Raw genomic sequence first — 72,089 nt, forward strand, 5'->3', positions numbered from 1 at the left:
TCCCCAAGGGTACTTTCAAAATTTCTCAAGATCCATGACCACTGTGATGTATTTGAGGGGGATATTAGCCTTCTCATCTCTCGCTGATACCACACAAAGAATGATGGCCAAGTAGATCAGGCGTATGCGATCTGCATTCCTCCACTTCTTAACAGCTTCCTTGTCCTTAGTCCATAGGTTGAAGAGTGTAATTGTTCCATCTTTTCTCCTTAACACATTGCTCCAGAAACCACCATCATATTTCAAGTCTTCCAACTCCTTAACTGAGATATGAGTATTGCACTCAAACCCGATTACTGCGTGGAACTCTGGTAATGAAAATCGAAGTGGTCTCCTCGCAAAGACAAACCAAAGCTCGTGCAATTTGTAAGTCACCAGCTCCCTACACAAGAGGCTGTGTATCACTCTCGCAGAGTACACAAGACCATTCTCATGCAGCTTAAAAATCTGAGAAAAAAAAACGGATCTTTCTTCACAACATCCAACTCCTTTGGCAGCCACGCTTCGAACTTTCGGATAATGCAGTCATCTTGATCTGAGTCACTTGGGGCTCCTCGCCCTCCTTAAAAATCCTCTTTGGTAACTCCTCAGACATATCTGCAAACCATGAAAAAATTGTTAGTTCAACATGTTACAGTATCAATATCATCACACAAATAATGAGAGCAAAATAAAGCGGGTTTTACATTTACATTCTCCCTATCCTAGAATATGTTTTCCACCTAGTTCTAATTTCAAAAAGAACAACAATTTGTTCAATCGATCAATCAACAACAATCATGTCTAGAATCAAAGAAAAAACAATTTTAACGAGAGCACAAACTATGAAAGTACAAGAGTACAAACACAATAGAAGAACAACTAACCTACATTATAATCGGACAACATCTACTCTACATGAACACATACACAATCGAACAACAACTAGTATAAAATTTGAAGAACCAAATTTTCCCCCTTTCCAAAAACCTTTATCGATGTTCTTCAAATACAAATCTAAAACATTAACATGCAAAGACTTAATCGTGATGTATAAGATGTTTAACCAACCCGTGAAACAAATTTACTTTAAGAAACATGACAAATCGTTTTAAAAAAAAATTAGGTTAAATGGAAGAACACTTCGATTTCGTTTTAGATGACAATCAATAGATGTAATCGAATACCTTGTGTGAAGAAATGTGAGATTTTGATGAAATTGATGGAAGAACACTTCGTAATTCGATTTGACCCGTCCGACGAAGAGGAAGAACACTTTGATTTCGTTGTATCTTTAGTGAGATAGAAGAGGAGGATGACGAAGACGATAGTAGAAACTACGGGCAGATGAAAGGCCGACGAAGAACAAGGTTTCTCTCCGTTTAACCCTAAATCGCCATGGAAGAGTCACGACTCTACGGCGGAGAAGACAAGGAGAAAGCGAAATTAGGGTTGCGGGATGGCCGCGTCTCCATTTTTGTCTATTTTAATTTTTTGTTATTTTTTTAATTTTTAATATTTTAATATTAAAATCTTTTACGAAAGTTATAATTTATAATTATAATTCAACTTAGTTGGTAAATTAAGGGTAGCATAATATTTACAAGAATTAAAATTCTATTTTCCTTAAACATCTTCTACAAATCCTATTGTGACAAATCCAAATTCAAAGTGTCTCATTTTTTCAATTTCCCTAAATTCAATGACACATGTCAGTCACAGAATTGTCACTCATTTCTATTTTATATTATAAAGTATGTTAAACAGACATGTTTGTTTGAATGTCTTAACAATTTTCGACAAAATCTCCACTATCCCCACCATCTCCACCATCCCCACCATCTCCAACTTCTTGAGAGAGAGAGAGAGAGAGAGAGAGAGAGAGAGAGAGAGAGAGAGAGAGAGAGAGAGAGAGAGAGAGAGAGAGAGAGAGAGAGAGAGAGAGAGAACCTGAGCTCGTCGCCGGAGCAACCGTGTGCCGTGATCACGTTCAGCTTGCCACCACCGATAAACGCCCTAGGTAACCGCCGGAAACCGCATTCCTTAAGCTCAGTTTCGTTTCCGTTTAGTAAATCGCCCATAACTTCCTAACCATTGATTATCTCGTGCATCCAAGGCCATCATCGCGTTCCTCTCGTCAAGACGAAGCCGTAGACACCAAGCACGCCTCAAACGAAGCCCGGACGAAGCCGCACGCGCCTCCCGAAGATTCGCATCGGCTCACGCGTGAGATACACGCGCCGCCGCCGGACCACCGTCCTCCGCCGCAACTCCGCCGCCGGACCACCGTCCTCCACCGCAGCTCCGCCGTCGCCGCCGGCCAACTTTCCGGTAAGCCACCGCCGGAGCTCCGCCGTCGCCGCCGGTGACCGACACCGGTGACTCGCCAACTCGGCCGAGTCAACCCGGTGAGTCAACTCGGTTGACTCGGTTAACCGGTTGGTTAGCCGGTTTAAATTGATTTCAATTCGGTTAGGTTAAACCGGTCGGTTAAAATCAATTGAAAATCGGTTAGGATAAACCGGATTAATTAATTAATTAATTAATTAAATAATTAATTAAATAATTGATATTTGACCAGCGAGTTGACTTTTCCATAAACCTTAACCAGACCCGTTTTAAACCGTTCGAAAGGCATTCTAACTCGATTTTTCGCCCTGATTTCAGATTTAGAGTCTATTTGAGCAGCTGGAGTTCATAGATACCACATTTCCCTATTGCTAAGGTGAGGGCTACTCCGTTAAATCCCGAGCTAGTTTAGTACTACCATTATGGAAAGTTTAGTTTCGAAACATGGATCCGTCTCTTTGAATCGAGTCTGTTTGAGAGTCTTGCTTGCTCATTATTGATATTAATTGTTAAACTGGAAATAGGATAATAGAGGATTCAACGGTTGATTGAATTGATTGATGTTAAGCACTGTTATATATATATATTTGAGTCCAGGTGTTGAGATTGCGGGGCGCAGAATTGTCTGCGCTAGGCCGTGGGATTTGCGGGGTACAAAGACGTTTGTACTAGGCTGCATTGTTTGAGATTGCGGGGTACAGAGGTATATGTGCTAGGCCGTGGGATTTGCGGGGTACAAAGACGTTTGTACTAGGCTGCATTGTTTGAGATTGCGGGGTGCAGAGATTTCTGCACTAGGCCGTGGATTTGCGGAGGGTACAGAGTGGACTACTGTACTTACGACGCTTGTAGAATATATTCATATATATATATCCTTATGAAGGAAATGCGGTATGATATCATCGCATTGGTTGTAGCATGTCTAGTCCTCTAGACATATGTTGATTGTTCTGTGTGGTGTAATCGACACCGTGTTTGTTTCATGCTAGAGCTAGGCCTACATTTTAGTAGTGCTATGAACTCAGTCAGTGGTTTGCGGTTTAGCATCCCATACCTCGCTGAGCGATTCCCCTGTCGCTCACCCCTCATTCTTTCCCCCTTTTAGGTGAGACCGATGAGCAGGAGTGATTATCGGACCGGTGCTATTGGGCTTTTGGGCTTCTATCGCTTTTACCGCTTTTATCTTTATCGGGCCTTTAGGCCTTTGGACTTTTATCGTTTGTGTTATTCCTATTTCAGACTTTCGGTTTATGTCATATTTTATATTTCGGATGTTATCGATGTTGGGCTTTCAGGCCTTTTGGTAACGTATTGACTTTTATATTATGATATGAAGATTATTATTATTTGAGTTGTATTATTATTTTATTTCCGTTTTTATCAATTTATTATATTTCGAAAGTGGCGGGTGTCACATTTTGGTATCAGAGCGGGTTCCGTCCCGGCTCCGACCCGGGATGGCGATTTTGGAGACCTTGGTTTATTCGGTTTAAACGATTTTAGACGATTTTAAAATATTTTCGGGGATTTGGGAACTTTGAAAATAAAAATAAATAGCACCTTTCCGTTCGGTATCACTCCTTCTTAAATGTTGGTAACCACAGATTGGCATATGTTAACTTTTTCGCTTTCCTTAAGATGGCGCCCAGGAAGAGTTGTTCGTACTCAGACTGCCAGAGTTGCTAGAGAGGCTGAGGATGAGCATGTCCAGCCCGTAGTTCCGCAGCAGGCGGCTCCGCCTATTGATCAGGATGCTTTGAGACAGATGGTTCAGGATGCGGCTAGGCAGGCTGCACAGGAGACAGTCCAGCAAGCTGCCCAGGAGGCTGCCCGAATAGCTGCTCAGGAGGTTGCCAGACAGATGGCTGCAGTACAGCAGGGTCCGCAGATTCGCATGCAGCAGGCTCCACCAGTTCAGGTTCAGCATTATCATCAGGTTCCACATCAGCCGGCTCCAGTCCAGCAGTACCCTCAGGTTCCTGTTCAGCCGGTTCCAGGAGTTTTTCAGGTTCCACCGCCGCCACCTGCTTTCCCAGTTCAGGTGCCCGAGGTTGATGAGACATTTATCAGGGTGTTGGGACAGATGAAGTATGTGAGTTTGGAGCATTTCACTGGAACGACGGAACCTACAGTTGCTCACGATTGGAAGCACAATTTGGATAAGTGTTTGAAGACCATCTCGTGCCCACCAAGGCTCAAGCTAAACATCGCTGAGTTGTATTTGCGCGGAGATGCATCAATCTGGTGGGATGGAGTGAGATTGATGCACCGTGGCGAGCTGACATATGATGATTTTCTTTACGCGTTCAACAAGAAGTATTTTCCGAGGGAAGCTTTGCATGAGAAGAAGAATGATTTCGAGCATTTGAGGCAGGGTGCAAAGTCTGTCAGGGAGTATGAGCGGGAGTTTAACCAGCTCCGCAGATTTGTGGGTAACAACATAGATGAAGAGGATCTGATCAGGAGGTTCTTAGATGGGATGCGAGTAGAGCTTCGTGGTAGGTGCAGTGTGGTTACCTACACCAGTTTGGAGGATCTGGTAGAGAAGGCGGCTGTGCAGGAGAAATGTATGGGTGAGGAGTAGAAGTTCTCCAAAGCAGTTCAGCCTAAGGCAGGAGGGGCTTTGGGGTCGCAGAAGAGGCCTTGGGAGCAGACTGTAGCACCCCGTTGTGGGCGTTGTCGTCGCCAGCATTTTGGAGAGTGTCTCCAGTGCTTTAACTGTGGTCTGGTTGGGCATATCTCGAAGAATTGTAGGAAGCCGCCACGTACTCAGGTTGAAGTGCCAGCAGCCGCAGTAGCACCAGCAGTGGCAGCGAGGAACTGTTACGGCTGCAACCAGCCGGGTCACATCTACAGAGATTGTCCGAGGAGAGGCAATGCAGCGCTTCCACCACCACCGAAGCGTCCAGCCATCGCTCCACGGGTCTTTACAGTTGGAGATCCCCAGGGAGTTGAACCGATAGCGGGTATGTGACTTTTTCATACTTGTTGTGTTTGAGTATTTTGGTTTGTGGTTGTCATGTGTAGTTAGCAAAATCTCGTGTAGGATCGGTTTCGGTTGGAGGAAAGTCAGCTCACACTTTATTCGACACGGGAGCCTCTAATAGTTTTGTGAGTCCACGCTTAGCCCAGTCTTGGCCTTTTCGGGGTGTCTTCGAACCGAAGGCTAAGAAGATTCAGACTGCCGGCACGGAGAAGTTGGGAGCAGTCGGCATTCATCGCAATGTACCAGTTATTCTTGGAGGAGTTGAGTTCCTCGGAGATTTGACGGAGCTGGAGATGAGCTGCTACGATGTTATACTTGGAATGGATTGGTTGTCACGACATCAAGTAGTACTGGATTGTCCGAGAGCGAGAGTCCATATCCCCAGAGCAGAAGGGAAGATCATATTCCAAGGGATTCAGACGCACCATGGAATTTCCATTGTCTCCATGTTGCGCGCAGATGAGCTACTGGAGAGAGGAGCAGAAGGATTTTTGGCGACCATTTCGATGGTTAAAGAGGATGGTCAGCAGGAGCTGCATGACATTCTAGTGGTTTCCGAGTACGAAGACGTTTTTGAGGCTTTAAAAGGGCCGCCACCAGCTAGAGCAGACGTTCTTGCGATCGAGGTGGAGCCAGGAGCAACACCAGTTTCACGAGCCCCATACCGCCTTGCACCAGCTGAGATGGCGGAATTGAAGAAACAGTTGGAAGAGCTATCGGATAAGGGATTTATCAGGCCGAGTACTTCACCGTGGGGAGCACCAGTGTTGTTCGTGAAAAAGAAAGATGGGAGTTTCAGACTTTGTATCGACTATAGAGGTCTGAACAAAGTGACCATCAAGAATAAGTATCCGCTTCCGCGTATTGACGAGTTGTTGGACCAGTTGCAGGGAGCTTCTTGGTTCTCTAAGATTGACTTGGCATCGGGATACCACCAGATTGCGATAGCTGATGGAGATGTGCGGAAGACGGCCTTCCGTACACGCTATGGGCATTATGAGTTTGTGGTGATGCCATTTGGATTGACGAACGCACCGGCAGCGTTCATGAAGCTTATGAATGATGTGTTTCGGGAGCACTTGGATAAGTGTGTGATCGTTTTCATCGACGACATTTTGGTTTATTCTCGGAGTAAAGAAGAGCATGCTGAGCATTTGAGGATTGTGCTGGATAAGCTTCGGGAACACCAGTTGTTTGCCAAGCTGAGTAAGTGTAGCTTTTGGCAGAGGAAGATTGGATTTTTGGGCCATGTGATTTCAGAAGTAGGAGTTGCAGTAGATCAGGAGAAGATTACCGCCATTTCAGAGTGGCCGACGCCAAAGAATGCTATGGAGATCCGCAGTTTTCTCGGTTTGGCAGGGTACTACAGGAAGTACGTCAAGAGTTTTGCTAGCATTGCAAAGCCGATGACAAAGCTGACGGGCAAAGATGTCAAGTTTGATTGGTCAGACGATTGCTCGAGGAGTTTCACTGAGTTGAAGCGACAGCTGACCCATGCGCCAGTTTTGGTACTCCCGAGGCCAGGGGTACCATATGATGTTTACACTGATGCGTCAGGCACCGGATTGGGATGTGTACTGATGCAGGAGGGTCAGGTCATTGCCTATGCATCACGACAGTTGAGGCCTCACGAGGCCAATTATCCTACTCATGATTTGGAGTTGGCAGCAGTTGTATTTGCATTAAAGATCTGGAGGTCATACTTGTATGGAGAGAAGGTGAAGATTTTCACGGACCACCAGAGTCTGAAGTACATATTTACGCAGACGGACTTGAATTTGAGGCAGCGTAGATGGATGGAGTTGTTAGCAGACTACAATTTGGAGATCACATATCACCCGGGAAAAGCCAATCATGTGGCGGATGCCTTGAGTAGGCGCAGAAGCGATATATCGGGAACCAAAGAGGTCCAGGAGCTTACTGGGACACTTGCTAGTCTAAGATTATGTGCAGTTACTATAGAGGGAGAGTCAGTTGGCGCTGAGGCTGTAGAGCGGGCAGACTTACTATGGAGGATACGCAAAGCTCAGGATAGTGATGAAGCTTTGCGTAAGCAGATCGAGATGGAGAGTATTGGTTTTCATACAGCCACCAACGGGATGTTCATGTATCGAAACAGGATTTGTGTGCCCAATTATGAGTTGTTAAGAAAGGAGATATTACGGCAAGCACACCACTCGAGTTTCTCTATTCATCCAGGAAATACCAAGATGTATAGGGATCTGAAGCGATATTACCATTGGCCTGGTATGAAGAGAGATGTTGCTTCAACTGTATCGCAATGTCAGACGTGTCAGATGGTCAAGGCCGAGCATCAGGTGCCTAGCGGGTTATTGCAGAACCTGCCATTGCCGGAGTGGAAATGGGACATGGTAACTATGGATTTCGTGACGGGTTTGCCGACTACATCAGGAGGGAAGAATGCCATATGGGTAATCGTGGATAGACTTACGAAGTCGGCCCATTTTCTAGCAGTTAAGAAGACAGACAGAGCTGATCAGCTAGCACAGACTTACATCAGCGAGATTGTAAGATTGCATGGAGTTCCGGTCAGCATTGTATCGGATCGGGATACAAAGTTCACGTCTGAGTTTTGGAGAGCCTTCCAGAAGGCGCTTGGGACGAAAGTTCATATGAGTACGGCTTATCACCCGCAAACAGATGGTCAGTCAGAGAGGACTATTCAGACTTTGGAGGATATGCTCAGAGCTTGTGTTTTAGATTGGGAAGGTAGTTGGGTGAAGTATCTACCTCTAGCCGAGTTTGCCTACAACAACAGCTATCATTCGAGTATTGGGATGGCACCATATGAGGGTCTATATGGTAGGCCTTGTCGCACACCACTTTGTTGGACGGAAGTGGGAGAGCGACGTGAGATAGAACCAGCCATGGTTCAAGAGACAGTCGAACAGGTTGAGATGCTCAAGATGCGGCTTAAGGAAGCCCATGACCGTCAGAAGAGTTATGCAGATAAGCGGCGTAAAGATTTGGAGTTCCAGGTTGGCGACCTGGTATACCTGAAAATGAGGACATTTCAGGGAGGATCTAAGACTCGGAAGCTGAAGAAGCTTAAACCGAGATATATGGGACCATATCCCATTTTGGAGCGAATTGGAGAAGTTGCTTACCGATTGGATTTATCCGAAGAGTTATCAGATTTCCATGACGTGTTTCATGTTTCTGTTTTGAGGAAAGTCGTGAGAGAACCGGAGCTCATTTTGCAGCAGCCGCCCAGTGACCTTGGTAGGAATTTGCGTGCGCCGTGTCAGCCAGTAGAGCTATTGGATCGCCAAGTGAGAGCAGATGATGGTATGATGACTATGTTGGTCAAAGTTCGTTGGGAGAGAGACGGTATTCAGGAGGAGACTTGGGAGTCCGAGCCCCAGATGAGGATTGATTATCCGGAGCTTTTCCGGGTTGACATTGGGCATGACAGCTTATGAATTGAATTCGGGGACGAATTCCTTGTAAGTAGGGGAGAATTGTAATGACCCACCATCTCCACCATCTCCACCATCTCCACCATCTCCACTATCTCCACCATCTCCAACTTCTTTAAAGAGAGAGAGAGAGAGAGAGAGAGAGAGAGAGAGAGAGAGAGAGAGAGAGAGAGAGAGAGAGAGAGAGAGAGAGAGAGAGAGAGAGAGAGAGAGAGAGAGAGAGAGAGAGAGAGAGAGAGAGAGAGAGAGAGCTCACCTGAGCTCGTCGCCGGAGCAACCGTGTGCCGTGATCACGTTCAGCTTGCCACCACCGATAAACGCCCTAGCTAACCGCCGGAAACCGCATTCCTTAAGCTCAGTTTCGTTTCCGTTTAGTAAATCGCCCATAACTTCCTAACCATTGATTATCTCGTTCATCCAAGGCCATCATCGCGTTCCTCTCGTCAAGACGAAGCCGTAGACACCAAGCACGCCTCAAACGAAGCCCGGACGAAGCCGCACGCGCCTCCCGAAGATTCGCATCGGCTCACGCGTGAGATACACGCGCCGCCGCCGGACCACCGTCCTCCGCCGCAACTCCGCCGCCGGACCACCGTCCTCCACCGCAGCTCCGCCGTCGCCGCCGGCCAACTTTCCGGTAAGCCACCGCCGGAGCTCCGCCGGAGCCGCTGGTGACCGACACCGGTGACTCGCCAACTCGGCCGAGTCAACCCGGTGAGTCAACTCGGTTGACTCGGTTAACCGGTTGGTTAGCCGGTTTAAATTGATTTCAATTCGGTTAGGTTAAACCGGTCGGTTAAAGTCAATTAGAAATCGGTTAGGATAAACCGGATTAATTAATTAATTAATTAATTAAATAATTAATTAAATAATTGATCTTTGACCGGCGAGTTGACTTTTCCATAAACCTTAATCAGACCCGTTTTAAACCGTTCGAAAGGCATTCTAACTCGATTTTTCGCCCTGATTTCAGATTCAGAGTCTATTTGAGCAGCTGGAGTTCATAGATATCACATTTCCCTATTGCTAAGGTGAGGGCTACTCCGTTAAATCCCGAGCTAGTTTAGTACTACCATTATGGAAAGTTTAGTTTCGAAACATGGATCCATCTCTTTGAATCGAGTCTGTTTGAGAGTCTTGCTTGCTCATTATTGATATTAATTGTTAAACTGGAAATAGGATAATAGAGGATTCAACGGTTGATTGAATTGATTGATGTTAAGCACTGTTATATATATATATATTTGAGTCCAGGTGTTGAGATTGCGGGGCGCAGAATTGTCTGCGCTAGGCCGTGGGATTTGCGGGGTACAAAGACGTTTGTACTAGCCTGCATTGTTTGAGATTGCGGGTTACAGAGGTATATGTGCTAGGCCGTGGGATTTGCGGGGTACAAAGACGTTTGTACTAGGCTGCATTGTTTGAGATTGCGGGGTGCAGAGATTTCTGCACTAGGCCGTGGATTTGCGGAGGGTACAGAGTGGACTACTGTACTTACGACGCTTGTAGAATATATTCATATATATATATCCTTATGAAGGAAATGCGGTATGATATCATCGCATTGGTTGTAGCATGTCTAGTCCTCTAGACATATGTTGATTGTTCTGTGTGGTGTAATCGACACCGTGTTTGTTTCATGCTAGAGCTAGGCCTACATTTTAGTAGTGCTATGAACTCAGTCAGTGGTTTGCGGTTTAGCATCCCATACCTCGCTGAGCGATTCCCCTGTCGCTCACCCCTCATTCTTTCCCCCTTTTAGGTGAGACCGACGAGCAGGAGTGATTATCGGACCGGTGCTATTGGGCTTTTGGGCTTCTATCGCTTTTACCGCTTTTATCTTTATCGGGCCTTTAGGCCTTTGGACTTTTATCGTTTGTGTTATTCCTATTTCAGACTTTCGGTTTATGTCATATTTTATATTTCGGATGTTATCGATGTTGGGCTTTCAGGCCTTTTGGTAACGTATTGACTTTTATATTATGATATGAAGATTATTATTATTTGAGTTGTATTATTATTTTATTTCCGTTTTTATCAATTTATTATATTTCGAAAGTGGCGGGTGTCACATTTTGGTATCAGAGCTATTTATTTATCGTAACATTTTATTATGTAAATCGGGGTGTCACAAAAATATTGTATGTTTCTGTTGCAAGTTCGTGGGTCTTATGACCTACGACTAACTGATGTTTGTTTCATCATCGTAGATTTATGCGACAAGTTGCAGCGACTAACTTTAAGTTGCATAATTTTTTTTTTGTTATCAGCATTAATAAACTCGATCAAGACTCTTCTAACCAAACAATGGTCTCTTCGTCGATGAAAACGATTTGAGATTGCGGGATGCATAAATTTTTAATTTATAGCTACTATTTTCTGAATAGGTTGAAAAAGCAACTTATGACTAGTTGTATGATTAATCGTACAACAAAAAAAAAAGAATAACATTTTATGTATCAAATTTATTGACGAGCGTAATTATTCATTTTTATTTCTCTGAGTTGATTGAATGTTTTGGATTTTAAAAAAAATATACTAGATTAAATATGTTTGAGTGTATCTATTATTCGATTTGTAGACATATTTTTGTACAATTTTGTATAATTTATTTTATGCTATTTTTAGAAAAATAGAAAAATAAATAAATTAAAATTATATCCATTTATTTATGGACAATTCTCTCAAATAGACATTTTAAGTTTTTGTCACAAAAATAGACCTCAAAAACTAAAATGACCAAAATAGTATTTTTTCTTTTGAAAATTTTAAATTTTTTTAATTTCTAAAATTTTAAATCCTATCTCCAAATCCCCACTCCTCAACTCTAAACCCTAAACCCTAAACCTCACTCTTTAACTCTGAACCCTAGTGTCTAGATTAATTAGCCCTAGGGGTATAAGTGTATATTTACTTCTTTTGATAAAATATTTAAGTATATTTTAGTCATTTTTATTTTTAAGATTTATATTTGTGACAAAAACTTTTTTAGGTCTATCATAGAGAATTTCTCTTTAGTTATTGACAATTATAATTTTAGGTTAAATCTTGAATTGGTTATTTGGTCTAAAGTTAGTTGTAACATTAGGATGAGATTCATCAAATTAATGATAGGTTCCATCATCGGACACATTCTTAGTCCTAGCACTACAAAAAACGTGGGAGTAAAGACTACGATTTACGACTACAAATGTGTAGTCGTAAATTACCTTCGCGTTTACGACTAAGTTACGACTACCTGAAAGTTCGTCGTAACTTAGACGTAAGTTTGCTACTAATAGTTCTCGTCGAAAATTGGTCGTAAATTAACTTCGCGTTGTAGTCGTAAAGTAGTCGTAAATATGCGACTAAGTAACATCGAAAATCTACCATCTGATTAACGATCAACTTACGAGGAATGCAGTTGCACATTGGTGGTTAAGTTATTATCAGACGTGAATTCGTTGTAACATTGTTACCTACCAAAATCGAAATTTCCCTATAAATATGATCTTCTCCCTCATTCTTAAGATGCACAAAAAAAAACCGAGAAAGAGTAAAAACAAAATGCCTAGAAATATCTATGAGCTTCGGAGTTGGATGTTTGCGCATAAAGATTCAAGCGGAAGAGTAACAAAAGAATTTCTCAACGGAGCAGAGATGTTCATGTACCACGCCGGACAGACCTCTCTCACACTAGAAATGGGTAAAATGTTATGTCCCTGTCGTAAATCAACAATACCAAATTTGCTGCTAGTGAAACGGTTTGGAAACATATAGTAAATAGAGGATTTACTCCAGATTAATATATCTGATTTAACCACGGAGAAGCTGATAATAGGAATGAAGCTAGTAGTAGTAATCAGGTTGAAAATGTTCGTAACAGAAAGGAACCACATTTACCTTCTGAAAGTTGTAACCTTCAAGAGGATCATATGGTAGATCATGATAGGATGCATGATATGGTTACAGATGCATTTCATGAAACAAGATCAGTAATAGAGGAGGTAGAAAATGTAGAGGGGCCTAATTTGGATGCAAAAAGATTTTATGAAATGCTAGCAGCAGCTAATGAACCAATTTATGAAGGTTGTAGAGAAGGTCTTTCTAAATTATCATTGGCAGCTAGGATGATGTATATCAAAACTGATTATAACTTACCTGAAGTTTGTATGGATGCATGGGCTGAGTTGTTTAAAGAGTATTTGCCTGAAGATAATCAGTGTGCTGAATCTTATTATGAGATTCAGAAACTGGTTCATAGCCTTGGTTTACCTTCGGAGATGATTGATGTGTGTATAGATAACTGCATGATATACTGGGGAGAAAATGCAGAATTGTTAGAGTGTAAATTTTGCAAGAAGCCATGATATAAACCGCAAGGACGTGGGCGGAATAGGGTGCCGTACCAGCGGATGTGGTACTTACCTATCAAGGATAGACTGAAGAGATTATATCAATCTGAAAAGACGGCAGCAGCGAAGAGATGGCATGCAGAACATACTCAGAAGGAAGGTGAGATCAATCATCCCTTTGATGCAAAAGCGTGGAAACACTTGAATTCGGTGTACCCTGATTTTGCAAGCAACCCCCGCAATGTTTATCTTGGGCTCTGCACAGATGGCTTTAGTCCATTTGGAATGTCTGGAAGACAATATTCGCTTTGGCCAGTCTTCTTAACGCCATACAACCTTCCACCAGAGATGTCTATGGGAAAGGAATTGCTTTTCATGAGTATATTGATACCTGGGCCAAAGCATCTGAAGAGGTCCCTTGATATTTTTCTACAGCCTTTGATAGAACAATTGAAGGAATTATGGTCAACAGGCGTGCAAACATATGATTGTTCAACAAGAACAAACTTTACAATGCGCGCAGTTTTTTTGTGGACCATTAGTGAATTTCCTGCATACGGGATGTTGTCAGGTTGGACGACGCATGGAAGGCTATCTTGTCCTTATTGTATGGGAAGCACAGACGCATTTCAGCTGAAAAGTGGTACGAAGACGTCCTGGTTTGATTGTCATCGGAGATTTCTTCCCATTAACCATCCGTACCGAAGGAACAAGAAATTGTTTCGGTCAAAAAGGGTTGTACGAGACACCGCTCTATGGGAAAGGAATTGCTTTTCATGAGTATATTGATACCTGGGCCAAAGCATCTGAAGAGGTCCCTTGATATTTTTCTACAGCCTTTGATAGAACAATTGAAGGAATTATGGTCAACAGGCGTGCAAACATATGATTGTTCAACAAGAACAAACTTTACAATGCGCGCAGTTTTTTTGTGGACCATTAGTGAATTTCCTGCATACGGGATGTTGTCAGGTTGGACGACGCATGGAAGGCTATCTTGTCCTTATTGTATGGGAAGCACAGACGCATTTCAGCTGAAAAGTGGTACGAAGACGTCCTGGTTTGATTGTCATCGGAGATTTCTTCCCATTAATCATCCGTACCGAAGGAACAAGAAATTGTTTCGGTCAAAAAGGGTTGTACGAGACACCGCTCCGCCATATTTATCTGGAGAGGAAATTGAGAAAGATATTGATTACTATGGTGCACAAGACACAGTCAAGAAAGGGGGTAATTGGCATACTACTGCAAATATGTCTGCTGGTTACGGGACACAGCATAATTGGCACAAGAAGAGTATTTTTTGGGAACTTTCATATTGGAAAAATCTACTTCTACGCCACAATCTTGATGTGATGCATATAGAGAAGAATTTCTTTGACAACATCATCAATACATTGTTGAACGTCCCCGGGAAGACAAAAGATAACAAGAACTCAAGGTTGGATTTGCCTGCATTATGTTCTAGGATTGAGCTGCATATTAGAAACGATGGAAAAATTTCGGTTCCCATTTTCAGATTGTCAGCAGAAGCAAAAGCAGCGTTGTTCAAGTGGGTGGCATCAGATGTGAAGTTTTCTGATGGATATGTTTCAAATTTATCAAGATGTGTTGATCAGCAGGGACATAAGTTTGCAGGGATGAAGAGCCCTGACTGTCATGTGTTTATGCAACGAGTTCTACCATTTGCATTTGCGGAGTTGCTTCCAAAAAATGTTCACGAAGTACTTGCAGGTAACAAATAAAGCTATTATTACTTCTTGTTGGAAAAAAACTTATGAAAAGTATCTTACGTTGGCTTGTACATTTGCAGGCATCGGAAATTTTTTCAGAGATCTTAACGCACGCACCTTAACTGTAGATGTCATCAGACAACTTGACGAGAATATCCCGATCTTGATGTGCAACTTGGAGAAAATTTTTCCTCCGTCATTTTTTGACGTCATGGAACATTTAGTTGTCCACCTTCCGTACGAGGCATTGCTTCGTGGACCTGTTCATAACGGATGGATGTATCCTTACGAGCGAGCCATGAAATATTTGAAAGGGAAAGCCAAAAATCTGGCTAGGGTGGAAGGTTCAATAGTTGTTGGGAGTTTGAATGAGGAAACATCTCACTTCACGTCGTACTACTTTGGGTCCCAAGTCCAAACACGGAAAACGACTACGAGCAGATATGATGATGGTGGTGTTATGCTGACATATATTGTTGAAGATGTTCCAGACATATTCTGTCGTCTAGGTGGGAAATTGAAAGAAGTTTGGTGGTCGAGTGAAGATGATGCTCACAGTGCCCACACATATATACTTCTTAACTGCGAGGAGATTGAGCCATTTGAAAGGTAATTAAAATTAAATTGGCCATTACATATTTTTACCACACATATATATATATATATATAGTACTCTTTAATGATATATATATTGGCATAAAACAGCGATTTTGTTGCCCAAGTCGAAGAAGCTATACTAGGGATATCAACAAATGATCTCAACAAAAGGAAAGACCAACATTTTGTGAAGTGGTTGAAAACGCAGGTATACACATCACAATATAATATTTAAGGTTGACTATGAAGTTATATATTTATATATATATGTTGATGATCCAGGTTGATTATGATGATCCATTCTATCCTCAGTGGTTTCACGAAATGATACAAGGTCCGGTCGCTAAGGTCACCACAGCATCAATGTATTTCACACGAGGCTACACTTTTCACACTTACGGATATGGAAGTCGGCGAGCAACAATGAACTATGGAGTATGTGTGAAAGGTGAAACTGATTTCTATGGAATCTTACAAGAGATCATCGAAGTGGAGTTCCCCGGCCTGGTGAAGCTGAAATGCGTTCTCTTCAAATGTGACTGGTTTGACCCCACCGTCAATAGAGGTGTTCGGTATAGCAAGTTTGGAGTTGTTGAAATAAATGCTACACGGAGGTACAACAAATTTGGACCCTACATATTGGAATCTCAAGCAGACCAAGTTTGTTTTATTCCATATCCGAGGATTAGACAATCTGGAATATCTTGGTTAGCCACTGTAAAAGTTACACCTCGGGGTCGAGTCTTGACTGATGAACAACCGCCTTTACAAGAAGATACCGTAAATGAAGTAGAAGTACCAGAGCAAGCTACAAATGATATCTTACTTGTTGATCCATACAACCAGGGATATGAAGAACTTCCAGACGATGCAACAGACGAAGCCCACGAAGATTAATTTGAAGAAAACGATGAAGTGGATGATGTTTCTGATGATGAGTGATCGAGTTTCTATTGTATTATTAAACTCTTTGTATTACAAATAATATTTATATAACTTATTCGATCATGTTTGTTCAATTAGGATGTTTGAGGTTTGTGGTTTGGGGTTTGGAAGTGTATAACTTATGATGTTTGTGATTTGGGGTTTGGGGTTTCGGTTTTAGTGTTAAAACAAAAATCGAAGCTAATTAGTCGCAACTACGACTCCATTACGACTAGTCTAAAAGATAACGAAGCTAAATAGTCGTTAACTACTACTACTTTACGACTAATAAAAAGGGATCGAAGCTAATTAGTCGTTAACTACTACTAATTTACGACTAACTTAAAAGGCATCGAAGCTAATTAGTCGTAAACTACGAGTCAATAACGACTATATGAAAACGAGACGACGCTACTTAGTCATAAAGCCTTCCGCAGTTTCCTATAAAAGCTCACCACTTTGCTCCCCAAATCAAACATAATTCCAAACCAATTTCCTTATCAAATCAGAAATATTTGAATAAAAAGGAGGAGAAGAAAGATCCTAGAAAACATGTAGTTGGAGACAAGACGAGACTTACGTATGTTTTACGTAGGTCTCGCTTTGTCTCTTTCCACCTGTGTTTCTAGGTATCTTTCTTCTCTCTCTTTTTTTTCAAATTTTCAACGGTAGTCCCTAATTGGTCGTAAAGGTTTCGTCCCTCTTTGGTCGTAAAGCTTTCGTCCCTCATTGGTCGTAAATGTATGACTTATTTACGACTACTAGTCTCTCATTGGTCGTAAACGAAGAAAAAAATTAGTCTCTCATTGGTCGTAACAACACTTGGTCCCCCATTAGACGTAAGCTTACGACTTATTTACGTCTACTAGTCTCTCATTGGTCGTATATTTACAACCAATTTACGACTAACGACAAAACTCTATATATACACAGACCTTGCGAAGCCGTTTAGTTGCTCATTACCCTCTCTCTAACAACGACCTCCCATCTCTCTCTAGGTTTTTTTTTTTTTTAAGATTTAGGTGGTTAGTTAGTTTAGGTTTGGAATTAGTTTAGGATGGAGTTAGATTATGATCAAATTAGAATAGGTTTAGAATATTTTTATATAATAAATTTGAATTGTTTATATTCTATTTTTAATATTTGTTTTTTCAGATTGACGATATTGCTATGGCTAGCGGTAGACAGAGACTTAGGAACCTTATGCCTAAAAACTCTTACGCGAGTAACTTTCTCCCACGGCCGGATCCATCGGCTTCTACTTCCGGCACTGCATCCGGCCAAGAGAATGTGCCTGATAGCCAAGTTCATACTGCCGATCCGTATGTGCCTCCACAGGCATATGACCCTGAAGCTTACTATCCGCGGTTCGATGACCCTGCTCAATTCTTTCCCCATTACGATGAGCCTCCACAGCAGCCTCGGTATGAGCAGCATCATCCTCCACACCATCCTCAGCAGCAGTCCACCGCTCCCGAAGCTGCTCCGGCTCCTGCAGCTGCTCCGGCTCCTGCAGCTACTCCGGCTCATGCAGCTGCTCCGGCTCCTGCATTTGTTCATCCAGATTTGATGGTGCCACCGAATGCACCATATGCAAGATATACAGTGGAAGACCCTCTCCAGATGCCGGGACGAGAAGGTTTACCAATCATCAACCCAGATCGACCACCCCACACTTACTGGTAATTTTAATTTATTAAAGTTTTAATTGCATTTAAATATACTAATTATACATATTGCTCTAAATATATGTATTCTTTCAAATTTTGTAGGTTTTCGACGGACAATTGTGTGGGACAGAGCGTTGGATATATCATCAGGACAAACTTCCGGGAAGCGCATCCGAACTGGTCTCTTACACCTGACCACGTTCGGAGGACTTGGTTCAAGTGCTTTACGGTTAGTTTTAAATATAATTTTTTATTGTTTATTTTAAAAGTAATTATTTATTTAATTTAATTTTTTTTACTGTAGCAAAAATGGAATTGGTTCATTGCTGTCAACGAAAAGGTGAAGGAAGAGTTCTACAAAAAGGCGATGGCTCGCCTAAAGAACATTGTTGGTGATTGGAAGGAGAAGTGGAGGGTTTTGGGAGATGACGCAAAAGAAGCCTACCTCAGCAATGACGTTTGGAAGGGCTTGAAGGCTTATTGGAGTTTTTCTAAGTCAGTTCAGAGGTCTCTCACTTGCTCTACGGCTCGGTTGACCCACGATGATGATGGTAGCCTGTAAATACCTCATACTTCCGGACAGATTCCACACGCTGGGAGGGCACTACAAATTGTAAGTCTTCGATCTTTCTTAATTTTTATTAAATATATATTAATTGACTATTTATTGAATGTGTGAGTTTAATTTAATTTTTTTTATACAGGCTGCCCAAGAAGGAGCACCACCATCTCTGGCCCGACTTTACAAGACGACACACCAGCATTCTGATGGCACCTTGTCGCATCCTCGAGCAGAGAGGATCTACAACACTATTGAGGCTCGGATCCAAGAGGTGCAGACTCAGTTGTCGCAACAAAATCCGGAAGGTGCACCGGTCCAGCTGTCCACCGTCGAACAAGACAAAATTTTTGAGCAGGTTAAAAATTTGATCTCTTAAATATATATGTTTATTTACATTTTTTATTCTTTAAGTTAGTTTTACATATGTACTAATTAAATATCTATTTATTAATTGAAGGTTGTCCCGAAGAAAATGGGACGTATTGGCGGGATCGGGTCTGTCAACGATGTCCCGAGGGCTAGAGCTGAACACGCTGCAAGAATGGAAGAAGAATCTTCTCTCCGTAGGGGTTTGACTGCGGCCAAAGAAGTCATAGCTGACCACAGGGACAAATTAGCATGTATGGCAAATATGTTCGATATGATGATAGAGACAACCCCAAACGTCAACCCGGCTCTTGCCTCTAGGTGGCAGTCTCTACGTCCGAGCTTTATCCCCGAGCCCACTCCGGAAGAGCAGGCAGATTTAGAGCGACGTGCGGATGAGCATAGTTCCGACCTCTTCGACGAAATAAACCTTAACACTTAGTTTTTCCGGTTTTAGTTAATTAGTATTATGAAAGTTTTATATTATGGATATTATTATGTTTCTGAATGTTAGATATTTTCTTTTAATTTTATCAAATTTTAAAAATTAAAATAAAATAAATTTAAATATTTGATTTTAATTAATATATTAAATTCATAATTAAATACAAAATTCGAAAATAAATAAATAAAGTGGGTTAATTTACGACAAATGAACATTTAACGCCGATGTAAAGTGGTCCATCTAATTTATGAGACGTAAATGTGCGTCACATGTACGACTAATGATTTTACGTTTAACTTACGAACAAGTGTCTGAGTCGTACATTTACGTTTGCTTTACGACTAATGCATTTACGTTTAACTTACGACCAATTATTGGAGTCGTACATTTACGTCTGCTTTACGACTAACACCATTAGTCGTAGCTTTACGACCAATGTGCCTCGAATAATTATTTACGACCAGCTTCTAACGACCAATCGGTTTTCGAAGCTAATTAGTCATAAAGCCTATATTACGACCAAATAGCTACTAATATTGTAGTCGTTAAGATCATGTTTTCTTGTAGTGTAGTACCTAGAGCCATAATCATTGATCTATGCAAGCTATTAAAATTTCCAAAACCGATAATTTCTCATAGATAAGAGATATACTTGCATGATCCTCGCTATGAACATATAAAGTTGATTTGAGTGAGGCTCAGATAAAGATGGTACATTGCGAGATATGTCAGGCGCATACGAAGTATAAGGTTGTCGAATTGGAACCAACTAAGTCATCAATATTTCAAGAAAATCTCAAACCAGATCAATGACCGTAAGAAATCATAAGAAGAAGACGAATCATGAAACAACTTGATAAAATGCGAAGATCTGTAAACAAAGATGATCTATGAAATCTAATTAAGATCAATTGACTGAAAAGCTCATCATCAACAAAAAACGAAGATGAAGATGAATTCAAGGCGATCAAAAATAAATAAGCTAAAATCCAGATAATTCAAAGTGGAAAGAACAGAGATCCAATTGGCTATAATACCATATTAGGAGCTCAAAACTTGACATGAAGAAGATGATGAGCGAGAGAAAATATTTTGTAACAAACTAAAAAAAAATGTATGTATTAACCACGTGCTAGTGGTCGGGTGGTAGCATTGCGTTCCAGCATCACTAGGCGAGCTGAGTTTGAATCCGACTACACTCAGATATTCCTAACGCGTGGCTACCGGTGATTTAACATTCCTTCGCCCGGGAGCAGTTTACCGGTTTTTTTTTAAAAAAAATGTCTGTATGCAAGCCAATCAATGAATGTATTGTATAGCATTTATATATAATCCTTATACCAGTATAATATCACATTTACAAATCGGTTAAATAACTTTAATAGCTTCAAATGGAAAAATGACCTGTGAGGCTTTAAAGTTATGCATGTGTTCGTCTATAGTCCATCGAAAACCAATTAGCTTTGCATTGGTCTCACTGTCAATAGAGTTGAAAAGTCTTCTACTACGCGTCAACACCTTCCCATTCTCACCTCCATTCTTTTGTAATGAATCAAAATTAACTTGTTACTCTAATAGGCGTCATTATTAGTTATTTAGTTATAATAACCTACCTACATTATATTAATAAAAAGTTTGTTTAGAAAAATAAAATAATATATATATAATAAAAAGCATATCAAGTAGATAAAGGATATGAGAACAATACGCCTAAAGAAAACTATTATTTGTGCTTCGTCACTCCTAAGCCCTAGCCAACTTTTGGAACATTTATTATACATGTTTTTCAATTGACGTTTGGATTCAGATATATCTATTGATGATAAAACCATCAGTTTATGGAAAATCAGAGTTACATGACTCTTAAATCTTTTGTCATCAACCAGAATATTTTTCAGTTTCTTCGTTAAAAAGTGCTTTGCGTGTTTTGAACACAATATTTCGCTCAACTGAATGAGATGTTTAGTTTTCATCTTTTTGTCATTGTAGATGTCCATGAGCTGAAGAAAGTAACTTTACACCTAAAGACAAATAAAATGTGAATTCAACAATAAAGTACAACACTAGTGTTTGGTCATGTCCAAAAGGTGAACAACGCGGATATAAGAACTAATAAATGAACTTTATAAGGTTTTAGTGCTCCGGGGGGGGGGGGGGGGGGGGGGGGGGGGGGGTGGGGGTATGTTTGATGCCACATGCAATTTACTTAATCAATACAGAGTTACTTAATAAATATATTTTCCAACACACCATGAGGTGGAAATAAAGCAAAACAGGCCCGGTTCTGACTCGTTGTTCACATTTTCATTTACCAGGCAATTTATAGTAAAATAAAATCGGCATTATGTGTTTATATCAATCAATGTTGTTATATAATTCATGATAGAAGCGTAGTTTATTTTAAAACACATTTGACATCTTCCCTGTGAATACTACATACTTCAGACTGAAAATTCGTTTCTACCGGGATTAATTATCTAATGTGACAATAAACTAATATCGGCAGGTTTTGTTTTTATTTGATATCGATTAACTACATCCATGCAAGCCTAAAACACAAGTTATTGTTAGCCTTTTTCACAAAAAAAAAAAACACGTCATTGTTATGGGTCACAGAAAACGGCAAGGTGTCAGTTAATATTACCTAGAGACGGCAAGGTGTCTATATGTATAAATTACAAACGACACTAAGTTTTAAAGAGAGTGTGAACAACAACTGAACCTTTTTGGTTCGGGTGGGCCATTGTTGTGGAATTTGTTGGACGTTTCAGACAAGTAATCTTCACAACTTTCGGTTTGTATTATTTTATCATAACCTACGTAAAATAGATGTTTATTACAATATTAATGATTATAGCACTAATTTATTTAACTTTGTAATTACTTTAATTCAACCTTTGAGCCTTTTTCCGTCTGCTATATATGTATAATCCCCTACCAAACGGTCCGAACTTACATTTCGCCCCTCCCCCCCCCCCCCCCCCCCCCCCCTCCCATAAGTTTCAGTATCATAAATTTCCGAACTTCAAAATATTACTCCAATATCATAGACTCTGTTTTTAATTGTTCCTTGAGCTTAACGAAACACAATAATACACACTGGGGCTTTGTCCCGTTAAGATTTTATTCTGTTTTTACGAGAAAGTGATTGAACCAAATAATATTATACTTCTGGGGGGTTCCGGGATTGTTCACTCCATAAAACTGAGAGAATCATTTGAAAGAGATAATCGATATAGACGATGGTGAGATCATATTTACCACCTGGTTTCAGATTTCACCCGACAGATGAAGAACTAGTGGGGTATTACCTGCACAGGAGAAACGAAGGCCTTGAAATTGAGCTCGAAATAATTCCATTAATGGATTTATACAAGTTTGATCCTTGGGAACTTCCTGGTACGTTTCTTTCTTACAAAGCCAAATCTTTCCCATTATAGTAATAGATACAAAGAAATTAATCTTTTTTATTTTCATTGCAGAGAAATCCTTTTTGCCAAATCGAGATATGGAATGGTTTTTCTTCTGTCACCGAGACAGAAAATACCAGAACGGTTCTCGAATAAACAGAGCAACTAAATCTGGTTACTGGAAAGCCACTGGTAAAGATCGAAAAATCGTTTGTCAGTCTTCTTCTTCCTCGTCGACTTCATCAATCATTGGGTGTCGAAAAACCCTAGTTTTTTATCTGGGTCGAGCCCCTTTTGGTGGTAGAACCGAGTGGGCAATGCATGAGTATCGTCTCTTTGATAACGATACTTCACAAGGATCACTGAGTTACAAGGTAGATAAAATATCATATATCTAACCCTAGTTTTATATGTGTACTATGAAATCCGTTCACTTAAAGGAGACTGATTATTTTGGTATTCCTCCGCTATATAGGGAGACTTCGCGCTATGTCGCGTGATTAAGAGGAATGAGGTTACACTTAAGAAATGTGAAACTAGCTCACTGGAGGTTCCAGATGAGCCATTGACCAACAATGTTGACATTCCTTGCGAAGCAAGATACATAGGAAAGGGTTCGTGTGACGCAAGTAATACACTCCGGGCTTCTCCTAATTTCATCCTTGGATCATCGACTAAGGTTTAACAAATCAATCCATACTCCAAAAATGTGCCTTTGACTATTAGTGCCACTGTGTCTCAAACTTCATTTTCTTTTATTTAGGGGAATTCACAATCGCAAACAGAAGAAGATTCTGGTTTCCAAGAGTTTTCACTACCCGAAATCGAATACCCACCAGAGTTCTTTGCAGATTTAAATTTCGACTGGGGAATGGAGAATCCTTTTCCGTTCGTACAGTATCAAGAAGCTCATGTGAACAATGAAGTCATTAACTATGATGTTCTTCGGTAAAAAAAAAAGAACACTATAACTCATTCTACATGGATCAAGATCTAACTATAATCCATTTTATTTGAAACTTAGATTTGTTTGGGTGTGTACACATGTAGTATAGTTGCATAGTATCCCTTATATACTAAAGCACAAGTCACTCAATCAATCTTAATTTGCCACATGGTTCAAGCTTCATTTTTAAATAAAAAAAATCTAAATTAAAAAGATTTGAGACAAAACAGTTTATTTCATCTCTATTTTAAACGAAAAGAAAAAAGCAAAAAAAAAAAATTTATTGCTTCCCATGATCTACACTTTCTCATCGTACATCAAAATCAGTTTTGCAACAAGTACTTTATAAAATGGTTTCAAATAGTTTATTTCTCCCATGAAGTAACCGCTGCTTTCAACTCTGTCATAATTTTTATTTTGATATTGAAGAGAAGATACGATATCTTCAAGTTGATGGTGGCGGTAAAGTTTAGCAAATGAGTAAGTGACAAAGGGTTTAAGTCTCAGAAATTAATTATGTTCTTTGAATTCCTTTTGTTTTTTTGTTTTTTTTTTTACATAGGAATCATCATTGTTACCACATCTTCACGTGACAAGTTTCTTTCTCTAATCAAAGGTCAAGAAGCCGGGAACACCTTTTCATTTTCTTCTATATTTCAGATTGGAACCAAAGAAAAGTGAGATGAAGATATATGATTATTAGATAATTGAAGCAGATTGATGGAGGAGGGTGGCAGTTTACAGGAAGACTCTCAACCCACATGCTGCTCATTTTTGATTATTATGTCAGATGCAAAACCTTGACCAATAATTCTTTCTCTATTTAAACAAAAATAAGCGTTGAAAACAATGTTTAGTTGACAAATTATTAAATATTGAATTTGTACAACTTCTAAATGACTAATTTTGATCAGTATTTTATATAATAATCATCATATGCTTAACATATATAAGCATATCTAGGTGAATTTGTTAAAACAAAAATAAAATAAAATAAATAATTAGTTAAGTATATTTATATCTATAAATATAAGTCAATAAAGTATAATATTTAAAGTATGCATTATTTCTTTTGATATATTTAGTTTACTAATAAATATACTAAAATATCAAGTTATCATAATTTATTCTCTCCAATTATTCAAAATTTACTTTTATGTAAAATAAATATTGAATTTGTGGTCACAGCAAGTTAAATTAAACTAAAAGAAGAGGTTTTTGTTATTAATTAAGGATAAAGAAAAATTAGTATTTTGAATTTATTAAAAAGCATTGAAAGAATACCCATGCTACGCATGGGTGAAACATGCTAGTAAATATGAAACTGCAAGATTCTCTGCAGCATCAGCTAGTAGTGGTTATAAAATTTATAATTACACTTTTCTAAGACCTTTTAGGTCTCAAAATTATGTTTAGTCAATGTATAATATATCTACTAGTCTAGCTACATAAATAAATAAAAGAATTATTGGATACTTTTGTAATTTGTTGAGATTGGCTTTGTAATTTAATAGAAAGACTAACCAACCTTACACTATCATCGCCGAAGAGAGAGATTCCTTAGCATCTTTCGTATTAGCATATATATATGAAAAAAAAATTACATTCTTGATTTGGCCATCCTCAGATCACCAGTTCCCGAGTTTGTATCAACAATATTTTATTAATCAAGTGATTCTCCCGTGCTCATGCACGGACATAAATCTTTATAAAGTTAATTTATAATAGTTAATTGATATTTAATTTTGGTTTTGAATCAATTTATAATTTATATATATAATTTATTTTAATAATATTATATTATTTTTATTAGACATATGATTTTGGATATATTATATTAATAATATTATATTATGTCTCCATTTTTTATTTTGGATATAAATTGGATTAGTCGATTCACTCATGTTGTGAGTATATTGAGTTATATATATTCTTTAAAATTCAAAATCAAAATTAAGTATAATTATTTTGATTCTAATTAAATCAAATTAGTTTTATTTCTCGCTTAAATGTGCATGTGTTTTCATAATATTTATCATAATTATATTTTGATTTTTTAAAAATATTAGAAATTAAGAGATGGTCAATAAGAAATTACATACATAAGTATAGCTGATAAAGTTTTGTAAATTCATGAATAAATATTAATATTTACAATAATTAAAATATTTTATAACCTCTAAATAATTGTATGACTTAGATTTATTGAAAGGTAAACTGATAATTATTTTAAATAATTTTAAAATGAGAATTTAGATTTACTTGAGTATTTTGATTATGGGTATATTAAGTTCCACAAACATAAAGAAAACATAAAATTAAAAAGAAACTAAATATTAAGAAAAAAAATATTTTTAATAATGATAAAATTTAATATATATACCTAATTAAAAGTATATGCTATTTAAAAATATTTTGTAATTATTTGAAGAAAATATACTTATCATAAAAAAAATATTTTTAGGTTCCATGTTTAATATCTCTTAAAAACCAGCACTAAAATTGTGATTGTTTTGTGAAATCATATTATATAAGTAAAGTATAATTTATAGATATTTATTACTGTAATTGTAAGATATTATAGTAAGCTAAATATTATGAAAAAGCATTTCAATAATAATAATTATAAATTATTTCTAGTCAATTAAACACATATCGGTTTATGATACTTAATTATTTTATGCAATCATCTTAGAAAGTAGATAGATATAAGGAAAATATTTCTACTACTTTGAAAATATAGTTATTTTATATTGTATAAAATATGTTTTAAACGAATAATGTTTATTTTTTTAATATCAAGATTATTTTTGCGAACTTTGTTTTATGAAATCACATTATATAAAAACATATTTTTGTTTTCATCTAAGAAAAAAATAAAGATATAAAGAAAGTATTTTTATTACTTTGAAAGTATATTTTTTATGTTAAAATATATTTTAAACAGAATATTACTATTTTATGAATTTTCCTTTTTAATGAAATTATATTATATATACATATATTTTTGTTTTTAAATTCGTTTTTAAACTTTACCAATGTTTCCTTTTTATTATATATCTTATCTGGAAAAAATAGAAAGGAAACTAAAAAAAATGAATAATAGTATTTAAATTTAATATTTTTGATTCATTAAGGATACCTCTATAAATAACCGTCGTAAGAATTAACGTGAACGAGAAACGTGAAAACTGATTTCTCAAATAATATTATAGAAATTGTCTTCCCTATAATACAAAAATCTGTAGAATTTGGATTTTAGATTAAGACATACTTCTCCACATGCATTCTACGAGGCTAGTAGTCGAAATCGAGGGCTATATATGTGAATCAAAATGAATTATTTTCACGTGATAACTTAAAATCACACCCCAAACATTTCTTTCAAGTCTTATACATATTTATATACTTTTGGTAAAAATGTTAAGGTTTTACTATTTAAATCTCCCAGGATATTTTTTTGGTTGACAAAAACGTTATATAAATTTGTACATATTTCTGAATAGAAGTTAAACCTTATTTTTGATGTCAAATATACTCATGATTGTGAAGAGTAATTTTTACGACGAACTTTAAACTATCTTTAAATTTATGTTACGTTATAACATATATTATAACACAAGATCATATTTTACAAAAAGATTTAAAATTTAAATTTCACTGTAATATTATTTATATTATTATTTTTTACGGAATGACATATATTCCTTAATATTTATAAGAAAATCAAAATCAGATAATCGTTTATTTAACTAATCCATATTAGTTTAATTATATTGATAAACTGAAATGGAGTAATATATAGCTAAACTCGTTTCTTTATTTGATAAATATTTTGAATAATTGATAAAATAGTTTGTAAAAACAAAAATTGTAAAAAAAATCATTTTATTTGTTGTCTGTAACAGGTTATTAGTTTGTTAAGTTTCTTGATTTTATTAAAATCCGTTAGTTGAAATATGTCTAATTTAACTAATTTTTGTACAAAAATTGGTTTGTTAAGTTTTTCGATACCCTATAATACTGTTAAATTGATATCTCCTATATGCAAATTTTGACCAGTAAAGAGCATCTAATTCTGAATGTAGCGGTGACAATCGTCGTTTTTTGTTTCTCAACCCTAAGAGTTGTTCATTTCGAAGTTCATCTAGACAATCGTCGATGATCTATGTATCAAACAAATATTCTGTAAGCATAAAGCTTATGAATTCTTTGTCTGTTATGGTGGATGTGTATCATCTAAAATCTTTGAGTTTACATCAAACCAAGCATGACATTCACGTTGAGCATTCTAATTAGATTCAACGGATTTCGTGTAATTTCGCTAAACAGTTTATCATTCCAATCTTTCCAGAAATACAAAATAATCCATGAATATGATTATTTATATAACTCCAGATTCTTTATTCCGGAACAAATAATTCAAATTAGAGTAAACGCTTGATACTGAAAAAAAATTGGGGCATGAGACGCAAAATATTCCGGGCTTTTGCAGTTTGCAAACACAAATTGAGACAGTAACATATGGGGTTGGCGTGCGTCTTTCAATTGGTTTCCAACTTTGTTCATTATGTCAAAAGAGGAAGAAAATATCAAGTATATTCTTATTCAAGGTTCTAGACTCCTAGTAAATAAAATAAACATATTCATAATCATTTTATTTTGTGCACCAGCAAATTCATAATTATTAAGAATAAACTTTTGTAGATAACAAATGAACAAAAGCATATCATATGCCCACACCTATTATTATCTCATATCGTCTCTTACGGTCACAAGATCATTGCATTTCCCTCTCATATGGACCACAAATATGAAATTATGTATTCCTCCACATCCAAAATTGAAGAAGAATACTGTTTGTGTAATTACTTAGGATAGGACCAAAGGTTGTAGTTCCTTGGGCTAAAGATATGCCAACAAAAACTATGTTCGTACTCGGAGTGTGGATAAAAGGTGCTCAAGTTTTTTTATAAAACGTTGAATTGCTGCGAAGTTTCTCGGAACCTCGTCTGAGTTTATCAAAAGATTTACGAAGATGGACCACGAGATTCAGGACAAGAAATATAACACTCACTAGTCACTTCTAATACTGAAAGTTTGGGACGTTCCATTCTGTTTCTACTCGTCTCCCATTGCGAGTTCAAGGGCGTAATCGTCTCTTTCCTGCAGTCATCGATACAAACTCTTAAAATCTCAATGTCAAAAGACAAATAACATTCCAAATCATTTTTGAGTCTTGATAATAATAAGTTTTGATCTCTTTGAGAACATCAATTCTATAACTAGTAAACAGCCACCAATTATAATACACAACTCCCTGAGACTCTTAACAATCTATCTATCTATCTATATACACTTCAACATTAGTCTTTTTACTCGATTGTTAGTTCACCACTAGTCTTCCTACTCGTTAGTTAGATTTAGAAGATTTGTAAGAAGAAAAGTGGACCAGGGTTAAATTTTGTTTTTGCTCTGAGAACTTACAATTGGTCCACGAGCGAAGTATCTTCCAAATTGCAGCCAGTAGACCTGTGTGTTCCAATAAGATTTAGAACTGTGTCACTAGAATGAAATGAGAGAAGACAAGTATTGTTACCTCGTCCTCATCTTGTGTTTCTACTTCAAGGTCAGATGTAGGGAAACCCACACAAAGAAGTGCATATCCCTGCATTTAAAAGCCTCAGAGCTAAAGATCCACAAACAAAAATCACTATGCTTTGTTAAGGAATTGCTATTCCACCTAAACTATGTTATACATTCTCTAAAACAAATACAATGAGATAAGCTTTGACACTGTATAATCTGAAGCGATGAGAATCACTGGTAAAAGCTTCGCATTGTTCTCGTTGACTCAACAGAGTTGATTGCTCCTACGATCATCACAATTAGTATATGTAGTCCCAGCCTCCCAAAAGAGATATTACCTGAGACTTGAGTTCTGCTGATATTCCTAATGCTTGAGGCTGCATCAGCTCTCCAGATTTTACACGTACAGCACAACTAGTGCAGCAACCTGTCAACATAACAAGGGACATTCAACGACTTTAAAACTCAAACTGTAGTAGTAAAGACACATAACAAAGCGCCTTTCTACTCATCACAAGACCATATTCTTCACGCATGTGGCTCTAACATACTGATTAAACATATACAGGACTTAGTGAAAGGGTTGAAGAGAAGAGTACCATGCCTGCAAGCAAAGGGAAGAGTAATGTTCTGAGATTCAGCTGAGTGCAATATGTACTGATCCTGCATTTAGAATACATTCTCATCTTTCAACAATACATATAACCAAGGAGCTACCATCATAATCGGCAAAATCAAAGATACATACGGATCGAAAACACTCACCTCTGGAACCTCAAACTCATGAACTACTCCTCTTTGTCGATCGTGTACAGTAACCTTGTGCGTAGGCACAGCCAACGATCCTCTATCCGCTGGACTCGAAATTTCTACAGGAATTCGAAATTCACTCGACGTAGCTTGTGGACGGATGCTCGGAGAATATCGACGATTGATCGGAGACGTCTTCAGCTGAAACGGAGTACAAAATGTACAGGGGAATGCCAGAGCCATCTTCTTGGGGGGGGTATTTTGATTTTTTCGCGGCTTTACGTCGAGAGGTTGAAGATAAGGTGAAAGAGCAACCAACCATTCGCTGCAAATACTTAAACCGGAAGTGGGTTTTGGTTTGTATTCCCGGTTTATTTAAATTCTATCCTCTCTTCTGTCTAGGCTTGGATGATTAGTTACACCAATGGTTACGGCCAGTTGAAGATAAGTGTTTCTATGATTGGAGAAAAGAGCAACCACTCGCTGCATTATGTAAACCGGCAAAGGTTTTAGTTTGTATTTCCGGTTTATAAATTGAATAATTAGCTAGACCAGTGATTCACGATCAAATTTTGGCCGGCTGATGTTAAAAATTCTACAATTCGGGGAAAAATAACAATTAGCTGCAATACGTAAACCGAAAGGGGTTTTCGTTTGTATTTCCGGTTTATCAATTGGATGATTAGCTAAACCAATGATTTACGACCAAATTTTGGCCGGTTTATACTATAAACCGGGTAAAAGACCGCGTGAGTAGAGATCAATATGTAAGCCAACGAAGCATCTCTACGTGGCAGCTAATTAGAAGGCTGGGAATCAATCAAGACACGTGGTGAGTTAACGATACGTGGCACATACGGGACTTATCTTGGACCGACGAGGCTATCATGCATTTCATTTAAATTAAACACTAACCAGTTTGTAGTAATGAAAAAACAAACAAGAAGTTTACAAAAAAAAAAAAAAAATACAAACAAGAACCCTTTTATACAAACACAAAAATGCAATCGGCAAAACAGAAGCTAAGCGATTTGGCCAGTACAGCCAAAAAGAAGATGGTGATATGTCGAGCAAAAGCTGAAGAGAAGGTTCTAATCAAAGCTATAATCAATCATTTATATTAACGTGTAATATGCCTAATTATTATTTGTTTGCTTAATTAAGGCGGAGAAGGCAAGGGCACAAACTAAAGAGGAGAAAAAGGTAGCACACGAGCGTAGAAAGGCAAGGGAAGCAGAGGCTAAGCTGGATATGCACGTGGCTAAAGAAGCTCATGCTGAAGAGAAGCTTATGGATAAGCAATCTCATTACCATGTTTCTCAAAGTCATGTGCCTCATCACACACCTGTGACGACTCCCCAACCAGTCGTAGGACATGGTTACGGGCATAACCATCCGGCGGCTTATCCTCCGACAGCTTATCCTCCGACAGCTTATCCTACAGCTTATCCTCCGGAGCATCACCATCATCACCCCTATGGAAACGTTTAGTGACTTTCTTTTAAAGTTGAATAAGTAAGTAGGCGTTGAAGATGATGCTCTTTGTAAACGTTTATTGATATATATTTTGAGAACGTCCGGGATACCTACAAGAGGATTGACGTCAATCTTACTTTTTCTTTTGTTCATATATTAAATCGAAAGTCCATCAGGGCAGTATAAGCTATTGACCATGTGAGACCTGTCTTCTTTTGTATTAGAAGAACATAAGCTTAATGAAGATAACATGACAGACACGTGGTAGACAAAGAGTATTGAAGTCCTGCTAATAAAGTTTGCGACATCATCGTTTTATAAATAAATCATAGTCATCTGCTCAGAATCTCAATTATTGCCTTATCCTGATGCTGATGCATCCATCTGATTTATCTTTGCTAAACCAAATTTTGTTGTACCTCCCCTATATATTAATCTCTTATATATTAATTGATTGTACCTCCCCTATATATTAATCCTTTATATATTAATTGAGAAACATAACAACAATTTTTTCTGTAGTCAGTGTCATCACTAGGATCATTCTTAGAATCATTAGAAAAATAGGTTGGTCAATCTTAGGGGTGGACAAAAAAACTCGAATCGAACCGAACCAACCGAAACCGATCCAAACCGAACCAAAGTCTATTTCAAACCATTCGGTTGAAGATTTTCCCAACCCGAATGGTTCGGTTCGGTTTTTTATAATTATTTAAATTAAAAATATTAGTAACACCAATATACTAAAATTCTAATACCAAATCACATATTTTTTATTTTTCATTCATTAACATATATTCTTTTAACCTAATATGTAATCATCAAAATATTTGATTTAAAAAATAAAAAAAATCTATATTTTTATATTCTTATATACAGTAGGACCTCTATGAATTAATACTCGATAAATTAATAATCTCTATAAATTAATAAATTTTGTCGTTCCCAACTTGGGCCAGTGTAAAATATGACACAAATCGATAAAATAACAAGATAATACTATTTTTAAAACTCCCATGTAAAGCCCATTAAAATCATAAATTAATAATCTATCTCTATTGTTGGTTTTATATTCACAATGAAAATACTTTTATTTTTCTTAATATTTTAATATATTTTGATAATATTTAGTAAAATTATATCCAAAATCACATAACAATTCTATGAAACATAAAAATATACACCAAATAAGATAATAAAATAATATGAAAGTCAAATTTATAAAATTTAAATAATTTATATACGGTAGAATCAAATATTTTCTTATTTTATTAATAAAAATAGAAAAAATCTTAAAAAGAAAACTTTGATAAATTAATATTTCTATAAATTAATAAAATTTTAAAGTTCCAACATTATTAATTTATAGAGGTTCTACTGTAGGTAAATGTGGATGTTAATGTAAACCTAAAACTTAAAACCTAAAGCAAATTTTATTAAAAACAAAAGTTCTTCTCCATAGCGTCACATGGAAGATTATTCATTGCATGATTTTCTATTATGATATAAAAGACATTACTAATGATGTTGGTTTTTTTATTTCAGCTAACTTTTATTTGTTTTAATTTTTATATATTTTTGTGACTTTTTAAGGTTTTTATTTCAATTTTATATTGAATTTAGTTCACATAGTTTATGTTTACATAATTTATGTTTTAAAACATAATTTTTTCTTCCAAAAAAAATCAAACTAAGAAGAACCTAATTAAACTGTTCCAAAAAACCAACTGAACCGAATCGAATACAAACCAAACCGAATATAAACTGAACCGAACACAAACCAAACTGAACCAAACCAAACTAACTATAGTTTATTTCAGTTGGAAAAATACTAGAATCGAACTAACCAAACCGTACCGAACCCGAACCGAACCGAGAAAATAACCGAGGTGCCCACCCCTAGTCAATCTAATTATATAATAAGCTTTTTATTAAACTAACCATAAATTTATTATTAATGTTCTTTATTATTTCCTTATAAAAAAGTTACGGAATTTCCTAAAGCGGCTAAAGTATATATGTCAATTAATGATTTTGAATAATAGCTTTGATAAAAATTAGTGTATCTTTTATCATATTTGTTTAATTTTAAACTATTAAAATAAATTAAACAATCACATTAACCATATAATAAAAATTTACATTTTTCTATATATGTTAAATTTTGAATTTAAAAAACGACTATAAATTACTAAAATTGTAAAAAGTCTCACATTCATATTTTGTGATCCTTGGTATAAAATTTTGTTATGAAAAAATACAAATGATTACAAAATCATAGAAGTAAAAAGTATAATTTAGTTATTTACAAAGATTAGAAGATAAATATATATACACACATATATATATATATATATATATATCATTTTAAATTAAAATATATACCATATAAAATACATAAATATTTTAATTTTAAAATTTACTTTGAACAATTATTTTTGATAAAAGCTTTGAGCAAACATTGACAAATTATTTGTTTTTAAATTATAAATTACTAAAACTATTAATCGCACAATGAAAACTTTATTAGTAATTTAAAGTTTTTGCTATAAAAGATACAAATGATAAAAAAAACCATATGAATGGAAATCATCATTTAATAGACATTAGTATTAAAAATATACTATGTATGTTAATATCATTTAAATTTATTTTTATATCCTATTAAATAGAAAAAAAAATTTGTTTGGATTAATAAAATTGATTTATATGTTCACACTAATTTAATTGTATGTGTAATAGTTACTAACTTTTAATTATTTAATATATATTTATTATTTCATAACATGTAGAAATACATAATACATAAAATTAAGTTGATATATAATGTTTATCCCGCGCAAGATACGGGTCTTAAAAGTATTTATACTAGACAATAGAAATGTACAAATTAGTGAAATTCCTATTCCAATTTAGAGTCAGACGACAACTAAACCCCTTGTACCAAACCAAGTTATTAGACCATTTTAAGCGAACTTTTTGTGCCAGCAAAAAAGGAAGTCAGTTTTCACAATTCTATCCATGCATTTGATGTTTTCAATCTAGAGCCGGACCTAGAAAAGAAAATGCTATAATATATTCAGCTCATGTCCTATTCTGACAGAAAGTTTGTAATATAGGTTACTAGGATCGGCCCGTCCTACGGGCGGGAAGTTAGAAAAAACTATTTTATATGAATTTGCATTAATTTTATAAAGTATTTTTTTAAAAAAATTGTAGATTAAAAACAATATTATTAACAAAAATAAATAAATAGAATTCGGAGATCATGTTGTTATTTTAAATAAATATTTTTGGACTGAATAAAAATGACAGCAACTTTCATTATTCTATGAAAAACAATATAATATTATAAGATTAATGATGTCATATAATTATGCAATGATCATGCCAGAGAAATATGTTAAGGATTAGCTAATATTATCTAAGCCAAAACAACCTTTTGTTAGTGTGAGTAGCTTGGTTTGTGTATGTTTTAATTAAAATGTGATAGTTTTCTCCTAATGAAAGTAATACTTCAACTTCCCTGTCACTCTTTAAATTGAGTACGGTCTATCGTTATTAAATAAGTTTAGAATTTATTAGATAGATTTTACTATTAATTTAGAAGTTATTAATACTGTGGAAGCTTGCATTATAAATTAACAATATATTTAAATTAAATGATAATATTGCTTAGACGTTTTTTATAGCATCCATGCTCGTATGTAATAAAGAACTTATGCTGCAGATGCGTGTAATTATCTTGAAAAATATATTTTTGCATTGGTGTGTATAATACTTTGAAATAAAACCATTTACCGTACAAAGGGAATCATTCAAAATTTTCAAATATCAGTGTTCGTTTATTCAAATAGCTAAGTAGGAGTAATATATAATAATATGTTTGCTCTATTGTATGAAAAAAAATAAGAAGTTAGGAGCATTATTTATCGTGAAATCATGGACCTTAAAAAATAAATTGATGTAAATGGGTAAAGCAAATAATTATTCCTATGTTTTTTTTGCTAAAACATTATTCATATGTTAAATGCTCATTATATGTATATCAAATTAGTAAATTCAATTTTGCATTCACTATATAATATTATACATTTTATATGTATGTTCACTAATATACTACAAAACTTATTGGTTCATCTAGTTTTTTGGTTTTTACGGGCTTTTTACACATTAAAATAAATAAAAAATATTTTTGACACATGTAAATCCAATTAAAATCATCGTACTCAGTTCTGTTGATGTACATTAATTTGTCATACCGGTATGATCGGATTGAATATCAACAATATCATAAGAGCTGTTTTATGACTTATTCATAAGGCGAAGAACACGACATTATTTGTTGACTAAAATATAAAATTATGCTGTTAAAAGTATTATTTTTAATTTTATCTAAAGCCCACACGACAATATTCCCGCATGTTTATGAGTTACACCAAAAGCCCACACGATCTCCAAATCCAAGTTAATGAAACGCCGCGTTTTGGACGCAGACACGTGTCGGCTTTTCAAGACTCAAATTTAGTGATGTGCCCGCCTAGGAGAAAAGCAAACCCAACTTTATATATACAGATTTATAAAATGGGATATAAGAGGTAGTGAAGGTAAAATTATAATGATTCTGAATTAGTGAAGGGAAGAATTCCCTTTTTAAGTTGCAAGTTAACCTTCCTAGTGAGGAAAAGATTTGAAGTGCCAAATATTCAGAGTTATACCCGTTGATTCTTGTTATGTTTGTGATGCACAGATTCTTGCTTGTGAAATATGTTGATATTCTTTGAATGTTATAAATATAATTATACATTAATGCAACAAATTATCCCTGACTATATTTGGCGAAGTATGAAGCTCATGTTTTTATTTTTAGTGGAGCCGTAATGATTAAACAACATGTCACAAATACATCAATTTATTAAAACTTAGAAATATTTTTAAACATCGTCTGAACCAAACATAGCAAATACAAAGGGATGGAACGAAAGAAAAAAAACTCGTTAAGCAACATTGATATGTTTGCATTATTCAAATAGGAAATACTGCGTTCAGAGCTCTCGTTATCTTCACTTGTGCTATTGTGCCATGCGTGCTTTCTCTGCCATCTTCAAAGATGCTCGAGCCGGAGGCTTCTTAGTGTCGAGATCACTTGGATCTGCTCATGTAGTCGGTGCTCCCTCAAGAGTACTACCGCCAACGTCCACCTTAGCAGAGACTGAGTTCATTCCAGGCATATCATTGTCATCATTGCCAGTCTGATCAAACCTAGTGTCTTAAATTATTTCATAACTAAGCAGAAGGACTATGACAAAAAAAAAGAGTTGCCTCGAAAATAAAATAAAACAATAAAAAGAAAGATCAAAGTGAATCAAAAATAAAACATGTGGAAATCACAATTACCACTTATATGTGGAAGCATAATTACACTGCAGATGAAGACTTGAACATTAAATTTTTCTGTAATTAATTATCTTATGATCTTATATAAAACAATATATTCATCGCTCACCAGCAAGAATTGAAACGCAAAACACAACACAAACTTGAAAAAGATTAAATTTAATACCTTGAGTCGCAGGAATGTCAGGGAGATGATGCTCCATAGACTGAAAACGATGTAGAGACTTAATAACTTTATGATGATTTAGCCCATGCAGCACAAGATTCTCTCTCGCCATGAACTTAACACTTTATGCTTCCAAATAATCAAATCTATCTTTCTCTGAAGCTACCATTTTTTAGTCAATAAATCTTCACCCTATACACATTACTGTAAGTAACTTTCACAATCTATAATTTTTAAAACATTAAACTATTCATTACATCAAAAACAAAATATAATTAGCCAAATTAACTAATTTAAAAGGTATCTAAAGCTAAGAAAACAATGTGTTTAGGGTCCCTACATACCGGAGGACACCAACAACATTAGCATTGTTGCAGGTTTTGCAAGTAAAGGCTGAGACAGTCCGTTGAAGCTCCTTGGTCCACCTGGAGAAAGAGACATAACAACACCCTTTGTCCTTCTTCATGCCGGTGGAGCAAGACGGTTGACATTCACGTTGACTGGCATGAGTGTTGACTGCAACACATGTATAAAGAAAGCATAATCAACAAACGAGTCCAAGATTTATCATTCAAAAGAGTTTGAATAAGGATCTTAATACAGAGTTTTGCATATTTATGAGTTTAAAAACAAGAAATAGTTTAAAATTTAGTTCATGAGGTTCAAGAACGGAATACCTCAGCATCAAGGAGGATCCTGTCAACTCCCGTTTCTGGCTTCACATATCTGAGCAGCCGCAAGGAAGTGGAAGAACGACGTCGGGACTTCAAACCAGTAAGTAGAACAAACTGTTTAGTCGTTATACTTAGAAAGAAATACATATCGAATCCTATTGGAATTCTGAAGTTTTGCTGTTTAAACCTGCTGATAAGATGATTGTAAGAGGAAGAATACTGACCTATTTATACTCTGCAAATACACCGACACCAACTCCAAAAAGCGAAGCAAGCATTCAAGGTTACATCGTGGTTGCAGAATTAATAGAGATTAACACGAAGAAGAAATAATCAGGAGCGTTTTAGTGGTAGAGATGATGAAGATGAGAAGTCGTCGTACAACAACGAAGAAGGAAATGATGGCGAGTTGCTTAGGGTTTACCTTATTCAGGTTACAGGTCTTTAGTAAAATTAAGTGTCCCATTACTTTCGCAGCCCATACACACAGCAACAGATAACATAGACGAAAAACCCAAATCACGAATGAGCATATACGACTTAATGAAACACATAGTTTCATTTAAGTGGACACGTGTCAATCTGTAGGAGCTCGACTTTGTGACCTGGATGCTGAGGTGACTTCACCTGGAGAGAGATAACTCTCTTTTATATATAAAGATGTGTATATATATTTATAGACGTTTCTAAAACGTTTCCAAAGCAAAAAAAAATCAAAAATCATGTTTCCACGTTTCGAAACGTTTCGTTTACGCGTATCCATTTTCGTTTCCATGCAACCTAGCTCCTTTCTTCATTGTTCTAATGTCCTATTCTTACTTATTCTATTATCAATCTTGAATAATCTTCTTTACTAAACTGGATTTCATCTTTTCCTTTAAGTTCTACAACTTTTTTATCTTTTTATCATTAATTTTCCTACGACTTGAACACAACGGATATGAGAACCACATTTTCAACATGGAAATTTGTATTATTGAGAAACTTGTTTTCGAAACCACATAAGACTTAAGAAACATTGTACTAAAGTCAATTGTACAAAAAGAACTTGACAAATAAACTTTCAAATGAACATATAATTTTTATATACTTGAAAGACAAGCTTGAATGGCATCTTACAATGACTTTACTAATTAACATATACTTTTTATAGACTAAACCTATATCGTTTTTATTTTTGAATTTTCTTTGATATATATAAAAATAAATGCTTCATTGTTTCAACTGTCACACAACTTGCTACTAACTATGGTAGGATAATACCATGAGTTGTATAGGCTTAATTACCAATATCCCCAGGTTCGCTCTTGATAGGGCAAGTTTCATGAATATATAAACACAAATAAATTCTTAAAAGAAAAAAAAAATCTTAAAAGTAAAATATCAATTAGATCTACGTAATAGGTGAGCTTGCATGGTCATTATATCCTCCATCTATTACACAGGCTTATTGTTCTCAACCTAATAGAAGTTTAGAACAAAGCATTGTCACACGCCTTGATTTTTTTTCTTACTCAAGTGTGGTTAATTATAATCATTAAGAAAAATATATCTTTCATAAATTATGTATATAATGTTCACTATTTGCTATAGTAGCCTACAGTATAATTGCTCTTTCATTTCTCGACCACTGTCTAAGCCATGTAAGCGACAAACTCATAGAGATTATACAACAAACAGAATCTAAGAAGCCATGTATCAAACTAAAAGCTGGAAGGAAAAAAATATAACTCCTAATACTATATTGAGAACTTGATTGGAAATAAAACAAAAGCGGCTCTTCAAGTTCTTCTTCCAAAAAATCTCCTTTTCTTTCATCTGTTGTGCATCTGATAACTTTAAGTGATCATTGCAATGACAACTGGACGTTATCAACTATGGCAGATTCTAAATCATGTTCAACGTCTCGGACTTCTACACTTTCAGAACAGGAATGCATGTGGCAGATGTGGAAGGAAAATCACCTTAGGTGGTAAGTGATTTGAGAGCAATGCATTTCTTCTAAATTCGGTTATCAGTCGTTAAACATCCACACACCTCTACTAAAACTCGGAATAACTTTGTGTTTCAGTTTGTGTGAGTAGTAGATGACCTGCCTTGAAATCAGAGTTTCTCCCGGATGTAATACCAGAAAACATGTTCCATCATGTTCAATCCCACTACATGAAGTATATGAAAATGGTGAGTAGCATATCTAGAAGACACTGAGAAATAAAAAAAGCAGAAATGACCAAATAAAAAAAATGAATTGTTTCAGGTAACAAAAATTCATTTCTAGAAAAGGCACATGATGAAGAGCATTGAAAAATCCTTGTATTGTCAAAACCTCAATACCTTAACCGTCCATGGACTGGTTCCAGGGCATGCACCACATAACCTCCATAGATATAACCCCGTGCCTGTCAAAGCATGTTGTCTTGGTTGGTTCACAGAAATAACGGCTCATTTTCATGACTGTGAAAGAACTACGTCAAGAAAGCTAAGATATATTAGCAAGTAAGAAGACATAAGTACCTGATGGCCAAGGCAAACGCCTAGAATTGGAATATCACGATATTCAAGAAAAAGGCGAAGACATATTCCCACAGAGCCAGAGCCATGTTCAAGATGAGACAAATACATGTGGGTCTATAATGGGACATAAAGCAAAAACTCAATAAAAAGTTAGGCGGGTGCCTATATCAGCTGGGCACATGGGAGAACCATGTCCAGGCGATATAACCATATTATCAAAAATAGTGTCTTCATATAAGTAACAGTAAGCTTCTTCCCACGTCCACTCATCGTTCTAAATAACCACCGGAGGCACTACACCGGATACAAACAAAAGTTGAAAACACACACAGAATCTATGTACAGGAACTGACAAAGAGAAGGATAAGAAGGTACCTCCATAGATAGTACTGAGTGCCTGATATATATTGAATGTGTAACTATTGTAATTATCAATCAACAAAGTCCTCACAAAGCCAAGCCTTTCCATAGAGTCTCTTCTCGGTAGACTCTTGTTAGCAATGGACGAATCTTCCAAGTGCCCTGGCACAATATGTTTTGAGCTCGCTTGCCAAACCCAACACTCCAGCTGATCCACCATGACTCTCTCCATCCTCCACTCTACAACCCGCTCGACACCGTCTCCGACGTTCTCAAGGCCGCTTTCTTTGGTTCAATCTCTCGTTCCAGTCTTTACTCAACCAAAAGCGATCTCAAGTGCGGTTCAATCTCAAACGCGGCGAATACTTCATGAGTATCTCAACCGGTACTCGACCAACAGCCGTCAAATCGTCAAAGAAGAGAGTTAGACAACGCTTGGATTAAGCGGCTTCTATCATGTTCGACGCTTGGACTCAGACAGAGTATGTCGACAGTGAGGACGACTATTGGTTATCAATACATACAGGCCCGAACAATACAAACTCAACAACTGAGCTCAATAAGAAACTTCAAATAAATGAAACGATGAGTTTCATAATACTGGGACAGGTGTCACACTCATAGAGCTTGACTTTCAGAGCTGGCTGCTGAGGTGGCGCATTCTAACGAGAGATAACTCTACTTTATATAATAAGATAGATAGATTGTGAGTTCGTTTTTTTAGATATTGTTAGAGATGGATTGTTTTTTTTCTACAAAACGATCAAATAAAAAAAATTAGGCCCACGAGTTCGGTCCACGAGTTTGGCCCTAAAGATCAGCGATCAAAAGATCGGTCTGAAAATTCAGTCCAATTACTCTACTCATTAAACTCGGCCCAACTTTTCGGTCTAAGCACTCGATCCATTAAACTCTGCTCATTTCACTCAACTGACTTACTGCAAAAAGGGAAGAGGGTCGTGTATAAAAAAGGGATATGAGAGACCAAGAAAGGTATGTAGACTTCATTATAGATATTGACAGCTAGAAATTAGGGTTTCTTCTATTTTAGTTTAATCTCGCCGACTTGTACTTCTCCGGTACTCTCACCGATTGAACATTTTCCTTTCTTGTTCACAAACATTTGTAACATCTCTTTCATTTTATCACTAAAACGCTTTTAAAATAACTCTCAATCGAGTTTTTTTCACTTTCGTAGAGCCGACCAAACTCAGATTTAACAGTTAGCGTCTACCGTGGGGCTATACAAAGTAGCGTTTAGATCAATATGGCAATTGACGGTTCATCCGGCGGAAGCGAACCTGCACCGGCAACAGAAGAGCATTGTGTATCTTGTTGACGAGGACGAGCAGCCGACCTCATCCATTGTAGTACGAAAAAAATGATTGAATATTTAGGAAAGAGATGTTGAGGAAAACCAAAACCTCCTAGCAATCATGCAAACTCCTCCAACGGAACAAAGTACTCCACATACCACAAGTCAAAGGGGCATGATACATTAGAATGCAATTAGCTCTACGAGGCCTTAATGGTACCATTTCTCAACAGACACACAAATCCCGATCCAATAAGACAAAAATCTATCAAAAACAACAAGAGCTGGAGCAAGAGTAAGGAAAAGAAGTATCAGAAGTCCTAGAACATGACGCATGACGAGTGTCCACAAGAAAATGAAGCTGATGCTTCTCGACATCGTGATAACTCGGCATAAGAGGAAGAGAGGCCACAAATACATAGGTGTATCAAGATGATCACGACCGGACCGTCGTTCGCTTCCGAAGAAGAATCCCTATCCAACGATTTATGTGCCACGCTTAAAAGAAATTTGGCACAACCAACAAGTAGCTCGACAACATCTGCCAACCAACGAGACACAATCACTAGTACGAAGAAGGTTGGATGCATCTGAAATTCGTCACGAACTTGAGACAAAGAAGAAAAGCGCCACATCATAAAATCTCCTTGTCTCCGGTCTTCGTTAAGAGGTTTTTGTCAATATCGAACTCTTTTACTCCAACACAGAAGATCTGAGAACGAAGCTCAACAAATCTAAGGTCAGTGACCTGAGAACGAAGCTCGACGAATCTAAGGCTGGTGACCTAAGGAAGTACCTCAGAAAATTGGAAACCGAGGACCCAAAGAAGAAGCTCGACCGGTCCAACGCTGAAAATTTTAGAGCAAAAATGAATTAAATCATAACCAAGGACTTGAGGAATCCACTGAAAGTCATCATGGGTGGATCATCTCCATGCCGAGACTCGGCCAGGTACATCAAATAATTCCAACGGAAGTTGTAACCGCGAAGCAATGGCCCAATAGACCAGAGGATGATCCACATATCACTTTCTCCGCAGAAGACGCCATCGGGGTCCATGCACCTCACAACAACCCTCTGTAAGTGGAAATTGGGATCATGAACTGCAAAGTTAATGGGGTCCATGAAATGAAACTCTCCACTTGATCACCCACCGATTTTAGTGGATCTTCTGAACCGTTGTTCGACATGATATGACTAACTGTGTTTGTCAGAGGATGATCCACATATCACTTTCTCCGCAGAAGACGCCATCGGGGTCCATGCACCTCACAACAACCCTCTGTAAATGGAAATTGGGATCATGAACTGCGAAGTTAATGGGGTCCATGAAATGAAACTCTCCACTTGATCACCCACCGATTTTAGTGGATCTTCTGAACTGATGTTCGACATGATATGACTAACTGTGTTTGTCAGTGGAGTAACAAGGATTGTGAAATTCTCCATCATCGATACAACAACTCCCTACAACGCGATCATCGGTACACCGTGGCGAAGCCAATCCAAAAAAAAATATATATATATCTATTGAAAGAGGAAGTTATCGAGGTCGGCATCAATAAGGATGATCCAAGCAGAACAATCAGGATCGGTGCTCATCTCTCCGACGAACTGAAGAAAAAATCGTCTCTTTCGTCAAATATGTTGTAACATCTTGACTTTTGCATGGTCCACGAATGACATAAACGGGTTTGGTCCTTCAATTACGACTCATGAACTCAATGTCGATCCAACCATCAAGCCTGTCAGGCAGAAAAGGAGAAAGTTGGGTCTCAAAAGATCAAAAGCGGTCAACGATGAGGTCGATCGGTTACTCAACGCATGAAAAATTACACAAGTCAGATACCCCGAGTGGCTGGCTAATTCTTTGGCTGTTAAGAAGAAGAACGACAAATGTTGGGTCTGCGTTGGTCTCTAGTTCTATGTGGATTTGATCATAAATGTTACAATGGCATACCATTAAATTGTGGAATTATTTACACATTAGACTAGTTGGCGTGTGTGTAAACACTTAATCAGTCCAACGAGCGATGCCATAACTCAATCAACCAAAGATTTTTCTTTCTTAATTACATGAGATGTTTGTCTCAATTCTTCCTCTCAGTTCCTAATTCTCTTAAACGAATTTCATCAGACTGTTCACAGACACGTTCTCTTCATATTCTCCTTCCAATATATATTCTTAGCCACAAATCCATGATCTATCCGAAACAAGACAATCTCTCTAGCAGGAACCTGCTCTGATACCAGTTGGAAGTTCTGATTTGTGGATACTCTTATGCAAGTATGTTCGTGTACGAATATGTAAGTGCATAATATAAAGAACACACATATATATATATATATATGCAATGAGGTTTGTTTCCTACATCTTCGAGACCACGTCCATATTCATTCACTAGAAAATGCCGCAACCTACAATTGCTATATGATGTTCAACACACACGTATTTCTAGTCACTCTTACTTACATTTACAATGATTATAGGAATTACGACTCATTGTCTTCTCCCACGAGTATATTTCTTTACAACGAAACCATCAACAAATCTCACCATCTGTCTGGTGGGTTGACACCACACACACCATTTGCATATCTTCAATAAACCATGGGCGCGTGAGTCTTCAAGTCACGCCCTCGTTCTATTTAAACTCCTCAGGAGTAAAACTCTATACACTTTAATACCACTAATCTTCTATTTTCTTATTAGTTTCCACACTTCTGAGACAAAGCCCACATGCCTCTTCTCTTAATAAAAACCCAATACCACATCATCACATAATATAAGGTCTTTTAGATTTGTGTCCACAATTTTAACGAATGTGAGGAGGTTGTAAACTTCTTCTCTTTTATTTCCAATGCTTTAGGGAGCTAGTCTTTAGTTAATATTGCTTAGATCTAGTTGTTGAATATGTTAATGTGATGGAATGACTAGATCTAGTTATTAATTTACGTTGATGTGATGGATAACACTAGAATGTGATAGGATATTCAAGGTACGTAAACCGGATTTATTTAGTTAATGGTGGGATGTGATAGAATCCTCAGTGTTAGGTGTGGTAAGTCCGGTGTGTTAGGCATTATAAGTTCGTCGTGTTGGACGTGGTAGATTGTGGCATCGATGGGTGTGCTAAGTCCGCCGAAAATTAGCGTAGTGAGTCTGTTAGTGATGGTGTGTTAGATGTTGCACCAAGATTGGGTGTGGTAAGAATAGAAAAATGGTTTGAAAAATGCATGTTGATGTGACCATGCGATCGACAGAAAAACTTATGTTGATTAATGCATGCTAGATAGTATTAGTTTATGATTCTTTTTAATGTGTTAGTTTTTTTTGGATGAGTTCTTAGGTTTCTGGAACCTACTTTCTCTGAGTAATCTCATTATTCACCCATCCTTTTTACGTATGAGGATGTATGCAAGAGTACGAGTGTGTGTGAAATCTCCACATTTGGGAAAAAAAGTGCGAATTTTCTTTTCAAAAGCTTTATGAGTTACTAAGATCTTGATTCTCTTTTTTCTCCTTTTTTTAAAAAATAATAGTTTTTTGGGAAGATAATCGTTGTAGAATAGAAAAAGTATTGAATTGAAAAAGGTTGTTGTTAAGGTTAAGTGTGAATCCAGGGGACGGGTGTTATAGAATTAGTCACTCTACTACTAGCTCGTAAAAAAAGAAGCGAATTTGACAACTAAACAAAAACACATTTTACAAAATCACAGTTTGAAGTGCAAGTCTTTTTTGACCAAAAAAGTGTAACTCTTGGAATGTTATAGGTGATTATCGGTTTGTTAAACTGATCCAACGAAATGAAAACTGATGAAATTTTAAATTTAAACCGGAAGACAAAATGTCAGTTGGTAAGGAAAACAGCTGATTCATACATCAACAGATGACTGCGGTCCCGATCACTACATAGGTCATGTTCGTTTGGCAGTCTCTAGCGTCAGCGATCAGAGTCTGAGACCAGCGGCTGCGATTTGATGTCGCCACTAGTTGTTCGTTTCACTATCGCGCGACCAGCGACTACTCTCTGTGACAAGTCGCTGTGTTGTTCGTTTGATTGTCGCGTGACATATCGCTGCGACTGATCGCTTTAGGTTATTTTTGTTCGTTTTGTTCTCGCCAGCGACCAACTAACTTCTTAAAGTTATTTAATATTTATTTCTAGTTATTTAGTTGTTGTATTAATTAAGCATAAATAAATTTTATGAACTAGAAGTCAAATGTTAAAAACATCTTATATGTTATAATATCATACATAAATATTATAAAACTGACAATTGACATTAGAATTTAAATGTTATATCCGATCCGGATCGAACAATTTCCTGGGTCACCGGGTTATAAGGCGACCGCGGGTTAATAAATAAATTAATTTTGTTATATAAGAATATATTAGCTATATAAGATATATTTTATGTTTTAAAAATATTTAGAAAAATACTTTACTTTAGTTTTATTTATTTTTATTCTTATTTCAAATTCAAAAAATATCAAGACTTAAAAATTTTAAGTATTTAAATGTCTAATGTGAATAATAAAAAACAATTATATCCAAAATAAACCAAAAATAAAACATTAATTTTAATAAACTGTCAGTAACATAATAAACTAATACTAAATCATATCAACTAGTTGCTCAAAAATCATATCAACTAATTTTTGGCTCTTTCGATTATCGTTCACTTCATTTTCTTCGGATTGTATATTAAAATATTCATAAAGTTTTAACTCATCTAAAAATCATAAATAAGATAATATGTTTTTTAATCCAAACCGGATTACATATTAAGTTACCGGATTTACCGGTTTGACCGCGATTTAGGTCGGGTTTCAAAACACTGCGTGGTAGTCACAAGGTTTGGTTTTAATTTGCTAATTTTGCTCAAACTAGTGATTGTCCTCGTAAACCTTAAAATATGATTTGAAGTTTTTATAAACTTATTTTGGGAGAACTACTACTGGTCTTAGTTTACAAAAAAAAAAAAAAAAAAACTACCACTTGTCTGTGTTTAAGTTGAGACAATTGTGGGTGTGAGTCCTGCTTTTGCGTTTGCTATAGTATCATATGATTTGATTTCAATTCTTTCACAATCATTAAGTTTTTACCCTTAACCTGATTAAAATAGATAAATTGATTCCAATAGATGACCTGATTGGTATGTCATGTATCACTTCCACTTTAAACTGAGAATCAACTACGGACTAAAGCACCATGATTTCAAAAAGTGCACTTGGTCTCTCACACCATTGTATTTGTTTAACAGCAAGGCTTACACTCATAATGAAGCATTTCTTTCAACATAAGAAATTCAACATCCATGTAAGGGCTCAATGGTTAGTCTTGACCAGTCCAATTTGTGAACTCAAACCAATATATTCCTCTTGTCTAACCTGAGAACTCATATGCTCAAGTTCTCTAGTAGCTGAACATCACTAATCATTAAAGACATCAATTAACTAGTCAACGTTTAATCAAACTTACACACTAGGTTTATCTTACAAATTAACAACTCAAGAAGACAAGCATGATCATATAGCTTGGACGTGTGTGAAACAAGCTCATATGTTTCATCTTCCCAAACTCATTAAAAAACCAGAATCTCACTAACACACAAAAGTATCAGTAAGCGTCAACAAATCCATTCTTTAAAATCCAAAACTTATAAAGCAATAAGTAGCCGATTGCTAGCGACTGGTCGCTGCGACAGGTCGCAGAGCTAGAGACTACCAAACGAACATGTTTTAGACGCGGACGCTGGTCGCTGACGCTGGCGACTGCCAAACGAACAGGGCCATACACTAATGACATGTGCTAAAACATACATCAACATAAATTTATTTTAAATTTCATTCATTAACAACAAAATTTAGGTCTATTTATACTTTGACCGTGTCTCCGTTAATAAAAAGTTACCGGTGCTTATGTGGAGTTAACGGAAAGTTTACATTTCTATTAAAAATTAAAACATGGTTTTTCTGTTTAAAATAATATATATTTAATAAAAAAAAAACTTTTAAATAGGTTGACAGAAGAATTGAACCAGAGATACCGCAATAACTCATTCATCCCTCAACCGCTTCGCCAAATCTAATTCTTTGGGTTTTGATATCCATTATTACATATTTATTATCCATTATTTCGTATTTATACCTAATGAATCCGATTCATTGAACTGCTCTGCGACCTCCTTATGCATATATATATATATATTATTAAAAGAGAAGTATCCATTAAAAAATACCCCTAAGTTTTCTAAATTATTTACACTTCCATGCCACTGAAAATTAAATTAAACTACATATTTTAATGCTTGTTTTTTCCAGTTAAATTAATGAGTTTTTCTTAATCAAATTTAGACTTAATGTCATTAAATGAACCTACCTATTTTAATCCTTGTCTTTTCCAGTTAAATTAATGAGTTTTCCTTAATGAAATTTAAACTTAATGTCATTAAATGAACCTAAAAATACATCATATTTAACGTAGCTTATTACGGACGAGTACGGCCCAATAATGAACTTGAATTTTATTTTTACGAAAACGTGAATCACTTGACTTATGTAATATTTAAAATATATTAACTACAATATAACAAATGCATATAACCTACCTATACTTTAGTTTGAAATGATCATGCTCAAGTTTTATATAGTCAACTTACATCATGCATCGATCGATGTACAATAGTCAAACCACCTATAGTTTTCGTTTTCTCTATAGGATGTATCAACCAACCAATCATCCCACTGATTTTCTAAGCTTTAGAAAAAAACAAATTAATAAATACAAACTCAAAATCCAATATCTTCTATTCATCAAAACAGAATATCTTCAATGTCGTATCTTTAATGTACCTATTAAATATAGAAACTGTAACCATAATTACACTAATTATAAGAATGGATTTGATTCCAACCAATTGATCTATTACTTTGGTAATTGATTTGCTTGCAGAAGAAGAAACAATAAATTTAAAATTTATAAGAATATAAAGATATAGAGATTCCAACCAATTGCATATATTTGCGTATGATTTTCGCATTATAAGCTTCAAATTGAACATTGAAAAAGATAGAGAGATTTTTTTTAAACTTTTGCCGACATAGAACTTAAACAAAACGAAGAGTTAAAGGTAATTTTTTTTTGTTACACTTCCCAGAAAAAAACGGTTACAACATGGGCTTTCATAATATGACATTTTAACATATTAATGTTATAGACATTTAATAATTATCTTGACGAAAAACAAAGACTATGAAAAATTTATTATTAATAAAATTATGAAATTATTTACAATTTGATGACTAATTCATCGCCTTTTTTTATATGTTAAATTTTTCATAAAAGTTTAAAAATCATTTTATTTTCTTTAAACATGTATAACTAATTTATAATCTTTTATGCCATACTAAGTCATAATATAATATTTCTTCATATTTTACATTAATAACCATTGTTTTTATATATCGTCTACAATTCTCTAATTACGTCTGTTTATTCAATTTTTTATATGATATCGAATATTCGTCGTAAATAGATGGTTTAAGATGTCAAAAAAATTATTTACTTGGTGAATATAATACATCAAATATTACAAATACATTATTTAGTTAAATAAATAACCAAAAACCAAAAATTCAAATCCGCGCTGGCGCGCGGGTCAGAGTCTAGTCTAATCTATTAAAAGAAAAATACAAATTAAGACTAACCCTTACACTTACACAATATTTACAGTCTAATACCACTGAAATAATTAAATGAACCTATTTTGAGTAATCTTTGTCTTTTCCAAAATTAATGAAGTAATAATTACTCCTAATTATATAATTATATGCTTTCAATGTCTTTTTCAAAATTAATAAAACATTTCCTAAATTAAATTCACAATCAATTCAATATAAATCTTTTAACTTATCTATGTCATATTAATATTATAAACATTAATGAATATCAATAATATACACAAATATTTTTGTAACAATATAAGTTGCATTTTGTCTCATTCTCCCCAACAATTCACGTTACTCTTATTTTTTTTGAACAAATTCTTCTTCTTACCAATATAAATATATTACATGCACCATTATAATTATTTACAAACTTACCATGTATATAAAATAATTTATTAGACATTTTCATAAAATTTTGATCCACAAAAAAAACAAAATAAAACATTTGTATAGATGCACAGATCAGATTCTAAAAATGGTGGTAATACAATTGACGGTTTACAAGATAAAATTAAATTAAAAAAATAAAAACTATAAAATTATTATGCTTATAAATGATATTAAATAACCATTTAACACATGTAAAACTTTAAAATACATATTATCACTTAGACAAAATAAATATACATTTACAAAAATAAAAGCAAATATCCGCAAGGTCGTGGTTTAAATGTACACAAATTTAAACTCATTTATAATTTCTTATCAGTTACATCAAATTTATATTTTCATTTTATTTTCTTACAAATTTAAATCTTAATTTGTATATGTTCCAAATTTGATTGAAGTTTGACAATCATTTTATTTTCTTACAAATATTATAGCTAATGTTTCATTGATAAATAACATGCTAATTCACAATTGTCTATTTTCTTACTTTTTATTTTAAAAAATTTGTTCACTATATATCTTAGACATGAATCTTATTATATAAATGTTAGATTTGTTTATATAATACCTAATATTGGTGATACATTTTACGCTAAAATGCTAAAATATAAAATGAAGTACAAATATAACATTTAAATTTACAAATATGACTACATTAACAAATATATCATTAAATACAAAATAAAATTAAATACTCGCGCGGTCGCGCGAATCAAGGTCTAGAATATTTTTAAAAGTGGAGTACACAAATAAATTACGCCTTAATTTTTCAGCTTATTTACAATTATATGCCACTGAAATAATAAATTTATCTACTTTATAGTATTCTTGTCTTTTACAGTTTAATTAATGCATTTTCCTAAATTGAAGTACAATAAATTAAGTACAATTTAGTTAAGGAATACTTCCTATAATCTAGGTAGACAAGAAAATATAATTAATCAATTTCAAAAATGTAATAATATGTCTATTATTATGGGTTGTTTATTTATTTATTTGGTATATTAACTATGTTGAAAAAGACACAAGAATGTATTATAAAGATACACAATACGAAACAAAAAAAATTGTAAATAATATATTGAATTATTTGATCTAATAAATCTAGCCATTGATAACAATTTGTTTTACATTAAAAGTTTGATCCATAAAGAATCTTCGTAGAAGCCTGTCACCCATGCATGTTGAATGTGAAGCACTAATTTGGGCAATAGAGTGCATGAAGACCCTGCAATTTTTTGATGTAGTTTTTACGACTGATTGTTCTCAAATGGTGAAGATGGTGTCGACACCTGAAGAATGGTCAGCTTTCTCTGCACACATGAAAGAAATCAGCCGCAGTAAAAATTTCTTCCCTGACTTTCGGATCAGACATATTCCAAGAGCACAAAACACCTTGGCGGACAAACTTGCACAATGAATTCTCCTTCAGCTATGCTTTATGTCGATTATATCCCACCGGTTTGGCTTGCTGAATCGATTAGATCAGCTTAGTAGTTCTAAATGTTGTTGTAAAAAAAAAGAATACATTTGCACGAACACACGGGTCATATTTTTAAAATATGGGTGATACAACTGACGGATCAAAAATAAAATAAAATTATTTATTATAAATTATAAAATTATTGTGTTTAAAAATATATTAAACAATCATTAATAAAAATAAATCTCTATAATTTTATTTGAAAAGTCAGTTTTCACGTTAACTCTCACGATGGTTGATTACATTGATACCTTTAATGAAATGAACTAATTATTATCATTACCATTATTAATATATTTTGTTCTTTTTATTTTACCACATTATCATAAAAAGGAATTTTTTTTAACCAATACATATGTGGGTCACCTTAATGAAATTTACATGCAATTTCTTTATTTTAAAGCATTTTCCCTTTTTCCTTATTTGTAATTTTTTGACATTTTCTGGGATCCAATCTTATGTTAAAAAGGCAATATCCTACGCAAGTTAACCACGTATTAGTGGTCCAGTTGTTAAACTCAACCTGGAAAGTCATGGGTTCGAGTGCCGCTGGGAGGTGATTATCTTGAGAGACTTTTGGGTCCAATATGGAGAAGCCTACTAACGTGTGGCCACTGGTGGGATTTACATGGGGTGATCACCAGCCTTCCCGAATACCTCGGCGGGCTCCCCGGCTAAGCTCCGGTAGACGATCATTGGCGCTAGTCGGATCCTCTCGAGGCTCCGGATACCAGGATCATCAAAAAAAAAATCCTACACAAGTTAGGATATTGAACTTTTGATAAGTACACAATCTACGACTAGGTGATTTTTCCGTGCTCATGCACAGGTATAAATATTTACAAAATAAATATACTATAATAATTGATTGTTATTTATTTTTAATTTTAAATTAATTTATAATTTTTATGCAAAATTTATATTAATAATATTATATTACTTTAATTAGACATATGATTTTAGCTATGTTAAATCTACTCGGTTTTGTTGTTTTTTAGAGTCGATTTAGTTATCATTTGAGTATATTAGATTGCATATATTTCTCTGAATTCAACTATAATATATTTTTATTTTAAATATATTAAAATTATGATTAATTTTCTTATTTTCATTTACGTTGTTGTTGGCTTAGATATGTAAATATATTTGAGAAAGATTATGTATAACTTAAGACACTTGGGTATATTAGATTGCATATATTTCTCTGAATTCAACTATAATATATATATATATATATATATATATATATATATATATTTAATATATTAAAATTATGATTAATTTATTTTTATTTACGTTGGTTGTTGGCTTAGATATGTAAATATATTTGAGGAAGATTATGTATAACTTAAGATATATTGGTCTGAGAATGAAATATAAAATAAACTAAAGTGTCTGATTCTAAATTATGTAAATTAATATAACGATAATATTCTAGAGTCTCATGCATATATATAAATTTTACAAAAGAACTAAGTTATAACAGTTGGTGAATATTTTATTTTCATCTGTTAATATGTTTTGAGTCATCCTATAATTTACATTTATAAAATAAATTATTATTATAAAATTACATATTCTTATTATAGTTAAATATATGATTTTAGATATAAGTTGGATTACTCGAGTCACTCATATTGTGAGTATACAGAGTTAGATATATATTTTTCAAATTCAAATTGAAGTATATTTCTTTTATTATAATTAAGTAAAATCAAATTAATTTTATTTATTGTTTAAATGTGAATGTATTTTCATAATATTTATCAAATTATATGTTGATATTTTTTTAAAAAATATCAAAAAATAAAGAAATGATCAATATGAAGTTACATATATAAGTAACTAATACATTTTTGGAAACTTATGACCACATATCAATATTTACAATAATTAAACGGAAATGGTAAACTGAAATTTATTTTAAATAATCTTAAAATGAGAATTCATATTTGCTTTGGTATTTTAATTATAGTCATATTAAATTCCACAAACATAAAAACATAAAATTTAAAACAAAAATTAATATTAATATTATGAAAAAAATAATTTTAATAATGATAAAAAAAATATAATATATCGACCTCGATAAAGTATATAGTGTTATGTTATTTAAAAATATTTTGTAATTATTTGATCAAAAGATGTTTATTGTCAATTCGTTTTTTAATATCTCTTAAAAATAAACAGTTTAAAAATATTGTGTGATTGTATTTTAAAAATCATACTATTATATAAGGAAAAATATAATTTATAGTTTTTTTTGCTCTAATTGAAAGATATTATACTCAATTAAATATATAAAAAAAATAAAACATATCAATACTACTAATTATAAACTATTTTTAGTAAATTAAATATATATCAGTTTATGTTACATAATTATTTTATGTAATCATCTAAGAAAATAGATAGATATATAAAAAATATTTCTGTTACTTTGAAAATATATATTTTTGCATTGTTTAAAATTATGTATTAAAAGAAATAATATTTCTTTTTCTAATATCAAGATTATGTGTGTGAAGGTTGTTTTATGAAATCACATTATATGCAAATATATATTTTATGTTATTTAAAAATATTTTTTAAATGAAATACTTCTATTTTGTGAAATTTATAAATGTTTCATTTTTTTATTATATATGTTATTTGGAAAATTTTAAAGAGGAAAATAAATAAAAAATTCAATAATAGTATTTAAATATAATATTTTTAATTCATTAGGGGTATCGGCGTAATCAACTATCGTGAGAGTTAACGTGAGCGCGACACATAAGAAAATCTCTTAACAATTTTATGTGATTCTCATTTTTTAAATATAAATTTTAATTCTAATATTATTTGCATACCTTCAAATCTATATAAATAAAAAATATTGCTCCTAAATCTAAACTGACAATAATATATCATATGCACATATCTAAATTATCAGACTATCATCCATCATTCAAAGAAAATCGTTTTTCATTCATAAAAACCATGTCTTTCTGCGTAGAAAAATAACTTTTATGGTTCCTAGTAAAAATCATAAATAAAGGGTCAAAATTCATCAATAAAAAAAATATCTGCAGACAAACTCCAACTTCTAAAAGACGTAAGATTATTTTGTTTCTTTGAGTGTAGTCTATATTGATGAACAACCGGTTTAAATATTTGGTTTTTAATGTGATGTCACTTTGTGTTATGCAAATTTCACCAACAATTAAACGTGGAAAAAATATTTCACTTATTGAATTTCGTTACTTTATAAACTACTAGGGTAAATCCGCGGGCGACTAAATAAACTAATAATACATTTTTATTTTAAATTTTAAATTTATTTTTAATTAAAAGTACCATCAACATGCTTAATGTTTTTTACAACAATTTTAACTATTTATCTAAAAACAATTTTACATGGTATAAAATACCATGATTCATGCTAAGTTAAGTTTGTGATGGCTAAATGAATACTTTATTTACAGAAAGCATGAGAATATAACGAAAATAGGTTAAAAACCTTTTATTTATAGATTCGAAATATTATCTTTGATTACCTTGTTTTTGTTTATTCAACTGTTCTTAGTTATTGTTCTTTGTAGTGGTCCGAGAAAGGAAGGTGATATGTCGAGTATGAGTGACTTCTGTTGTAATTAGAGAGTTCAGAGACCGAATATTTCTGTGTTATTATTAATGATCAAGGGGTTCCTTATATAAGTATTACAAGATAAAGATAAAAAGAAAGAGTACATATCATAATCCAACAAGAAATAGGAAAACTAATAAAACATAGAAAATGAAAACATCCTAAGTTCTAAGTCGGCTAGGTCATTGGCCGACTCTCTCTCTCCTCCTTGCGGCCGTGGCTGGGCTTGATGTGGCCGATGGGCTTTCTTCTCTTGTCTTGGTTAATGGCAATCCACTCCATGATTTATAACACTCTCCATTGGATGCCATAACCATACAGGATCTGTAGTACGCTTCATGTTGCCTCATTAAAACCTTATCAGGAAAACCCAGTGGGAAAAAACCATGATGAAGGAAAAAGAGTACAACACGCACTACTTCCCCTGATGTGAACCTCACTGTAGGTTTCTAAATTCTACGCATCTGGTGCGTGATCTTTCCTGTATATGTAGGAAGGGAGTAATCGGCCAAGTTCATTACTAAGCCGTATCTAGACCACTTCGACCTCTTAGGTCGTTTCTCATGTCTCTTGACATCGAGTGTCCCGATAAAGCATGTGTGCTAAATAATGTGAACCATATTGTTCTCGGGGATCACTATTGGGTCTTTGCAAATCGTGTTTGCATGTGTCCATAGTCTAGACGTGATCGTCTACTGTTAACTCTTTACTTTGACTGGACAAAATAAGTACTTATGGACAATGTACTAGACATGGTTATCATGAACCTATGTCTCGATATGGCCAATCCATCTCTGGGTCATAGACTTCGTCTATACATGTCCACTACTTGTCTCATGAGTGTTCAAGATCAATGATCATTGCTGTGAGTTTATAATCTCTTATTATGGCTCTGCGGCCGAACACTCTCATGGATGTGGATATCGATTTCTTTGTCTTAGGCAGTACCATATCTATCTCGGACATTGTAGTCCTTTATCCATCTCTTGATGGTGTCTCATGACCTCTGTTGTTGTGAATTATATCACACACTGAAATATATATTATTAGGTCATAGATCTCGGCACTCACAAGCTTATGGACTACAATACATTTGTATCCGGTTGATCTTTTGTCTCTACTAGCCCGTGATCAAGAAGAAGGGCTAGACACCTTTTAGACTTAAAAGCCGGACGCGTCTAGTAGAAGAGCCAGACGTTCTTTGCTGAAGAGCCGGACGCCCTTAGACGGACAGAGTCGGACATCTTTAGTTTGAAGGGCCGGGGCCGGGGCCGGACTCTTTTGGTCGGACACCCATATAGATTTATTCTATGCCTACTAACCTCTTTTAGGTTTAGTATAATCACAAGGAATTTTAAATATATGGACTGTATTGGATTGTCTTTTATACAACTCCAAGATCAATGATCATGCATGATCAATTTCTTTTACATACTATATGCAGCTGCTTTATGTTTCAGTCCATGAATCAGCTTAGGAACGAAGCTGTTCTTTCATCTTATCCAGTGATCCATATGCTGCTTTACTACATCACTGTATCTATTTTCTTATGACCAGACCTTTTGTTAGTTTCGAAATTTTGTAGCAGCAACCACCACATAGGAGTTCATCTCCTTATAATATGTTCCTTTGATCTCTGTCAGTACCTTGTGTAACAAGCTATGATCTAATGCTGTTAAGTAGGAAGACATGAACACTTTTAGACCTAGTGATCATGTGCCTTCTCTCACGGTTTCTTTATCTCACAAGATCCATCTATTTCACTGGTTTATTAGATGACGTTTCTGTATATGTATATGGCCAATACGTCCATCTCCCTTTTAGATACTTTGAACCTCCACGTTTTATCTTTTCTAATCTTTATGATCTTTTATGATTGTATGAGTTCTCATTCGTGGGTCCATGATCCTCGTTCATCTCTTATGTTCAAGAGCTATAACTTTATGTATCTTTATACAAATGTGTGCGTGTGTCGACACTTTCATGTGGTTCCATTATGTTCCAGACATGATCTATAGATTTGAGATCTTATTATCCAGGACCTTTATTACCTAGTAGCTTGGCGTCCCAAGACTACATGGTTTGGTACCTTAGATGTGTAGCTGCGCAGCCTTTCCTCAATGTCTGGTATGGTTTCTCTTATAATCTCAGATCTGTATTCTATGCACCATTTTTTTTCTTATCCGAGATTCCTTTATCTTATAGAACACTTGGTCTATCTTGTATAGACTCTATAGCAACTTGATTATGTCTCTTCTAGGACATTCATTTGGTGCTAAGCTGGTTAGTCATTTCTCGGGTCAGTGTCTGGCATTTCGATTAGCTTCTTAATTAGCTAGCTTTATATAATCTTTCTTTGGACATCTTAAATTATAATCTCTAGTCCGAGGATCTTTGCCAAGACAATGATGGTTAAAACCATTCGTACTTTTAACATTCTTTATCCAGCTTATAATCTTTCTCCTTTAATATTCGGATTCATTTGTTTCATGCAATCCGTACCTGGCCACTATTTGATCACCCATATTTTGGCTCACGGTCCTTTGAATTCGTGGAGAAGATCTTATTCTTATATATCCCCAATCCTCTTCTGAGGTTCCATCTTTAGACGGCACATGTATGTATGTGGTGGTTTATTCAAAATCTCTTAAGATGGTGTATGTCTGGTTTTATGACCCGAATTCAATCTGAAATGTGAATATCTATGCTCACTTATATGGCCTGATGCATATGATCATATTATCATTCTATACATGTAAAACATAATGTCTCCAAGCTTACAGACTTTAGAATCTTAGTCTTATATATAATGGCTTACATGGCCGAACCTTTTATAGGTAATGGAACGTGTGGGGCCAATCCTGCACTATGCGGCCAAGTCACGATCAAGTCACGGCCGAACCGTTTATTCTCATGGTCTCTTCAGCCGGGTAATGGCCTCTTTGGTTTGGCTGTTTGTATCATGGCCTCTACGGCCGAGGAATGGTCCTTTATGGCCGAGTAATGACCGAGCCATATAACATGGTCTTAGACCATAGTGGTACACGAACTTGTAGTATTTATCATGGGTTTATCCTCTCTCCCCCTCATGACCATACTATAAGGTCGTGATGCTTGGGACAATTAAGCCTAATGAGTTTCCCTTTGTGTACATGTTTCACAACGTGAGATCTTTTACGCGATAACTCTGTGTCTTTCCAATCTTTGCATCAGTTTTAGACTTTAGGATGGCTAATCCTATCATGCCATATAGTGTAAAATTTCGTGGTGTTATCTCAATATGGTTACCACATCTCTTGCCTCTTTATCATACTGATCTGTAGCATAGTTTTGATCAGTAGAGATCATAGGTATAGTCTCGACCACTTTCTTTCAAGGTCTTAGGCGTTTTTCTTCTTAAAATCTAAAGGAACTTGTTTCCTTCCTTACCCATTGTTTCTACTTGGAAACCATACATTATAACTTCAATGGGTCACATGTTCTTTTGGGTGTGTATAATGCCTTTTAAGGCAATGCCTTAGCCATAGTTTCTTTACTATGCTTACTATACCCATTCATGATTTCTTACTTGGTTTTATGCCCTTTAGGCAACTCTTTATCAAATAAAACATTCATATGTTCGAGTAAGATCAGACAAGATAATGAATTCAAAACAAACTTTTATTTATATATAAAAACGTGAATGCCTAATTAGGTTAAAGCAAAACACAAATCAAAGACTTAATAAAAATTATCATGTCGAGATCTTTCTTTTGTCAAATAGATAAGCCGGCCTGTCCATCTATTGCACTGGACACGGCTGCCTAGGATTCATCTTGATCCATTTCCTCAGGATATTTCATCTCACTGCTTTTCTTTAGTACCTTGTCATTCTCAATCACCGTTAGGCAAGAGATCAGGTCATTGTAAGTGGTAGAACCTCTTTCTATGTAGATATGTTTTGACAACAAATCTTCTGGATGGAATGTGGAGTATGTCTTGAATAGACAATCATTATCTGTTACCTCTTCTCCACATAATCTCAGTTGGTACATGACCCTGGACAAGGCAAAGTGAAACTCGGCCACTGTCTCAAAGTCTTGGAATCTGAGACTCATCCATTCATGTTTGACCTTTGCTAATAATACCATAGTGTATCTGGACTTTAATTCTGTCCAAAGGTCACGAGGATTCTCAATATGTAGATACTGATTTCTCAGTTCCTCAGTGAGATGATGGCGCATTATTGTAATGGCTCTTAACTTTTCACTTCTAGTTGCATAATCACCCTGAATGATACTCCTTCCGAGTCCTCTTGATTTCAGGGTAACTGAAGTGTTCATTGCCCATTCTAGATAATTATCTCCAGAGAGATTTAGAATGACATAATCCATGGGGTTAAATCTCGGCATCTGAAATCATATTATCAATCAATTCTTGATTTAGAATTCGTGCAACCAATTCAAATAATCAGTGCATATGATTTCATAAGTCTCTCTATGATACTTTGGACCACACGGTCATGTATTGTGATGCTTAGGCCTCACGGCCATCTTGGTGTGATACAACAATCCTAAAGATTGGTTCATGATGCAATCCGGTTTATATAACCATCCGGATACTAGGCTACACGGCCACTTGAATATGCACTAAACCACACGGCTTTTAACCAATCAAGGGCACAAGGCCGCAAGTATGAACAATGTATTAGGCCACACGGCCAAATACCAAACGGGATCTAAATGCATTCAATCATATTTCTTAGTTGCATATCTATTAGGTTTTAGAATTAAATAATCTAGTAACCTAACTCTCATTCAATATGTAAATTCTTTAAATCAATCTTTCAAGCTTTAAGTAATGAGAGATTTAAGGTTTCAAGGCCTTTAGAAATATCAATCAAGATTAAGGGTTTCAAGGCCATTAGGAATTTTAAAATTCGATATTAAGGTTTTAGTTTAAACAAGATTCAGATTCAAGTTTTAAAACAATCCTAATCATAGCTCTAGGCCATCAATCAAATACTCAAGTTTCAAATCAAAATTAAAAACCGATTTTCCAAAATTTAGGGTTTTAGGGGATTTCGAAAACTTTGATCATTGATCAAGGGGATTTAATTTGAGATTCAAAAACCTTTAAGGTTCTGATTTTAATTGATCAATGGATCAATCTCGTTTTTAGGTTTAGATCGAACTTATAGAGCTTCGATTTACTTATAGGGGATTGATCTATTTAACATATGGCTTTTAGTTTTAAAGATTATCTTTTAGGGTTTCAATCTTTACAAAACAACCAAATTCGATTCTTGTTTTCAGATTTCGAATTACCTTTATTTTGTAGGGTTGAATCGGACCACCAAAGTCAGATGAACCTCTAGTTGCACATGGACGCGAGCTGGCTCCTTATCGGGTCGAAAGATGGGACGGGACGCGAGCTATCTGGAACGGTCTTGCGTCTGGTCACGGATGTGTGCTGAGGTAGTCAGACGCGATTGGGACGCGTCTTCTTCTTATCTAGTTCGCGAGCTGCTGCCTTTGCAAGCGGCTGATCTGAATTGTGAGCTGGTTGTGATGCGAACGTGGGCTGGCTCTGTTGTGAACATGAAACTTTGAATGTCTAGGATCAGGAACGCTTAAGGGCTTTAGCTGATCAGGTGTTCGTAAGCCGAAACGGAAGCAAGAACAAGTTAGGGTTCTTCGGGATTAGATCTTTGCACCAACTCCTCTCAGCTCATGAAATAAAAACAAGGAGTATTAGATTACATGAACACCATAATCTGAACAAGATATCATCAAACAACTAAGGTATGATAAACTTATCTTTCACAGGATTTGAATTTGGCTAGAAAATCTTGTTGGTTCGGATTAGGGTTCCAAAAGATCAAGACGGCGCCATGTATTGTTTCTGCGAGTGAGGGAGCGTCTGAGATTGGATCGACGAACGGTTTGCGCTGGTGGATTCATCTCGTCAAGAGCTTCAATTTTATATGTGGCACATTGTCTGGTTTCTCAGGGTTTGAGAGATAGATCAATTTTAAGTTTCGCCTGATTTAGGGTTTATGTGTGACCGATTTTAGGTTAGCTTTTGTCTCAGAGTTTTGGAGTCCATCGTGCTGATAACGTGTTGTAATTAGAGAATTTAGAGACTGAATATTTCTGTGTTATTATTAATGATCAAGTGGGTTTCTTATATAAGGATTACAAGATAAAGATAAATGGAAAGAGTACATATCATAATCCAACAAGAAATAGGAAAACTACTAAAACATAGAAAAAGAAAACATCCTAAGTTATAAGTCGGCTAGGTCATTGGCCGACTCTCTCTCCTCCTTGCAGCCGTGGTTGGGCTTGATGTGGCCGACGGACTTTCTTCTCTTTTCTTGGTTAATGGCAATCCACTCCATAATTTATAACAACGTCAATATATTTATAAAGATATTACGTACAGAGTTTTTATATTTATTTCTTCAGAACGTGCTATCCATTAACATTTTGGGTGGTGGAAAAAGAAAATCTGTGAGACTTTTATTAATTGTGATAATGGAAACAGAGATATGACAATCTTAGGTTACATCAGTTGCTTACATAATAAAAATGAATTTGATCATTTTGTTATAGACTTATTTTTGCCTAGCAGGTTCACCAATCAATAAGATTGTGTTATTTTATATTCGATATCTTTTAAAAAATGAAACAAAATATTGTCAAATTATATAATGTTTTTAAAATTAAAAGGTAAAAATAAATAAATAAGTAAAATAATAGTAATTACAAAAAAAATATATATTTTTAACATCGTCAGCAAAACACTAAACCTTAAATCCTAATCACTAAACCATAAACCCTAAACCCTTGAGTAAATCCTAAACCTTTGGATAAATCCTAAACTCTAAATCAAAAACACTAAACACTAAAACACTCAAGGGTTTAGGGTTTACGGTTTTTGTGTTTAGTATTTTTTATTTAGAGTTTATGATTTATCCAACGGTTTAAAGTTTACCCAAGGGTTTAGGGTTTAGGATTTAGGGTTTAGGGATTATGATTTAGGGTTTATTGTTTTGCTCACGACATAAAAAATATTTTTTTTAATTCTTTTTTTCAGTAACAACTATTTTTTTTTATTTTTTATCTTTTTATTTTAATAACATTATATAACTTGAGAATATTTTGTTTCTTTTTCTAAAATATATCGAATTTAAAATAATAAATCCTATTGGTTGGTGATATTCCTCCTTGTGGTAAGTTTTTCTGAATCGACATCACTTTCTTGTAATCTTGTAAGTTTCACCTATAAAACTAACCTCGTCAGTCCTCATGGAGAAATGTATAGTTACATAGTATTGTTGAGTGGGAACTTGTATTACCAGAAGTGGCTTAGGGAAACAACCTTTTCCAGATACAAAATCTTCTACTCGTAAAATTGTACACTTCAATATAAGTTAAAAGCGGCGAGATGATTTCGTTTTCTGATGCCATTGTGCCTCCAGATTGTAGAACTTCTGTTGATCCTTGTAGACTTCCTGTCGGATGTTGTTGGTTCGAGTGAGCATCCAAAGTAGAAAGCCTGTGTTCAAGCTTCTTTCATGAGCTTCATCGAGAATGATCACCGAGTAACACCTCAGTAAGAGATCATTCTGCAACAGAAGAAATTTCATACAAAACAAATTATCTTACGTACATACATTTGAGATGGAAAAAAATAATCTAAAAATTTACCTTAATCTCACGGAGTAGAATTCCAGCGGTCATAAACTTGATAGCTGAGTTCTTGCCAATCTTTTTGTCGTGCCTAACTTGAAAAACAACAAATCGACGGAGACGAACACCAAGCTCATGCGCCACCCTCGTGGCAGTGGCGAGGACAGCCACACAACGTGGCTGTGTAATACCGATAACCCAACTTCGAGAACTGAATCGCTTTGAACTAAAACCAGCTTCATAAAGTAACTGAAAGATTCAGAAAACAGGATTAGATTAGCACTGAGACCAAAAACACTGAGACATGAGCAGAACCAACTGACCTGAGGAACTTGAGTGGTTCAAGAAATAATAACTGTTGCGGGATAATTAATAGCCTCCATGATCTCCTGCTCCATCATAATTATAGGAAGATCCTTCCTTGTATGTTCAACTTCAGCTGGTCTTGAAACATGAACTGCAAACGCAGGTCCTTGTATCTTCACTCTCATCCTGTTTTTTTTTTCAAAACCCATTAAAACCAATAAAACCAAACACACACATCAGAATCAAGAAACAGTTTATGCATGTTGAATGCTGAGAGAAGGTCATCGGAAAAACTAAACGTCGCGATTATCAAGTTTAAGAAAAGACTTACATTGGCATCTACTATGAGCACATCAAGCCACATGAATTTTTCAACGCGCCTGCCTCTCAGAAATGCAGCAATCTAACCTCAACAGTAAAAGAACATCTACCAGACTTCAAATTAGAGAGAAAAACTTTGGAGTTAGCCATTGCTAGGAAAATGAGCTTACTTCGCTACTTAGAAAGATTGAGAAGATGGTTTTGAGAGGAGATAAGATAACCTATTTATACTCGCATGCCTTGCAGAAGAGAATCTCACATTCAAAGCCAAATCGTAGTTGATTGAGTTAAGAAAAGGTTTAATGCGATGAATCTGTAACTGGGAGCTTTTCAGCAAATGTGATAGAAGATCAGACGACACAATCGAAACCCTACGAACAGATCCATCACCTTAACTTAATCAGCTCAATATCTCCAACGGCTGAAAACAAAGAGAGACATGAACCCTATTTTTTCTTTCACTCCGAAGCGTAAATAGAGAGTTAGGGTTGTTTGTTATCGAGCTGGATTTCTTTTGCCAAGCCAAAAGCCCACATAAATCATAGCCCATTCGTATCGCTGATTCACTAAAGTAAACGCGGCGGTTCATCAATACCAAATTGATACAGCACAGAATGGGCTTGACAGAAGGAAGTATCATGCCAACGAATCAAAAGCCCGTACAAAAAAAAAGTATACGGACCATATTGAAATAGACGACACGTGTCGGCGTCTCCTCGCCTTATTTTCTTACGTGGCAAGAGGAGAAGAGAGTTGGGGTCTTCTTTATATTAATAGATAGATTAAATGATTTGTAGGTTTAACTAAAATTAGAGAAAAGCAAATAATTAAACAGATTAGTCAAAATATGATATTACAAACATAAATAGTAACATAAACGAAAATTATTACTATACCAAATTTAAACCACAATATAATTATAAACATAAATATTATGGCCAAATTTAATATTTTGAAAATTTAAAACACGACCGCAGTAAAATAACTCATAAATAAAAACTGTAATTAAAATAAAATAAAAATACACAAACAAATAAAAATATTAATAAAAAATACTCAAAAATTGTACATCAGTTTCTTAGTAAACATTCATACCTGCGTAGGGCGCGGATGAATCACCCAGTTTTAAAAATATATACTACCATTTATATAAGATAATAAAAATGGATATCCAAGTTCTAGTTTCGTATTTAGACCTAATGAATCCGATTCATTTAAAAACTTTGGTTTTGATTTATGCATCTCCACAGATCCTATATGACATTTGCAAACAAATCTAGGGGTGGGCGTTCGGATACCCATTCGGGTTTGGTTCGGATCTAATCGGGTTTCGGGTTTTCGGATTTAAAGATTTCAGTCCCGTTCGGGTATTTCTAAATTTTGGTTCGGGTTCGGTTCGGATCTTTGCGGGTTCGGTTCGGGTTCGGATAACCCATTTAAATTATTTTTAAAATTTTAATATTCATTATGTGCTTAAAATTTCTCAAAATCTATAAATCAAAATAATATATTACATATAAATTTGTATAATATATGTCAAATATCTAAAATTAACATATAAATTGGTTTGATTTAAATATTTGGATAGAAAATCAATAAATATTTCAAGCATTTTTGGTGTTTTGAATATATTTTAACTATTTATACATTTACTTTTGACTATTTATGTATATTTTAGACAACTTTAAAGTATCTTATATATTTTGGATGTTTTTAATATATATTAAATCTAAAAATAAGTAATATATTTAGGTATATAAATCTATTTCGGTTACATTCGGGTACCTGAGATACTTCGGTTCGGGTCGGGTTCGGTTTCGGTTCTTTAGATACCAAAATTTTGAACCCGTTCGGATATTTAATCAATTACGGTTCGGGTTTGGTACTACTTTTTCGGATCGGATTCGGTTCGGTTCTTCGGATCCGGGTTTTTTGCCCAGCCCTAAACAAATCGATGCGAGTGGTTGAAATTTAACGCCATGGATTTTATAAAACAAGAGAACTTGAAAGAGATGTATCATGATGTTTTCTGAAGAGAAAACCCTGATTATGCTGAATCCAATCCATAACAATCAAATGTCATCAACATTTCAATTCAATATTCAATAGGATAAAATTTCTTTAGACCATGACTAATGCCCCATACAAGAGCCACAATTTCGAGATTGAATCTGTTTATTTTGTTCGAAGAAGATGAAGATGACCAAGAGAAGAAAACACTAAAGAATTAATTTTCTTTATAGAGCATTATGTCTTCATGTTTGGTGCAGTGGTTCGGACTCGAGGAATTATCTAAACCAACCTGGGTTCGATTCCTTCCTCCTCCCTTTTGTTTAAAGAGAAGATATTATTAATTCTAATTTTGTAATAAATATCAGATATATTTAAAACCATAGAGAATGGAAGCAATGAGATGGTTTGTCCTAGTGGCTGAGCATCAGAATATTCAAGGAATTATCTGGTGTTCGAATTCACCAACCATCATATTTTGCAAATAAATATTTTTTAATAATCTTCTATATATTAATCCTGGAGTATTATAACATTTTTTGGTAGTTACGGGTGGATGATTTTTAAAATTCTTAAGAAATACGTTGATCCATATAATTACATAAGTGTCATTTAATAAATCAAACAATTCAAGGAATTATCTGGTGTTCGAATTCACCCACCATCATATTTTGCAAATAAATATTTTTTAATAATCCCCTATATATTAATATTGGAGTATTATAACATTTTTTTGTAGTCACGGATCATCACTAGGATGATTTTTAAAATTATTAAGAAATAAGTTGGTCCATATAATTACATAAGTGTCATTTAATAAATCAAACAATTCTTAATTTATACATAGTTTAAAGTATTAAACTCCCTCCGTTTCATATTAAGTGTCGTTTTAGAGAATTTTTTCCGTTACAAAATAAGTGTCGTTTTCGATTTTCAATGCAAAATTTATTAATTTTATGCAAAAATTATCTTTCTATTGGTTGAAATATGGTTAGGTGTATAGGTAATAGTGTTTTTTTATAGGAAATGTAAAATTAATTGTTTCCTTAATTCGTATGCCGAAACCTAAAACGACACTTATAATGAAACAGAGGGAGTATATATTTTGATCGGTATACTCTTAAGTGACTAAACCACAAAAGCGTAAATTAATAAAATAAGTAATTTTTTGTTGTTCTATAATTAGATGTTTTTTAGACCGAACTAGTGAATATATACTAAACATAAATTTAAATTTCGAGTCTGCACTTTTATTCTTTAACAGCTTGATATATTAGATTTGAACATTAACATGTGAATAGAGTGCCAATGATTTTCTTCAAAAATTTGATTCTTCGATATGTATCTGGAGTGGAAATAATTTTTACAAAAGTCCATCTTTTTAAATTGAGACTTCTGTAATTTATTGAATGCATAGAAGAAGTTAAAAAAAAAAGAAACTAAACTCATATCAATGAAATATAATCGAAAACACAATTTTATAGAGGTGAAAAATGAAATCACGTATAGAGAGTCAATAGTAAACAAATCGAGAGTAGAAAACCTAATCCACTTTTGTCATTTTAGAATTGATGTTGCCTATCTGGTTTTTGGTGATTTGTGTCAGCCGGAAAACTTAATTTTCTTTTGTGCATGTGAAATCTTAAAAATAATTAAAATGGATTGTAATACATTAACTCTTCAACAACGATGATACATTTAAGAGACCAACATTTGTATTCGTCATTTTAAAATTGATAAAGATTTTAGTTTTTCAAAATGTTAAAACATTTAATGAACATACATTAGTATAAAAAATTCACCTCACGCATGCGCGCGGGTTATCATATAGTTATTATTAAATCGTACTAGATAGCTCAGCTTCCATTATGACACGTAAGCTTCCGTTAATGACATGCCATCCTTCATAAATGTTTGACTAACAGAAAAGAGATCAATGTATGATTTAGCTTAATTTTACTAGTTCGTATATGAAATTTAAAATAAATTTACATTGATGTATGTTTTAGCACATGACATCAGTGTGTGTACTGACCGGGACTGTGGTACTCCATTGACGTATGAATTGTCCGATTTTCCATCAGTTGGTAGGTTTGGTTTGATTCTGTTCTTTCTGATAATTTACTTTAACCAGGTTGAAAAATTTAAACCGTTAATTAACCGGTTTCCATATCCTAATAATAAAGCTCCTTGACCCTATAACAAACTCTTTTAAGATACATTGCGATCTCCGTCATCAAAGTTGTTTTTCATCGAAAAAGGTACAAACTATGACCGGTTTCCATCTGTATTCAGTTTAGCGATTCTCTTCCTTCAATTGTTGGATTTCAGTACGTTTTTAATCTGCAGCCGAAAATGATGAGGATTTCATCTAGTCTCTTATTCTTAGAGATGGAAACAGACCCCAGAGTATCTTGTAATATGTTTATGCAGATATTCTTTACTTTCTCTCTTTTGAGAAGTTGATGAATGGTAATCAACTTTTGCTTTCCCAAACGAAGTGATTTAGAGCATCTCCAATGTATGCCTTTATATTTTTTTCTAAAATAGAGATCTCTATTATATTATAGAGGTGGATTTGCTCAACCGTAAGACTCTATAATAGTGTTTCTCTATTTTAGAGGAAAATATAGAGGAATATCACTTTTTACTTCTATATTAGCATATTTCTATATTTTCCTCTATAAATAGAGAAACTCCTCTATAAATAGAGTTTCTCTATTTATAGAGGTATACATTGGAGCAAATTCACTTTTATAATAGAGATTCTTTATTTTAGAGGAAAATATAGAGATAAAAATAAAGGTGGGTTAGAAATGGTCTTATAATTCTCTCGTGAATTGATTTTGCAAGTCTTGAAGACACTAGGGACCTTGATCGTAACTCTTTTGTTTCTTGCCCCTGACTAGAATGGAGGCTTTTTTTTTCTCATGGTCCACTATTTTCTCGCGTAACTACATGATAAATCCCAAGCATCATCCACCTTATTAGCCTTGAACATCATGAATGATTTCTAAAATGGGAGATGCCTGGGATTTTTTTTTTTTTTTTTTGTGTCCTCCTCTTCTATAAGAGTTTTTGAGAAGACAATGATTACAGGCTTGTGGAGGAGGAACTTGATGACTTGTCTAGAAGCATGAAAGTCTTTAACTTTTCTGGTAATTTTTCATATACGAAGAGAGAATAACATGTTCTAAGTTATTTTTCGTGGTTACTTACCTTTGTAGATTTATTTACTTAGAAAAACCAAGACCGGGGGAAATATGACTGACCCTATCTTCTTCTTTTTTCTGATTTTGAAGTTTTCTATATGTTGATAAAAAAAAAAAAAAAGTTTTCTATATTTACTAATCTATCTTATTGTAACGGGAAAATCGCATAAAAAACTTTTAAGGTGGTAGCCATTTATACTTTAAACCGTGAAAGTATTTCACAAGTACTTTAAACCTCCAAAGTGACAATTTTATCAAAAGAAACCTTCAATCTGGCTTAATAGTACATAAAGTCAAAACGGTAACTCGTACTGTTCAAAATCGATGATGTGTCGGTTTTCTTTTTTTTTAAATTTGTTTTTAAATTATTTTATTAGTAAAATAAATATAAAAAAAAGAAAATATAACAATTCATAAAAAAATTCAAAACAAATCATAAAAGTCACTAAAATATACAAAAATCAAAATATTCACCAGAAAAAGTAATTTATTTTATTAATAAAAGAAATATAAATAAAGAAAATATAAATTAATAAAATATTCAAAAAAATCATAAAAAGTTAATAAAATTCACAAAAATAAAAAATTCACAAAAATATTGAAAAGTATTTTATTAATCATAAATATTTACAAAAATTATAGATTCAAAAAAATATTTATATTATTTTATTAATAAAGTAAGTATAAAATACAGAAAATATAAAAATCATAAAAAATCAAAACAAATCATAAAAATTCACAAAAATCAAGAATAAAATTATATATGGTATTATAAAAGCGACTAAAGAATAGCGTGCATTGAGTGCTATAAACCGGCTACCCTCAAGCTATCATTAGTATACATTCTTCCCTTTAACAATCCTGAACTTTCCCAAATCAAACCAACACTCACATAGAACATAACATATTAAAAAAAAATCTAAATAGCAGTCAGTCTTTGGGTTATGATTACTCTAATTCATATTAGAAAAATTCATTATCTTCAAATGATTCTCGTGAATGATTTGTTTTGATTTTTTCTTTTATGAATTTTTATGTTTATATTATTTTATTAATAAAATAATTTTAAATTTTTTTGTGAATTTGTTTTTATTTTTGTGAATTTTATTGATTTTTATGAATTTTTTGAATTTTTTTTTGAATTTTTATATTTTTATATTTATTTGATTAATAAAATAATTTAAAACTTTTTTGGTGAATATTTTGATTTTTTTTGTGATTTTATGATTTGTTTTGAATTTTTTTATGAATTTTTCTATTTTCTTTATTTTTATATGTATTTTACTAATAAAATAATTAAAAAAAAGGAAAACCGATACGTCATCCATTTTAAACAGTACCGATTACCGTTTTGACTTGATGTACAAGTAAGCCAGGTTGAAGGTTTATTTTGATAAATATGTCACTTTGGAGGTTTAAAATGCTTATAAAATACTCTCAAGGTTTAAGTGTAAGTGGATGTTACGTCTGAGAGTTTTTTATGCGATTTCCCCTTATTATAACTGTCTGAAGAGTTGTGAAAAGCCAAACAGAACTATAGAGTAGTAGAAAGTCATCATTTTCCAAAAAAAATGTTATCCATCTCTCTATACCATTCTTGTTCTGAAGCTCCGTTGTTTCTCTTTAGAGAAAATCACTTGCCTCTCTATTGGTTATCTTATTTAAGTTTTTTTTTTCATTCAACCACCTTGTGTCAGGTTTTTGTTCAATTTCGTAATAAAAGATTAGAAATACTTATGTTTTCATCCAACCACCTTGGGTATGGGTCCATACCTTCTTGAAGCAGCAGACATGCATGCAATCATATACTTTCCTTTCTTCATTTTCTTTTCAAGTCTCTTTTTCTCTCTTCCCACCAAGCATCTGTATCCACTTCTGCTATCTCCCGTTAATCATTAAGAACAGTCTCTCTGTTTTTATGTTTTATGAAACCATAGATACATTTTTTTTGGGTCTAAATGTTAAACCATAGAGATACATATTAACAGGATTAAATTACATTTTCTTATAATAATGTTTTATTCATCTTAGACATACCAGCCTCTGTTTTATGTTTTATAAACCCTAAAGAAACTTTTTTATCATAACACATCCATTAATTCATCATATAAATTGTTGGCTTCACATATAAATTAAAAGATTAGTCATTAGTGTCTCTGTTTTTATGTTTTAAGAACCCTAAAGAAATATCTTCGGAGACATTTTCAGGTATTGACGATGGGAACAACAGGATCGGTCAGGATTGCTCAAAAGACAACATTGTTGTTTTTAAAGACACAACGGCTCCACTTCTAATTCCAAACGGATTTCCTGAATATACAGTTGAGATCTTCAACGCATGTGTCTCTGATTGCAGAATCGCGGAGATCCACGTGAGTTGTGGCTGGTTCAGCTCGGTCAGGATGGTTAACCCGAGAGTTTTCAGACGAATCTCCTATGGTGATTGCCTGGTCAACGACGGTCAACCTCTTGCTCCTGGACAGACTCTCTTTTAGTATGATAACAGCTTCTCTTACCCACTTTCAGTTTGTTCAGTCTCTTGTTACTTCTGACCTTAGATAATTAACTAATTCGGTATATTCCACAGAAGTCTGGTTCGGTTTTCATCTTGTAAGCTAACTTTTCCCGGTTTATGTTTATAATCGATTTTATAACAGTCATTTCAAAATATTTAGTGGTTGTTTACTTGTTTATTATTGATGTTTGTGTAAGATCCGTCTCCTCCTCTCTACATCTGTGCTACTAACAGAAAAATATCAAATTAAACCAATTTATAAAACCAAATAAAATGTCAAATTTTTTAATCTGATAATTTTCTAATAAAACGAGTTTATAATTTAAAACCAAATACATTAAATCGAAAAGTTAATTAAAACCGAAATAAAATACACCGATCCCAAGACACTAATCCATCCACATATCCAACTACTCGTTATGCTCACCTGCAAGGGGAAGAAAGATGAGTGAGTAACAGGGGAGTCAATCAGTGAGGTATGAGATACTAAACCGTAAACCGCAAACCACTGACTCTGTACAGACTCTGTACATAGTACTACGACTATGTAGACCTATCTCTAGCATGAAAAAAACTCGGTGTCTAATACACTACATAAAACATCCAATGCGCTGATAGTACATAGATATTCTCTGCACCCCGCATTCTCCTCATAAAGATATACATATATAAAGTTGTATACGCCTAGTACAATAGTCCATCCTTGTACCCTGCAATCACCTATGCAGCGCTAGTATAGACGTCTTTGTACCCCGCAATACCCATACAATGCACCGCTAGCATAGACATCTATATGCCCCACAATCTCCATACAATGCGCCGATAAAACAA

The 72,089-nt window shown here is 34.6% G+C and overlaps 5 protein-coding genes, 1 long non-coding RNA gene and 1 pseudogene across 6 annotated transcripts in view; 4 read left to right on the forward strand and 3 right to left on the reverse strand.

The window, feature by feature from the left end:
- Nucleotides 1-14,050: 14,050 nt before the first annotated feature.
- Nucleotides 14,051-16,315, forward strand: LOC125591867. The gene is made up of 4 exons (XM_048766756.1): nt 14,051-14,822; nt 15,136-15,430; nt 15,527-15,626; nt 15,701-16,315. The coding sequence occupies exons 1-4, from the start codon at nt 14,051-14,053 to the stop codon at nt 16,313-16,315; spliced, it is 1,782 nt and encodes a 593-aa protein (XP_048622713.1).
- Nucleotides 16,316-22,380: 6,065 nt separating this feature from the next.
- Nucleotides 22,381-25,379, forward strand: LOC106357025 (NAC domain-containing protein 71). Its single transcript, XM_048766075.1, has 5 exons — nt 22,381-22,784; nt 22,868-23,169; nt 23,271-23,474; nt 23,559-23,743; nt 24,402-25,379. The coding sequence occupies exons 1-5, from the start codon at nt 22,628-22,630 to the stop codon at nt 24,442-24,444; spliced, it is 891 nt and encodes a 296-aa protein (XP_048622032.1). The 5' UTR covers nt 22,381-22,627; the 3' UTR covers nt 24,445-25,379.
- A 3,308-nt stretch (nt 25,380-28,687) lies between these two features.
- On the reverse strand, nt 28,688-30,467 carry LOC106416247 (ferredoxin C 2, chloroplastic-like). The gene is made up of 6 exons (XM_048766076.1): nt 30,096-30,467; nt 29,930-29,993; nt 29,669-29,757; nt 29,341-29,409; nt 29,229-29,273; nt 28,688-28,907 (listed from the first exon to the last, which is right to left on the reverse strand). Exons 1-6 carry the CDS (start codon nt 30,321-30,323, stop codon nt 28,863-28,865), a joined length of 540 nt encoding a protein of 179 aa, XP_048622033.1. The 5' UTR covers nt 30,324-30,467; the 3' UTR covers nt 28,688-28,862.
- Nucleotides 30,468-30,994: 527 nt separating this feature from the next.
- LOC106357023 (late embryogenesis abundant protein 6-like) lies at nt 30,995-31,687 on the forward strand. Its single transcript, XM_013796715.3, has 2 exons — nt 30,995-31,168; nt 31,245-31,687. Exons 1-2 carry the CDS (start codon nt 31,082-31,084, stop codon nt 31,569-31,571), a joined length of 414 nt encoding a protein of 137 aa, XP_013652169.1. The 5' UTR covers nt 30,995-31,081; the 3' UTR covers nt 31,572-31,687.
- A 30,800-nt stretch (nt 31,688-62,487) lies between these two features.
- Nucleotides 62,488-64,893, reverse strand: LOC111207650. Its single transcript, XR_002659881.2, has 4 exons — nt 63,532-64,893; nt 63,218-63,386; nt 62,913-63,143; nt 62,488-62,830 (listed from the first exon to the last, which is right to left on the reverse strand). It is a non-coding gene; the product is annotated as an uncharacterized LOC111207650 (long non-coding RNA).
- A 5,249-nt stretch (nt 64,894-70,142) lies between these two features.
- On the forward strand, nt 70,143-71,439 carry LOC125591868 (annotated as a pseudogene).
- A 60-nt stretch (nt 71,440-71,499) lies between these two features.
- Nucleotides 71,500-72,089, reverse strand: part of LOC111208309 (VQ motif-containing protein 5-like) — a 3,691-nt gene continuing 3,101 nt past the window's right edge. The window contains exon 2 of the mRNA XM_048766575.1: nt 71,500-71,685. The gene's annotated coding sequence lies outside the window, so the exon portion shown is untranslated. The remainder of the gene's footprint in view (nt 71,686-72,089) is intronic.

The sequence above is a fragment of the Brassica napus genome, chromosome C8 (genome assembly GCF_020379485.1).
Source record: "Brassica napus cultivar Da-Ae chromosome C8, Da-Ae, whole genome shotgun sequence".
Classification (NCBI taxonomy): Eukaryota; Viridiplantae; Streptophyta; class Magnoliopsida; order Brassicales; family Brassicaceae; genus Brassica; species Brassica napus.

Bases quoted from the DNA above. Each gene is read 5' to 3' on its own strand.
- LOC125591867 (XM_048766756.1), top strand. From the start codon at position 14,051: ATGTTGTCAGGTTGGACGACGCATGGAAGGCTATCTTGTCCTTATTGT. The intron at 15,431-15,526 runs GTAATTAAAATT...GGCATAAAACAG, and splicing joins GAGATTGAGCCATTTGAAAG to CGATTTTGTTGCCCAAGTCG. The intron at 15,627-15,700 runs GTATACACATCA...TTGATGATCCAG, and splicing joins TGAAGTGGTTGAAAACGCAG to GTTGATTATGATGATCCATT.
- LOC106357025 (XM_048766075.1), top strand. From the start codon at position 22,628: ATGGTGAGATCATATTTACCACCTGGTTTCAGATTTCACCCGACAGAT. The intron at 22,785-22,867 runs GTACGTTTCTTT...TTTTCATTGCAG, and splicing joins TGATCCTTGGGAACTTCCTG to AGAAATCCTTTTTGCCAAAT. The intron at 23,475-23,558 runs GTTTAACAAATC...TCTTTTATTTAG, and splicing joins TCCTTGGATCATCGACTAAG to GGGAATTCACAATCGCAAAC.
- LOC106416247 (XM_048766076.1), bottom strand. From the start codon at position 30,323: ATGGCTCTGGCATTCCCCTGTACATTTTGTACTCCGTTTCAGCTGAAG. The intron at 29,994-30,095 runs GTGAGTGTTTTC...TTCTAAATGCAG, and splicing joins ATGAGTTTGAGGTTCCAGAG to GATCAGTACATATTGCACTC. The intron at 29,410-29,668 runs GTAATATCTCTT...TTTTAAATGCAG, and splicing joins CAGCAGAACTCAAGTCTCAG to GGATATGCACTTCTTTGTGT.
- LOC106357023 (XM_013796715.3), top strand. From the start codon at position 31,082: ATGCAATCGGCAAAACAGAAGCTAAGCGATTTGGCCAGTACAGCCAAA. The intron at 31,169-31,244 runs GTTCTAATCAAA...TGCTTAATTAAG, and splicing joins GAGCAAAAGCTGAAGAGAAG to GCGGAGAAGGCAAGGGCACA.